This window comes from Xenopus laevis, chromosome 3S (genome assembly GCF_017654675.1).
Source record: "Xenopus laevis strain J_2021 chromosome 3S, Xenopus_laevis_v10.1, whole genome shotgun sequence".
NCBI lineage: Eukaryota > Metazoa > Chordata > Amphibia > Anura > Pipidae > Xenopus > Xenopus laevis.
The window spans coordinates 92,119,038-92,191,126 of NC_054376.1; the positions used below are offsets into that span (position 1 = coordinate 92,119,038).

Consider the following 72,089-nt stretch of genomic DNA (forward strand, 5'->3'; position numbering starts at 1 on the left):
ATTATAGTACTTCATTCATGGGGCAGATGCTGGTTGAATTGACATGTTCTCCTTCAATTTTCAGTAGTTTTTGTTTCCCATTATAAAATATTATTTGCCACTAAAAATAATTTTGTATTTCAGTTACATTTTCATTTTATCCTGGAACATGGCACCAGTGACCACAACCGTTTCCTTAATAAATAAATGCTTTTGCTACAGATGCCCCATATAATATATGCCTTGTTTATATGTGTAGGTGTCATACAAACAACTGAAATGGAAACCCCAAAGACTACCACCTTTCTATAAAGAAAAGCACTTCCATGCATGATCTTTTTTTATTTAAAAAAAAAAATCTTATTCATAACTTTTTCCAATGTAATATTATCACAAAAGGCAAGTTTTTTTTATTCACTGAGCGTTTTAATTTTGGGTTTGTTTCATACAATACTTAGTTGTTTAAAGTGTAATTTTCTGAAATTTGAATGCAGGTTGCCCTGGAGCAAACTTATAAGAACACTAGAAAAATGCTTGTCTTTTTTGTGGCTTAGTTACTGAGGTGTCTTAAGTTGTTTTATGGGTTAAAAGTTGAAGTCACTGGTGCATATATATCAGACAGGCAGCATTTGTTATGTAAGGCATTCTGCTTCAGTCAAACTCTAGCCTGACCAGTGACCAACACAAAAGAGCAGAAGATCCAATGAAACAGAGGTAAGATTTCATTTAAAGTATCAGTTCAATAGAAACAAAGGCTAGTGGTTATTATTATTATTATTATTATTAAACACAGTAACACTAGAATAGGTTGTGGGGTTTCCGAGAGAACATTTGCTGTAATAGGCAGTTAAACCTCAAAGGGATAGGATCAAAACAATCTGCTGGCAGCCAAGAGTTTCCACTTTAAGGTGAATTCATACAGGCATCAGATACTATATGCCTGTATAGCAGTTCTGCATCCTACAGTTGCAAGGTAAATGAATTCTTTGGGTTTCCTGCTTCTTTTCTACTGCTTTTGTTTTTGAATGGACTTTCTTTATCATAGATACATTTTGTATATTTGCTGTGTATTTATTACATCTCAGAATGTGCTTCTTTTTTTTGGCTGGAGTCCAAATGTTTGAAGTAAAGTAAGACTGTTATTCCTCATTATACAGTGTAGTAGAAGGCGTATCCTTAGTACGGTTTTAACTTGTCAATTAAATATAATTGCAAGTAAAGTAATTGTTGCACTGTTGAGCTTGAACTTAACGTTAACGGTATATCAATTTGCTTGTTGACAACAATTCAAATAATGAAACTGTAATCTCCTGTTTTCAGTTAAGTATACTAGATGTATGTTTCTGGCTACACACCACACACATTAAACACACATATACACTACATAAACATCCACCTATATACAAACATTGCAAGGATGAATACAAAAATAATGGCAATATTAAATGTATTTTAATGCACTGAAACTATTCAATTAATATAATATAATATAATATCTTCTAGCAGGAATATCAATCTATTTTATTAACAGTTTACTGCAAGGATATCTTCATTAAATAATAGAAAAAAAATAAAAACAATCAGTTTTTATCCATAAAGTCTCCTTTAGTAGCTGTCAGGTTTCAGCTGCGAGAACACATTCAAATAAATGGTTAAAAATATTGTTATACTAAAAACACTGCAATAGCTGGGGGGAATGGATTACTCAAAGAAAATTCTCTTCGTTTGTGGACCATGCTCAGGGAACAGCTGTATAAATGTTCTTTGATCCCTTATGTATGAGTACACAATATTAATAGGAAATTTTATCCAGATGACTTCCCGCCACACCTACTTTAGAGAATTAGAAGCTGTAATGCAGAAACACATTTGACAACTGTTACCTGATTTGAACAAAGATATCTCTATTTTCTGTACTCCCTTTGGACTTGTAACTACCCACACATAGGGGGTTATTTATCAAGGTCCGAATTTATCTTAATATTGGCTGCTACAAACTCCGATCTAACCCGTTCGGGTTTTTAATGTTTATTTAATATTACATTTTCCTGAAAAATTGCTTTGTGGGAAAAGCTCAGATTTTCACGATTTTTCCGTGAATTTTCCCGAAATCTCTGAATTTTTCGTAGTTTTCACCTGAAAACTCCAAAAACATTATGAAATTGCCCGAAACCTCCGACACAACCAAAAATCAATGAGACTGTTCCCACTGACTTTTATGCAACCTCAACAGGTTTGAGATGCTGTGTTTTTATATTCTGACTTTTTAGCCCTCGGGGTTTAATAAATTCCGATTTTATAGAAAAAAAATCACACATTTTTCGGATTTCGGGGAATTTCGGGTATTCGGAGCTTAGTAAATAACCCCCATAGAGTTCAGTGAAGAAAATTTAGAACATCCCATTCCACTTCTCTCAGTTTCCTTGATGACATCACTTATATTCTACATTCTAGTAAAAATGTGGTGGTGCTGCAAACACTTTAATTTATGCTTAAGTTTCTGTGAGCTATATATTTAATGACTTTATATTTCATTGAAAGAATATTATCTTTCTTTAAGGTTCCAAATGGATGCACAGTATTGCAGAACCCTGTTTCTCCTAGTGATCATTTTTTCCTTTACTCGCTCTGTGACGCAAGCCTATGATTACACGGACCTTGAGGCCTACCCCTTACTTTCCGTTGAGTGTCCCAAAGAATGTGTATGTCCCTCTAGTTTTCCACATGCTATATATTGTGACAACAAAGGCCTGAAACAAGTACCACTCATCCCAGCAAGAACTTGGTATTTATATTTACAAAATAACCTCATAGAATCCCTCAATGAAGAATCCTTTGCTAATGCTACTGAACTAAAGTGGATTAACTTGAATAGGAACAAGTTAACCAACAAAAACATCAGTAAAAACTTGCTGAAAAATTTAAAAAGCTTACTTTATTTATATTTAGATGACAATGACCTAGAAGAAGTACCAGCACCACTGCCAGAAAGCATAGAACAAATTCGATTGTCAAGGAATAAAATCTCAAAGGTTCCAGAAGGTGTCTTCATTAAATTAGGGAATTTGACTTTATTAGACTTGCATCACAATCAGCTCACAGATAGTTCCTTTCAAGCAGATGTTTTTAATGGCCTAAATAGTCTTATGCAACTCAACTTGGCTAAGAACTCTCTCAAGAAAATGCCACCAGGTCTTCCTCTTAACACCGTTCAACTGTATTTAGATAATAATAACATTGAAGAAATTCCAAAGAACTACTTCAGTGGAATACCAAGAATAACTTTTATTCAGTTAAACTACAACAAGTTATCAGATACAGGTGTTCCAGACAATGTATTTAACGTATCATCTATATTAGATTTGCAATTGTCTTACAATGAGCTGACATCTGTGCCCATTGTCAATGGCCATTTGGAGCGTCTTCACCTTGATCACAACAAGATAAAAAGTAAGTGTCTCTATTCATTGAAGACATATATTTTGAAATGTATCAACTGTACTTAATACATACCGAGAGGAATATTGTAGCGATATTGTTTATGCAGTTGAAGAACTATAAAACTATACAGTATATGGTGCTTTGATGCATGGTTCATGAAGGGCATATTATTCAGTTGGTCATCGATTTCCTCCTTCCCAACATTCAAATGGATTCTCTGGCAGCCAAAAAATACAGAATGCCCTATAGAATTTTTTTGTTTCCATAAGAAAAACAATGAGATGTTTTTCTCATTGAATTTATTCTGTACCATTATAAGATATATACTCAAAATCACCTTAATTTCAGTTTTATTTTACAATTCATAATCAGTTAACTTGCTGTCATTCCACAATTAACATGATTAAAGCAATATTTGTATTTATTTATTTATAAAGCCCCAGAAATGTACACAATCAGTGCTATATAAGTTGTAAACACAAACTGGGGGTATATTATTTACAAATTAGACTAGAAGTTTCTAGTAAATACTAGAAGTTTCAAAACATAGTTGTGATGAGGTCCCTGCCCCAAAGAGTTTACAGTCTGTTAATCTATATTTTAGTGTTCAGGGCTGAAAAGAGTGGTACATGAAGCATTCTTGTGACTACCAAATGTATATGGCGGCATTTTTTTAGCACAGAATACTGAGAATCTGTCTATTGCTCCATAAAAGATGCTTTATCTGTTTCAATGAATCCTCACCCACCATTGTACAGATGGGGTATCCTATCCCTGCAATGAGAAGTGATTTTTTTCTTCTTTGTAGCTCAATTTATCACAGTCCTTAGTTCTCAAGGGTCCCAGGAGGGGTAGTGGGGAATTTTTCAGCATGCATGCTGGGAGCAGATGCCACACAATTCTGTAGGAGGAGAAGGAGGAGCTTGGAGGGGGGCCTGGGTGCACATCTGATGCTGGCCTGATGGTGGCTAGTTTACTCCACTGCCACAAGGTGGTACGGCATCTTATAAATAGTAATTGCCAATAAAATGAATTAAAATGCTGGCGTCTTTTAATTTTTTCAGAGTGATAGCCTGCAAAAGTCCTTAACATTTTTTTGGAGTAACCTGGTCCCCCATACCTTTTGCTGCAACAAATACGTCCATTCAACTTTATAATTTCCCGTCGTATGCAAATTAGCCTGAAGGAAGACCTCTAACGAAGTTGTGCTAGGCAGAATTTAACGCTAGCCCATCTTCGCTAGTGAGAATTTGCCATCGTTCAGCACCCCGGACACAACTTTGCACTCTAGTAAATTAGCATTGTCTGTGTTGCGATGGCTGCGAAGCCCTCACTGGCGAGTTTTCGCTGCTTAGTAAATTTACCCCTTAAGGTGCAAGTACAATGTATCAGTTGACGCAGGTAACTGTGCCAACACTTCAAAGTGGCAGTAGCTCCTGAATTCACCTGCGTTATTAGCCACTCACTGTTAATGATTGATCCATAAAGACTAGTGCAGAACCAAAGTTCCCTGGTTCAACGAGTGGATTTAAATGCAATTACCTTTTATGAATGACTGCAGCAGAAGTTGAACCCCTGACACATTTTATATTCCCTTAAAGGCATTGAATTTCAAATTCCAGATAGACAGTTTGGGAAGGGACATATTTATCAAGGGTCGAATTTCGAATTTGAAAAATTTCGAAAATTCGAATTCAAAAAGACCAACCGAAATTAAGTTGAAGTTTTTTTTTTGGTTGAATAGGTCCGTTTTCGATCAAATAGGTCCGTATTCGCCCGAATGGTTGAATGGCGAATGGTCGAAGTCGAATTTTTAAAAAGACAGTACATGATAAATTTCTATATTTGAATTTTCAATATTTTTTCAAATTCTAATCGAATTTGGACTATTCCGTAGTCGAAGTACGCAAAAAAAGCTTGAAATTCGAATTTTCTGAATTCAAAAATTCACCTCGACCTTTGATAAATCTGCCCCTTAGAGTAGAACAGAAAAAGGAGAAGGTAAAGATTGGACTGGCTGTAAAGAAAGCAGTGTTCATCACAAAATTATTGTGCTAAGTGAAGCAGAAGACAAATTCTACACAGTGATGTCAACAGTGGTGAGTCAATGTATATAATTTCTTGTGGTGACATTTTTCTCATAATGCATTTAAGTCAATGCGTGTTTTTTATTACAGATTTTTAGCAGCAAATTTTCACCGCAGTTATGTGAAAAAAATGTGCACATGGCGAAATTCGGAATTTTGACACAAATCCATAGCTGGCGGATAAATTCGCTCATCACCAGCATTCACCTTTAAATGAGAATTAACCCCTATATCTCTAAAAATGGCGTAATGTTCAACATTAGTGATGGGCGAATCGTTCCCGTTTCGCTTCACAGAAAAATTTGCGAAATGGCGAAAAATCGGCGAAACGCAAATTTTTACGCTGGCATCAAAATATTTTTGACACCAGCGACAATTCCGATGCTGGCGACAATTCTGACGCCCATTAAAGTCAATGGGCGCCTAGAATTGTAGCCGGCGTCTAAATTGTTGTCGGTGTCAGAATTGTCTTTTTACGCCAGCGAATGTTCGGCAGGCGAATTTTCACAGCAATTTCACGAATTTATTCGTCATGAATTTGCGCCTGGCGAATAAATTCGCCCATCGCTATTCAACATCCCTGCAATCACCCAAGCCCTCAAGGTTGTGTAATGGAGCTTGTCATCTTGGTTTGTGTTAGGACATATTGTGTCTATGACACTGCACATCCCAGTGTATTCGGGCAGCTGTTGAGGAGCTAAACTTAGGGGAAATTACAAATCTTTAGGAATTGAAGTTTATTCATCATAAATATTGATGTTACATTCCTCTGTGGGTGCTTCATCATGAGATGTTGATCACTTACGTAACTATTTGGCTTGTGGGCTCCTAGCACCTCAACATGGTGTACCTTTGAGGAAATCTTCCTAAATGACCCTTTACATTTGTATCCATATTTTTAACTTGTGTCTGTGAATAGCAAAATATAAATGAAGAACTGCAAGTTCTTTTCAACATCAGCAATGTATTCTTCTGCATTGTACAACTCTTCTTTTTGGCTAAACTATTTTTTTGTAAGCTATCAGGATAGCATAAACGAGTTACATTTCAAAAAGAATTATGTTTTCAAACCATTACTGCAGGCATTTTTTTTAATAAGGATACATTTTAAAAAGTATTTACATCCTTGGGCAGGTCTATAACAAGTCCATCTGCATCCCTCAGGGAAACAGAAATATTAGATAATCAGGCCTAGTTTTTGACAGATACTAGAAATGTAACATATGGAGGGGTTGCGTATTCACTTTGTAAGCAATATATTATGTCTGAAGCAAAAGGGTAGTAAATTATTTCTTAAAACTCTGTTTCTTTAAAAAAAATCCTTTCTACAGCTGATAGTAGAGTTATTGTATTGAGCAGCTGCAAACCCTCCATTGCTTCATAACCATAAGGCACTGCAGTTATAAGATATTGATTAGTGGGCCTGCATTTTCAATGTGCTACTCCAATTCAGTTTCATAATAAACACCTACCAATGCACTGATTTGAATAGGCATGTTCTACTGTATATGTGAGGACTATGGATAGCATGACAAAAATCACCTTGCAGAAAATGTGTGCTGCACATGCAACCCTTTAAAAGCAGAAAAAAAATAAAACAATACTTTAATTACAGGTATAGGATCTGTTATTGAGAAGCCAGAAAGCTGAGAATCACAGGAGCTTTTCCCATAGACTTCATTTTGTTCAAATAATTCAAATGTTTAAAATGTATATAATGTTTCTATTGTACTTGATCCCAGCTAAGATATAATCAGTTCTTATTGAGAGCAAAATAATATTGCTAGGTTTATGTAATGTTTAAATGTTTTTAGTAGATTTGGCATGGTGATGCAAATTAGCATTAACTGGAAAACCCCAGCATGAGCATTCTGGATAACAGGCCCCATACCTGTACTTCAAATACATTAACAGACCAATATACTTATGTTACAAATAAAAATCTCTTGCAGGTTAATATTCTGAATTGCTCCAGCACAAGACATTGACCATTGCGGAGTTTTTTATGCAGTAAACTTGGGTCACTTCAGCAGGGAGTATACATTTCTAGGGTTGAAATTTTGCACAATTAGGAAGGTTAAGGCACAATAACATCTACCTTGGGATGTTAAGGACAGGGATTCTTATGATTGCTGTACCTAAAGGATCCTGTTCAATGTTGTTCCACTTGGATGACAAGCAACTTAAGGCCATGCAAATACCTATGCCCTACCTGTTATGTATCTGTATAAACTGTGTGGTATTATATAAAGTTAGTTGCCTTTGAAGGATGTCAGAATGTTGCAGCCTTGCAAATAGTGGGTGAAGATGTGGAAGCCTGAGGTCTCTGTGTATGAGAAATAAAGAAGGTGACCTGCAGTCTAACTGCATTACTGTGATATAACACCTGATCTAACAGGATCAGCTTGAACTCAGATGCACCTAATTCGCTACGAGGCACCAGTCTTTGCACCTCCAGTATTTGGCACAGTTGTGGTTCATTGTTTGTATGTATGGCTAGAAATATCATGTTTTTATTACATTGTGGTATTTGCAGGTCATTAGGAAAAATAAAGGAATTATAGGGATTTAGCTGGGCAATGGGCATCATTTCAGCAAGTATTTAGTGCTTGTAACAATCTGATCTGTAATTTTGCTGTGAGTCATAGAAATAAAATGTTACAACTTTTTTTTCTAGATCACTGACTGAACCCCATGAGGGATATCCCAGAAAAAATATTTAGTGCTTTTCTTGTAAAAATGTTTTTGTATACATAAGAAAAATTGGATTTGCTTTTGGAGGGGAGGAACATTTTTACTAGAATTTGCACAGGAAAAAAATAAAATCAAACTTTTACAAATGTTTTCGGTTGTATCAAATGTTCAAATTAGACTCAACAGCAAATGTAAATAGGTGTGCTTCCTACCATTTTCTTATAGAAAAACATGATCATAAAATATTAATCATGCCCTGTTTTCATTGTCTAACCCTTTCCCATTTATAAGGTGTACATTTTGTGAAAAATAACTTTAATACATTCAGTTTTGTGTTTTACAGATATAAATGAAACTATTTCTTGTCCTGAAGCTGTCAAAGAAGAATTTGACCCACACTTTCCTCAGGCACCCCGTCTCCGTTATCTGCGCCTGGATGGGAATGATATTCAGCCACCTATCCCACTAGATCTAATGATATGTTTTAGGCTCCTTCAAACTGTTGTCATTTAGAAATCTCTGGTGCTGCAGGTTTTGCTGGAATGAAACTTGCAAACGCCTACTAGATTATCATCATGACTTTTTGTTTTAACAGGGGAATTTAAGCTGTGGTTTGATTGGTTACAAATGTGGTTTTATAGTTACATATGTAGTAGAAGTGGAAGGCAGAGTGCAAAGTGCAAAACTTGGGCACAATCTGATTTTCTATTCCATTTTGCATCCTGTCTTCCACTTCAGTTATATTGAATGCATTGGGCAGAGCTGTATTTGTGAGGGGCGGTTGGTGGAAGGCATGTCATTGCCCCTTGCCCTTAACTTGCATGCTGTACAGACACACAAGTAAGAGAACGGCAGCAGATGCAGGCTGCATTAATGCTTTGTACTTATTGCCTGCCCTATAGCAGTAGGCAAAGACAAGACAGGCCTGTGCCACCAACACTGTACTCTGCACCTTGTACTGGATTTATATATCCCACATGAAGAGCAGAGGGCAGCCAAACCCCGTACAGAAGTGCTTTATGCAAGATCAACCTTGTTACTGCCCTTGCACTTCTGCCCAGGGTCTTTGTAAATGACCCGTATAATCTTAAATCCATGGTGTCTCATTTATTGCCTAATTCCCGGCATCTTATGTATGTGTGTCCATATTAAGACCAGTGCAATGCCTTTTTGTATCCACAGATTCGCACTGCATCATTTTTAAATCTAGAAGTAAAACAGTATGAGAATCATTCACTTCGTATAGATATTTGTATTTTAATACTGTACAAGAAAGATTGAACAACATGCAGGAACTACGTGTTATGAGCCGGAGAACAAGGTTATAACACACTACATTAATTCAATTAACCACTGACTAATGCTCATGTATCCATGTAATATTTGGTTTATATAGTATAGTATGTACAGATGTCAATTTTGGAACCGAAAACAATAAAATCTGATTTTAAAAAATTGAAAAACATAAAAAGGATTGTTGACGGTAGAAATGTTATTTATAATTATCCTGGTTGCGTATGAAGTGCATGCGTAAGAATTATTTTTTTTCATAGTTAGTGTATAAAATGTAACAAATGAGTGAGAGTCGTACTAAATCCTTCTCAATACTACAGTTAAAACCAAGACAAAATCATTTTCTTGATCAGTATGCACTCTTTTTCTGTATCCGCTACACTTGTTAAACCCCATTCTGACCCCTATTCTGCAGCCCTGCTGTGCTCCCTGCTACAGTACTTTGGATCATATCTGTAATAAACTGCTGGCTAGCAGTGGGTTAATGATTCTACTGTGTTAGTTCAGGTAAGTAGTCAGATACACCCTGGAACTTTTGGTATATTTATTAGAACATGGGAGGTGGATCTGGCCTGCTCCATGCTTGCTCTCAGCTTAACAGGAAGCACAAAAACAGGAACAGGAATATGATCATCAAGCAATGGAAAAACAGCAGAATGCCCTTAACCAGAATGTCTTCACAAGTAGGTTACTACAATATCTAAGATTGTAAGGTGTTGTTCAATGAGGCAGGTTTCAGGAGTAAATTACTGACATTAGGAGACAGGCCTGGTACAGCGGGAGACCAGTGGATACTATACTATGGCCAAAAGTATGTGATCCCTTGCCTGTCTCATCTCAATAAAATCCAAAAGTGTTAATATAAAGCTGATTCTGTCTTCTCAGCTTCTCCGTTACATTGGACATTCCACGGGATGGGCATGGAAGGGCAAAGGGAACCTGTTGTGCAACTACACCTCTCTTGGGCTGTTATGTAAAATAAAGGTAAAATGAAACGGAGGACGCAAGAAGGTTCTTGCAAAACTAAATAGCAACAGATTTTATAATATAAAGCGCCGCAAGATTATATAAGGCTATACTCAGGACTTTGTAAAGCATTGTAGTTTTGAAAAAAAACATGTTTTTACTTTACTGCTGCAGAAGTCACTGTTGATACGGTGCTGTTTAGAGGTACAGATAGTAAAATAAAGTTATATTTGAAATGCCTCCAGCAATCATAGCATAAACAAGGAGTCAACATACTCAAGCACAAAGGATTGAAGTGGAGAACCCTCGTGCATTAACTGGGCTTCAGATCCTGCTGTGTTGGCAAAAAAAGTCAAAAATCAATCATTCTGTCCTGGTGTTAGATTACAGCTTCTAGCCTTCCAGCATAATTTACCCCTTCATTATACAATTTATGTTACAGTATAATTTAAGATGTATCCAGCAACAAAAGATTAAAATGTCTGTAACACTGATTATAAATGTATATACACAGTATTGTGACATGGCGCATATACTGGCAACAGTAGACAGAAGTTTTACATTATTTTGGGAGAACAGAATGCTCGGTAAATATAGTACTGGTACCCCCCTTGCAATACTGGATTGTGAATCTCAGTTTTCCTTATTGAGACATAATAGTTCACAAAAGATTAAGTTTAACCTTCAATGTATTAACAGAATAATTAGTACAGATATGGAACACTTCCTTACAAGATAAAGATTCACAGTTGGAATAAAAGTAAGCAGAGCTCTCTCTGGGTTAATGCCAACTTCTCTCTTTCCAATCCATTGCTCTCACATACCAGAGCTCACTCCTCATCACCTTCTCATCTCTTTATTCCAAGGAGGAGTCTTTTGACACAGCCAATATTGATAGATGAGTAATGATCATGCCACTTTGAAAGATAGTAACCAGCAGCCATCTTGAAAGTGCTATTATGGTAACAAATAAACTATTATGGTAGCCATTTTAGGACATTCTGTGGCTAATTTACAATGCTCCCTCAGCCCCTCCGTTGTCTCTATAAAACACCATCCTCCCCTCCAAACTCTATAAACTCCCCAGTCCATGCTGCATATGGAGGAAGACGGGACTCTAATTGTGTAGGAGGGGCACCTTAGCCCTAAACACTGAGGCAGATAACTGGGAGGGAAAAGACTTCAATGTGTACATACATTTCACATTTGTTCAGAAACTAGCATAGTGGAATTCATATTTAGGAATTGCAAATTGCTAAATGATATCCTAAAATGGCCACCATAATGTAGGTACATAAACCTTCCCTAAATTAATTACAAGTGCAGACAGATTTTCCAACAAAAATCGTTTTAAGCATAAGTGCTTTACTGGTGTTCAACGAAAGAACAATGAGGTGTACCTTCCATGCAGCCCTTCTGTTTTGAGACCACTCACATATTACTCAAAACACACTGTTCTCTTTGTCAGATAACTAACACAGACTGATTTGCTTAGCATGCTTTCACACTTCATATACCATTGGTATAATTTATTCATATTTGATATTTTATATGGAGTATTAACAATGGCTATTGTTTGGTAACCGTTTATTATAACAATTGTGAGCATTTTTAATCCCAGTCTGCAGTAGGGATTAAAAGGGATTTAAAACTGTTTGTTAAACCAGATTGTACCCAAATGTTGGTCGATTACAAAGCACGGTACACCAATATTTTATCAATGGTTTCATCATTCTGAAACTTTTAGTCCAACAACATCAGAGTTGTATGCTTAAAGCAATATGGTATGACAAAACCTTTCCTCAAGACTAATAGATACATTTAAATCTGTAAATCTGAACAATGTTCTTTGTTCCTGCCGCTGGGGCTGAAAATGTAAAGGAAATCTATAACCCTGAACAATATAGCTAGTAGGTTTGTAAATATGCTAAATGATAGCTTTTAATTCCCAACTCGTTCAAGAACCTACTAGGAATAATTCTGTTTTGTAGATAACAAGTTAATTTTGGGCAGTGTCATTCTGTGGCCACTAAAGCAAATATAATACTGTCTTGCATAAAAAAGGGCATAGACTAAAGGGATGAAAACATAATTATGCCTCTTTATAGGTCCCTGGTAAGGCCTCATCTGGAGTATGCAGTGCAGTTTTGGACTCCAGTCCTTAAGAGGGATATACATGAGCTGGAGAGATTGCAGAGATGTGCAACCAAACTGGTTAGAGGGGTGGAAGATTTAAATTATGATGGTACACTGTCAAAATTGGGGTTGTTTTTTCTGCACTTGTGATGAGACATGATTTCACTTTACTAGTAAATTAGAGGATTTTATAGACAAATAGCAGGGAACATTTTACACATAAAGAGTATCACCTTTCAGACTAAAGGAAAAGAACTGTCATTTGAAGCAACATAGGTGGTTCTTCACAGTGAGGACAGTGAGGATGTGCAATGCCCTGCTGGGTGATGTTGTGATGACTGTTGGGAGGTGTTGGTTGAGGCATGCAATCCAACGTGACATGCAGATAACGTTGGTCCATTGCCGGGGACCTTGCAGGTGTTAATTTTACTGTTGTGTTTATGTTATGTTATGTAAACATTTATTGTGAGAATACTGTTATGTATTTGGTATTTGTTATTTATATTGATGTTTATGTTTCTCTTATAAAGCTGTGGCTGTGGCATCAGGTTCAATCCCTTATATACAGGTAGATGATCGGATGCCATTCACTGACTGACACATATTTTTGTGCTAATTGCTAGTATAATGTGCTTCTTGGAAAGAATGTTGCTCTGTAGATATAAAAAAAAACAAGTCAAATTCCTCTGGTTTTGCACCGTACACTACTGATTCTATAACTTTGGAAAGAGGCAGATTAAACTGATCACATATACAAGCAAAACAGAATGTGTCTACAGTAGATGGAAAGGAGAGCCCTGGAATTATAAACACATGGGCTGCATGACAAGGGATCTGAGTGACCAGCAGCCAAATTACATTGGTTTATGTTTAAAGATTGGAAAAATCAGATGTAGCTGTGATTGGATGAGAAAGAATGAGTTAATGAGGAAAGTTGGGCTGGGGTGGAGAAATAGAAGGATGTGATGTCAGGGGGAGAAGCAGTTCACTTCCTTATCTTCTGAGGAGGTAGAAATCTCCCACCCACCCTCCCCCCTTGTTTTGCATATTTTGTGGAATTTCAACTGTTTCTCTTCTTTATGTTCTCAAATTCTCTATCAATAATCAAATGTGGATGTTTTTCTTCATGCACTGTTGTTGAATGGGAAATGCACAGAAGCAAAGGTTTGAGTACTTTTTTGTCCTGAAGTTCATTGGGACACTTGGGAAGCAGCCGCAATAGTTTCCTTGATTCTGAAAAAATACAAAGATGGAGCTGAGGTCAAAAAAAGGGAGGCCTGTAAATTTCAATGAGCTTTAAGTCAAGTGTCCTGTAAAACAGCAGGATAATACACCACACATAGCTGACTTCTGACTTCCACCTGAAGCAATGTAAAATAATGGTGGCAAATCTGGCGTACGTATGGCGGAAAATTACAGCCACAACTTTTTACACCATTTTGGCGGTGAATTTAGTTTTACACAGCATATTAAATATCCCCCTAAGTGTAGGAATTTATTAGAACCGCAGAACACATACAGAAGAAGAGGAAAATGTCTAGATGCACCCAACATCTTAATGTAAACAATGTAACTGTGGAAAAGGTGCCTAATAATAGGAAAAGTCTCATAATTCTACAGTATTAGGACCAAGAGTTGTAAGTAGCCATCTGTTTACACCAAAATCATAGGCCTGGCCATGGAAGCAATGAGATGCACCATTCCATTGGGTCAAAAAATTACACAGCCCTGCTAAAACACACACACACACACACACACACACACACACACGGTTTGCTGAGCTTGGTTATGCTTTCCATCAGCAAATCTAGTTTCCCAGGCAATGCAGGGTACAGGTGTAAGATTATAATATATTAATAAGAATATATTAACTCACCTCTCTTACTAGGTTTTTGTTCTTTTGACGCCTGTCTACCTATCTGACCAATGACACAGTGACATTCTATATAAATGAGGAGTTGCTCAGCAGCACTGTGATGGACTGCAAGTAGTCTTTAAAAGGAAAAAAAATAAAATTGTACAATTGAAAATTGTACTCAATATGTTGTCTCTCAGAAGCTAAACAGTAAAAAATATGGAAAAATTAAAAACAAAAAAACTATTTGTTCATTAGTGTCACCTTTATGATTTTGTGTGTGTGTGTGTGTGTGTGTGTGTTTTTCCCATCATATGTAAAGAGAACCAAGCCCTAGCAATACGTTTTAACATGATCTGACAAAATGTACATTCATTAATCTTATTTTGCAATGAAAAATAAACATTTTAATGTTCTAAAATTGAAAGTTCTTACTGTGAACCAACAAACCAATCCATCAATCACATAGCAGACTATTTACACAGATGCTGGTTGCCAAAATAAATAGTTAAATATTTAAACAGATAATGTTTAATTTTGATCATATGAGAAACGTTCAAAGATACACTGTATGTATGTATGTATGTGTTGGAAAAATACAATACATAAAAAAAAAACCAAAAAAGCCTAGAACAGACCTAAGGGATTGATGTAAATGATGTATAATCGCTGTAAATAGCTGGTTGAAAATAACAGATAAATATAATAAAAACCTCTGGAGTTAAAGTCCTTAGTACATGGTTTCCCTTTAGTATGAACTATTTTTCGTTACTGCTCACTGTTTGTTTATTGTGTATATTGTTTTCACTGCTGCCAGTTAATAAATAAAACAATACATATATAAACTGAAGCTAAATATCTAATTACTGTTGGGTGTTCAATGGCATAATTACAATCATTACCTTCTTCTACCTACCTTCCACAGAAAGAATGCTCACAAAGGTTCCTAACTGCATCAAAACAGATTTTATAGATGTCTACAAAAGTGATGTTTGCAGAATACATATGATATACTGCCATTCAGATTAGCAGTTCCATACTTGAAACCAAAAGGCATCCAGTAGAGAGCTGGTTTTAGAAAGAAAAGTACCACCCTCCCCCAGAATGAGATTTGCCATGCTATTGGTCAAGGTTCCATAACACAAGCACTGCAGTTAATCTAACCTGAAACCATTTGAGGAGGTAGAAGCCAAGGTAAGATTCATTCTTTTAATCCCCTTAATATATTTTTAGATACTACTGGCTATGATTTTGTCTTTCAGACTTCTGTAAACACAGCAAACTATCTTCCTAAAAATGTAATAATATTATATTTATTTATAAAGTTAGCTAAAAAATTTCATTAAACATTTTGCTCAGATCCTGGAGATTGTCTTTTAAATTTAAAAAGGAGTTAAAACAGAAATACGACAATATTCCAATGTCTGCATAAGGATGTGCATATTTACTTACTAGAAAAATAATGTCAATGTAATTTGACATTTTATACAATTTTATTATCCCTTTAAAAAAATATTTTTGGAAATAAACAACAAATGATTGATCTTTTAAAGATTTCCGGTAAGTATTGGTTAGTAAAGAAATTGCTCAAACAAAACAATCATAAATAATGTTTTTTTTAAGGAAAATTGTTTCTATAAGATCTTAGTATTCTGTTGTAGGATGTTTCTCTCACACTATGCATTTTTAAAGTTTAATAGTGAAACCTTTTTGTGCTTAATGTGATTTAATATATGAAATTCAATTCAAGAACTACTTGTTTTGCCGATTGAATACCTTACTGGGACTGAAAGGTCTTGGTTGTGTGGATTTCACAAAATATCTGTAGGACAGCCAAAATAAATGAAGGCTTTGTGCTGTTCTCTATTCCCAGAGGAATTTCATATCCTCATGCCTAAAACCCTTCTCCATAAAGACTTTCTTTCAACCAACTGACATTTAGTTTGTGTGTCAGTACGTTTGGGAACATGAATTCATAATATTGCTGCACTGAAGTTGGTATGAGCTGCACATGAATAGGACAAGTGTATAATATCATCCAAACACCAGATTCTACTAGAGAACTGCTATTCTAACAGGTTTCACCTTTCACTTCCTTATTCCCTTAAAAGGTTCAGAAGTATTTCTAACATATAATGAGATAGAACAGCAAGTTTTTTAGAAAGGTAACTTTCCACTTTACATTTGAACAGAATTAAGGAAATAGGTCTTCTGATGTTCTTTATTTAATGGAGACATATACATGAATGTATTGAAATGGAACTGGCTCTTTAGCAAGAATAACAAATTGTACCATTTAAGGTTTTTAATCATACTGTTGACATTTACCCAAGTGCATTTAATGGTTTGTGTCTCAAGTGTGTTTTCGTACACAGCAATTATGGTTAAAGGCTTGTTAACATCGGTATGCAGGAAGTCTACAAGAGTATTATACCCACTCAGATATCATTGCTTCAGTCAATGAGAAGTATAATAGTATACACTCTGGCACTTTTCCAAAGTCAGTGAGCAATCTGACATGAATTCTGGATGCTGCTGATGTATGTAGTGCCATTCCAGGTTTCTTACAAAGTAATCAAGTGGAATCTAATAGCCATCCAGGAGTGAAGAGGAATCTTTTTTTTTTTTTTTAATAACATTAGTAAGAAGAATACGCTTATATCAGGTATATTGTTTTGCTTACTTCCCAGGATTTGAAGAATGAAGACTTTTGTAAATCTGTTTCTGGGACTTTTTATACTTCAAACAGCCTTAGCTGCTCCCACAATTGAGACCATAAACTATGACACGGATACATATGAGGATGTACTGGATAGTCTTTATGACTATGACGAAAATCCTATTGTTGATCAAGGAAAGGTAATTGCTTTTTTTAATTAATAACAACAGTTGGCTGGGCTTCCTACATTGCACAGACACCTCTCTGGTGAGTAGTATGAATGTATTGTTGGGACTTTGACTTTTTTTAATTTCTCACCTTTGGGTTGAAGTTGAGAAAAGAAGAAGAGAATTCTATTATGCTAATGACAAATACATTATATAACTCTCCATGCATAAAAATGGTAAATACTGTGTATTGTTTTAAATAAAGTGAAACTCTTTTTAGATATGATATACAAAAATACTGGAAGCTCTTAGCTAATGCTGTCCATGCCACTGTCCCATGCCACTGGCCAAATGTTCACTATTATGTTCAATTATTTGGAGGTCGTATTAATATATATAACCATCATGCCTATAGAGATCTTGGGCATGCCGGGAACCATAAAATGTCTTGAAGGGCCATACCTGACATACAGACCAACTCTTTGTTTTTTTTATATATAGAATATGTATGTTAATAAAAATGCAAAAGGTTCAACCATACATGATAATCAAAACACACGTTATTTAATTGAAAACATTCTGTTGCATCAAATGTGCATTCATGGAAAATTCTGCATTGTTATATATTTCGATTTTCTATGCAGATTTATAGAATAGTATATAAATGTAGTCTTCAATATGTATAACTGTATATTTGTTTCTGCCTGCATGGGCTTTCACAGCTATGGAATTCTAGAGTTTATATGAACAGATATACGATCCCCAGTCATTTGGTTTTCACATCTGGTTACGTTTCTGTTACTCTCCTATTCTGCACTTCACTACATTTGAAAATCAGCACTATTGTGTTCTTGGTATATTACTAAAGAGCTGCATAAGCAGAAAATGAAGTCATCTCACAATAACTGTTCAGAGCCAGGATTGCATGTCTTCCAGAAACAGTATCTAGTACAGAGAATAACACTGTCAACTATGGTAAAAGAAAGAAAGAATGCAAGCTATAGGCAAAGACAACTTGAAATATAGATAAACAGTGAGAGAAAGAAAGATGCATAGAGCTATAGAAAGATATGTCTGTGTCTCTCTAAAAAATTAGCTAGTGTGGATTTGTGGTGTGCCTCAATCTTTTTTTTGCTGAAAAGCATGTTTGTTTGAGCCAATTTAAAGCTGTGGTTTGTTTTTCTGCATTTATTAAGCAAGGAAGACGTTATACAGTGCTACTCACTTAAGTGCCTGTAATCAGAGCTGTGATTTTTTTACTCTTTAAAGAAATGCTACAACAGGGTAGCTATAGTGTAGGATATACTGTACAGCCTCTAGTGCTGCTGCCTAATGTTTACATATGTTCTTAAATAAGTGTTTATTATATTTAGTATTCTTCAAAATTAGTCAAAATCATGATGTTATTGTATGTAGAGTATTATTGTTTACTAGAAATTAATGAAATTATTTTGCACTTTATTGGTATTTTCCTGTTGTGAAAAAGAATAGCACTGTCTTCCTGACCACTAGGGACGCAGTATGTATTGCAATCTAATGAGGGACCAGGACAATTACTGCTAGGGAAAATATAGGTGGAATGTGTTATTTTGTCTCACTAGCAATAGATCCACTGCAAATAAATATTTGAATAAAAACTGTCTTATGGTTTTTTGAACTAGTAAACACCCCTCAGCACACTCTCAACTAAAATACTTGATTAGGTACAAGTCACATGATGGTCACATCCATCTGTCAATCCATTATACTGCTAAGAGACAGCACCAGCAAGCAACATTTTTTGTTAAAAGCCTTTATTAAAATGTGGTCTTTTTTTCCCACCACAGCTACAGACTCACCAATCATTTTACTGAAAATCAGGTGGTGTAACTTTAGAGGAAACAGATCCTGCATTTGTTTGTAGCCCAAGAACTATAGGGGGCCCTTTGGGACTGAATATATGTTAATGGAGAATGTCTTGTTGCCATAGTTAAGGGACAAAAAGCCAGATCTCTGTGCTCCATTTTGGAGTGCAGATGTCGCATTGTGCACTGCGCTATGAATCTGTAGTGGCATGCATGAGTCTTTTCCGAAACGCGTCAGGCGATGTGGATCTACCAACTGTTGCAATAAATGCTCTTTTAATTAATTTTACCTGGAGTGCCACCTAATCCTTTTTGAATTGTGGCATGCATTAGCCTCTACTAGGTTCAAAAGGGGCAGGTAGGAGGAGACCCATAGACATTGTCTCCTCCAGCCCCCCCCCCCACCCGACCGTAACCCACATTGGTGGCCTGTCCTTACCGCCTGCCCTACTGCAGAGGTACAAGTGATTGAATCAGCACTAAGAAGCATGCTCTTGTACTTGTGCCCTCTAAGGGGTCCTAATGAACGTTCAGAATGGCACTCTATATTTTAGATGGGGTCTTACAAATGCTTTGTAAAGGTAAACAATGCATTTATAATAGAGGTCAATAGTGTACATTGAAGGCCATTTCAGCTGCTTTTCCAAAGTAACTTTCACAAGTAACTTTCCTTAAACATACCAAGTACCATTTCCTGTATAAGCCACTGTCAGCTCTACTTTGTTCCTTTCCACTATGCTACAACTGTTTTTCATATAAAATAAAAGTTCCCATGTTGCCTATTTCTCCCAAACAAGGAACCCAGATACCTCCTTAGATAGAGAGGGGTTGGGCTGGGGAGAGCTCCATTTCAGTTATCTGATGTGGAAGCAAGGGGCACATAATCATGGTTTTTGAATGTTTTACTATTGCAAACCGACTGCATTTTTTCCAGTGAAACAGACTGCATAGGAGAATTGTAGCACACATTCAGGAAAAAAATGCTGCTGGCAAAACTGCCAATTTTCCACAAATCTGTACCAGGTGAAAAAGTTTCCACATCCTTAATAATTGCTGGTTGGGTCCTCAACAATCTGTGGCATAAAATTGTCATGTAGCATATTTATGTGTTGGCAGTGTTAATGCTTCCTTATTTGTTCCATTCAACTCAAGCACTAGAATGGTTAACCATCTATTAAACACAATTCAGTGCTGAAAAATTAATGAAACAACGAAAATTCTCAAAACACTTTTAAGTCAATGAGTGTTCTTTTACAGCGACTTTTTCCAAAGGACTCTTTTTTACTGAGAGAAATGCATTGGAGTCTATGGGTGTTTTTTTCACGACAGTCCAATGCCTCACTGCTAGTGATGGGCGAATTTGCGAAACTGTGCCGGCGAAAAATTCACGAAACTGTGCCGGCGTCGGTTTTTTTTACGTTGACGCCGGCGAACTTTCGTCAGCGAATTTTCACGGCCGCTTCTCAAATTTATTCACCGGCGGCGAATCATGCAAATTCGCCGCAAATTTGCGCCTGGCGAATAAATTCGCCCATCACTACTCACTGCCAGTACTGTAGATTCTACATTTTCAGGTTGTCCTTTCATTTGTTCTGCACCTTGCAGTGTCTTGCATCAGCAAGATTAAAGCTGCCCACTGGGGTTCAAGTGTCTTAAAAAAATTAATCTTTTTTTCAACTCAGATTAACAGTGGAGAAAATGATTTTTCTTGTTAGCTAGAACTCTCTTTCCTCTATATATAATTCTAGCTTATGTTATTTGCTCTAGCCTTTTAAATCCTTTGGAAGGGTTGTTGGCTGGCAGCTACCTTTAATATGGATATGATTTTATATAGCAATTATTAATGAGTGAACTGGTTTACACTAAAACAAATACTTTCCTGTCTTACAAGAAAGGACAGTCCCACTCAAAAGGTATTTGGTGTTATACTGTGCATGGTGTGAGTGACATATGAGTTATTAACTATTCAGCTACTGTGTACTTTTGACAGTTAATTAGTTGATAGAGAATAAATGCTTAAAGTGATACTCACACTAAATATTAATCTGCATTAAAAGTTACCTATAGGTCACGCTGATTGTTTTTTGCTAATAGTTCTGCTTTTGTAAGTAATTATTACTGGAAGTTCCTAAACCTGTCTGTTTTGCCAACCTGACTGTCCCATCTCAGTCTTGTCAGTTAGGGGCAGATTTATCAAGGGTCGATTTTCAAAGTAATGGGAGTTTTTTTTTAGCTCCCATAATGTTGAAATTCGAATAAAAAAAGACCAAATTAAATTTATTTAAAAAATCGAATTTTTTTTTGCGGGTGAATAGGCTGTATTAGATTGTTGGAATCGAAATAAGATCACATTTTATTGAATTCGAATCAAAGTATTTAAAAAAGTCCACCAATTGACTCCATATAGGTTCTGGAGGTCCCCCATAGACTAATTTGACAGGTTTTAGATGGTGAATGGTTGAAGTCGAAGTCTTAAAGAGAAAGTACATGATACATTTTGATATTGTAATTTTCGAATTCTTTTCAAATTTGAATCGAATTTGGACTATTCCCCAGTCGAAGTATGCAAAAATAGCTTGAAATTCAAATTTTTTACTTCGACTTTTTCACTTCGACTCTTGATAGAGTTTCTAATGCTAATGGACTCCTGCTGCACAAATATGGCAGCCCCCTCATAGAGGAACATGGGGGTAAGAAAGGTAATGTAAAAGCATCAGGCAAATACTTTTATGTCAAAATTATAAATAGCATTCATAATGTTATGATGGAAATAAAAAAATGTTATTTTCTTTAAGGGCTCTTCCACACAAGAGCTTGGGGCTGCACTCCCCTGCCTTCTATTTCAATCCTTCAACCGCAGGGGAGCACATGGCCCAGACGCACTCATTTCTTCTTTCAGGGTCCATCCTCATGATGAACGCAACAAACTGCATTCCACCTGCACTTGGTGCTTACTTGCATCATCATGAGGGCGGGACCATACAGTAGAATTGATTGCATTTAGGCCTGCGCTCTGCTGTGGTTGAATGGTTGAAACGGAACACAGGGGAGCGCAGCCAAGAACACTTGTGTGGAAGAGCCCTAAATTGGTGTGTTGGATTAATTAAAACCAGGGATGGTAATATAAATTCTAATTGTATTATTTAGATTCTGTGTTATCAGGTTTGAAAACTCGCCATTACCCTAACAAAAGGCAGCACAGGCAGTCTTGCATATGAAGGTTATACAGCCATAAGCACCTCATATCAGTGTTTATTGATACCACTTGGCAATTGTTCCTAGAAACATTCTCTTGTATGAGATGCAAGTAGGTTTTCTTTTTGAAAATTTGAGTTATGGAATCTAAGAGCTTGCAGGATAATTATAAATCTAGGGGAGGATAGCAGGGATCATTGAAGTGTTGAATGGTGATGGGGAACAAGGGGTTATAGTGTACAGAAGAACAGATTGGCTGGTCTGCAGTTAGTTTACCCCCCAACAGATTTGACATTCTAAGAGAATATTTTAGGGACAACATCTACAATGAATTTCAAGACTTCAAGACATTGAATTTTCAAGTGGTTAAGAGAGGTGTATGGAGTTGATGGGACACAGGGAAAACCTGCTATGTGGCATAAACTTCAGCTGCTCCACCTACAAAGTACAAAATAAAGGTACAGTGCACACCTACACATGGGCGAAGGGGTGTCATGAAGATTAAGGCTTACAGAGTAACAAAGGTTATGCAAGATCTTGAGTTAACTTTGGCAAACAGGCACTTATGGGAGATACGATTACTGTCTTTAAACATTTAGAGGAGGCATAGAGGCAGACAATAAAGTCGGCAGTGCTTTATTGATATGTCCAGAGAGGGCATCCATGAGTTTAGAAAATTGGGTCTTCATCTTAAGATGCAAAAAAAAAATACTTTTTTTTAGTGGAAGATGTAAAGTTGTGGAATTCCAAGAAGAGTGGAGTACCTTTCAAGTGAGAATATACAAGGTTACTGGTGTTAAAAAGGTTGGTGTTAAAAAGTAGCCCATAACTAAAAAAAGGATCCAATAAACAACTGCTGGGACTGGGAGAAGACCTTTATTGCCAAAATGTTAGCATATGGTAAGGGATAACATATGACACAAGCGTGTTTTAATAGCTTGTATTGTATATGGCCAGTATTTAGTAAAATGCATTCTTGACTAATGTAATACACATAAACCGATTCACACCTGTTTTATTATTGGCAGTAAAATTCCCCACCTTTTTCATGTTACAGTCATTGGTAATAGAGAGACATAGCAATTTGAATAACCTCATGTCGTTAGAGCTTTCAACTATGATATGTAATCAAGGTAGTTCATAAATTATACATTAATTCATATTGTGCAAATCATGGATTTACAGCCAACATACATTAAATAATTTACCCTTGAGCTCCACACACTCTGTTTCAAGGGTGGAGTAGAGTATTAGGTAATACAGTTGTTTGTGAAGGATCACCATTGTGGCCCCAGACTATAAGGACCCTTCTCTCATATACAGTATATTGGATGAAAGGTCTAAAATAACTTAAACTTTAGCATGCATTTGGGAGTCAGTCATAATGATTTCCCAGATGGTCAAGGGCCAGATATGGAAAGTCTGTGGTATGGTTGAGGTTCCTAAGTGTGCCAGTCCATGATTATCCTTGGCCACAGGTTCCAACCAAGTCCATCAGTCTCCAGCACATGTGTACCCTAGTAAACTAGATTATTGTGTTTATTAGCTTTTCCAGACATTTATGGGGTTATATAATAAAAGGCACTAAGTTTGCCCAGGAGCATTAACCCATAGCAACCAATCAGCAGGTAGCATTTACTGGTCATCTGTTTAAAATGAAGCACCTTATTGGTTGCTAAGGGTTACTGCTGCTGAGCAAACTTAGTGCCTTTTATTACATATGGGGGTTCATTCTCTGGGCTCCCCTCTGCTCATATTAATATTCCAGTCTAGCTGGTTACAATTTACAACCAGCTAATTTTTAAAAATCAGCAAAATCTTCACTTAAAGGGATCATTGATCATTTGTTAGCTTGCATGAAACAAGCAATTCCAAAACCTGATAATAAGGCTTCCCTTTTAAAGAACTCAATTCTGTAGGTTTAAGTATAGGTGAGTGACTCAGGAGAAAGTTCAAAAGAAACTGGAACATGTGAGGGTTAACATAGATCTAGGACCTGTTGCTATTCACCCCCTGGATACCAATACGGAAATTCACCAAACAGTTTTAATTATCTGATAACATTCGATATATTGAGAACATACATGTGAATTGCTTGTGCAGGTCAGGCAAGTGACTCCAAATTAAGTTTTACACATAGTTACATAGTTAAATTGAAAACCCAGTATCCATACACACACCCCTCCATACCTTCACATAAATTCTATATACCCATATCTATTCAAACTATAGAGTTTAGCATCACAATAGCCTTTGATATTATGTCTGTCCAAAAAATCATCCAAGCCACTCTTAGTCAGCCATCACAACATCACCCGGCAGTACATTCCACAGTCTCTATGTCCTCACTGTGAAGAACCACCTATGAAATTTCTTTTCTTCTAGTCTGAAGGGGTGGCCTCTGGTGCGGTGATCCTCTTTATGGGTAAAAAGGTTCCCTGTTATTTGTCTAGAATGTCATCTAATATACTTGTAACGTGTAATCATGTCCCCTCGCATGCACCCTTTTTCCAGAGAAAACAACCCCAACCTTGACAGTCTACCCTCATAATTTAAGTCTTCCATCCCTCTAACCAGTTTAGTTGCACTTAGTCTCTGCACTCTCTCCAGCTCATTTATATCCCTCTTAAGGACTGGAGTCCAAAACTGCACTGCATACTCCAGATGAGGCCTTACCAGGGACCTATAAAGAGGCATAATTATGTTTTCATCCCTTGAGTTAATGCCCTTTTTTATGCAAGACAGAACTTTATTTGCTTTAGTAGCCACAGAATATCACTGCCCAGACAACGTGCTATCTAGAAAGAACCCTAGATCCTTCTCCCAACACACTGCCATTTAGGGGCCGATTCATGAAGCTCGAGTGAAGGATTCGAATTAAAAAAACTTCGAATTTCGAAGTGTTTTTTGGGCTACTTCGACCATCGAATGGGCTACTTCGACCTTCGACTACGAATCGAACGATTCGAACTAAAAATAGTTTGACTATTCGACCATTCGATAGTCGAAGTACTGTCTCTTTAAAAAAAACTTCGACCCCCTACTTCGGCAGCTAAAAGCTACCGAAGTCAATGTTAGCCTATGGGGAAGGTCCCCATAGGCTTGCCTGAGTTTTTTTGATCGAAGCATATTCCTTCGATCGTTGGATTAAAATCCTTCGAATCGAAGGATTTTAGTTCCTAGTCGAATATCGAGGGTTAATTAACCCTCAATATTCGACCCTTCATACATCTGCCCCTTAGTGTATAACTTGCATTTATATTATTTTTTTAAAAAGTGCATAACCTTGCATTTATCAACATTGAAACTCATTTTCCGTTTGCTGCCCAGTTTCCCAACTTAGTCAAATCACTCTACAAAGTGGCAGCATCCTGCATGGAACCTATAGTTCTGCAAATATCCTTAAATAACTAATTGCACAAATTAACACAACAATGGAACATTCTATCTTTAGCTGGATAAGTAAATATCTCCTCACAACACACATTTCTGGCCCTTCCTCACATCTATTCCATATATGCTTCTGACTTGTTGCACCCAAGTGGCATGCATATGTACATATTTACAGGTAACAAACAATTACTAACTTTACCCCTTCCCCTTGCATGGTATCAGTAGACCACTATGTGATTTTCTCATTATGGGGGATCTACTGAGATTTGAACAGGGACCTTCTGGCTACATTTCATTTACCTCTTGGTCAGGATGACAGCTCAGTGGTGCCTGGTGAGTTTGGGCTTATCTTGTGTATCTTGTGTTTGGGCTTATGTTGTGTATCAAATCAAGCCATTCTTAAAAGAGTCCTCCATATATAAATCATTTTCTGTCTTCCTGGCCAGAGCATTGCATCTGAGTCCCTAGAGAAAAAAAGTTGCCATAAGGAAAAACACCCTTTGACTTTACTGCATTTGGAGTGATAAAATTTTTTTGTGCGTGTAAAAACTTGTCGAGCATAAAACATTTTGACACCCATAGACTTCAATGCGTTTTGCTAATTTTTTCGCTAATTTTCTGGTGAAGCGAAACAGGACAGATTCGCTCATCACTATGTATAATACGTGGGATTCATTATTTAAAGCCTACAGGGTTTTGTAGCTATCTCAAGATCAAGTTAGAGAAGGTAATCTACATTTTTTCAGTTTCTTCCAAAATAATTCCTTGATTTCAGTTTGGGAATGCCAAAACAAGGTTCTCATCAATCAGTTTACCTCCAGTTTATCTCTGTCTGATACATGGTGACATACAGTATATGCCCATTTTGTGTCCACACAAAATCAGTCAATTGCTCTTGTTTGCTGTCAAATGGGAGTGGTTGATATTTTTTCTCACTTGTGCATTTTTGACAAAATGAAATGCTCACCAGATTTTAGCTCTCATGCTTATTACTTTAGTTAAAAACCCACTTGTGGACAATTTTTTTTTTCTAAATCCCATTCAGCATCAATCATAGCAGTATAAAATATTTTTAATTTGCCTAAACACAGATGGCAAAGATTGATAAAATCCCCTAAGGGCCCCCAGCAAACTTAAATATAATTAATATATAAAATATAATATAATTTTTTATCAACCTTAATGCTAACCTCTCAAATCATAATAGTTTTTTTTAATAGTTGTTTCGTTAAGTCTTTTGTTGCTTACTAGGAAAATATACTAAAAGGTATATATGCATGGGCGTCCACAGATAGGGGCAAGTGGGGGGGGGGCACTTGCCCCTTCCTGGACTTGTACCTCGTAATAAAGGATATTCTCTTGCATGTATATATTTTGTTGTGTTATTTTTAATATGAACACATTTCTTAAAATTACCATCAAGAACCTGCAATAAGCTTATAAAAGGTTTACGTCTTATGGTCAGCACCCCTTCAAATAATGGACCGCCCCAATGCTTATTCTACTGCTCAGAGAAGCAGTACAGTTTAGCTCTGCCCCTTCCCCCTGTGAGAAGCTTCCTGCTCCTCAACTGTATGTGGAATGAGAGAATTACAGTAGAGAATCTCCTCCTGATGAAGCAGCTTCTTTCCCAGGACAGATGAGTGTGAATTTGTTGTGTTAAGTAGAGTGTCAATGCCAGTGTATGTGTGTGTATCTGTGTGTAAAATGAACTGTTGAGTGTAAGGGCAACTGTGTTTAATAAGATCTGTGTGTGAGTTATAAAGACTATAATAAAACTGTTTATAGCTGTGTAACTACATTTGTTATTGAATCTTATAGGTACAGGTTGTGAGTTTTGCCTACAACCATTCTCCCAGTGCATTTGCCATAAAGCACGTTAACCCCTACAGTTTCTTGAGCAGCTGTTCCATTGAATCCTTCACCTATCCATGTCCTCACTCTATTCACTGTCCTCTTTTACCCTGTCCCTTCTCATTCTGCAGAGTTACCCCCACACTCACCTCTCTGTCGCTAATAACCATCTGCCTCACTAAATATATTTGTATAGATAGAAATATCTATAATATTATAATATATATTTTTGCACCTCAGCCCCCTATCCTGCTCCTGTCTTGTACCCCCTCATTGTTTGTTTTGGGTGACTTATCTTTTAACCCTTCTGCTTTCCCCTAGATTGAAATAGAATGTATAAACATAGATTCTATGCTAGTGACATTTTGTTGTGTGCAACCTCTTCTTGCTGTTGTTACTCTACTTTATGTACAATAGAACCCCCATTTTAAATGTTTCAGGGGACCAGAAAAAATGGTGTAAAGTCAGGGAAATGTATTATGCATTATATATATTGGTGGCACCACAAAAAATGGTATAACATATATTTAACCCTTTGCCTGCCAAGTACGTACGGCGTACGTGCTGGCAGGCAGGGGCTTTAACTGCCAATGACGTAAAATGTACGTTCTTGCAGAAATCCACTGTTCTCTCTGCATCAGCGGCTTTAGCCGCCTCTGCAGAGAGTGGGCAGCACTGACAGTCTCCTGGGCAACGAGGCTAGGGGGCTGTCATGTCGGTCCTGCAACAGGATTGTCACAGTACCTACTTAGAAGCAGCAGATGGTGACAATCACACTGATCATGCATCTGCTGCACTGCCTGGCTGCCTAATTCATCTGGGCCCGCCCACACACTTCCTGCTTACCGAGGCTTGCAGACACGATGCTCCAGGACTCCTCCAGCCATCAGATCATCCCAAATGCTCCAGGAATGGTAAGTGGCCTCTATTTACCTACCTATACACACTTACATACATTATACACTCTTACAGAATCATTTTAGTAAAGATCCTTTTTGTTTGCATTTTTTTGTCATACTTATATACACTAATATACAGTTATATAGACTCATATATACACTGTGACACAACTTTTAGAAGTGTACACACATGTATACACAAAAAACTCACAGTTTTTTTTTTTTTACCATTTTGTGTTTTTTCCCCCCTAAAAACTGTTTATTTGGCACTGTGACTATTGGATAATCTATTTTGGCCACTATGTACACCGTTGGATCAGTTATTTTATTTCATTGATTTACACATTTTTTGTGGTTTTATTGCAATGTTATCACTGCATTATTGTTTCTTATGTATCTTTAGTATAGTTTTGCTGTTTGGTGCTTTGATATAGAAAGATGTATGTTACTTTTTTTGATCTGTCAGAATATGTGCTTTCCAAAAATATATGGTTTTCTGGGGGTCTTTTTACAGTTTGGGAGTCTTACGGTACATAACGCACAGTCAGGGCTCTGTTTTCAGCAGCTGAGTTGACCAATGTGAAGATTCATAAGCACGTTTTTCATTTGGGGTGCATACATACCACATACTTTGGTATCTCTATGCATATTGGGCATCAAACTGTTCAGTAGACCCTTGGCGTCAATATTTTGCATGTTTTACAATTGTATGTAAGAAATTGAGTGAAATAAATGTGAGCGATTGCAATATTTTTAGGCGATTTTCATAAATGTCATAAAAACTGCTGCCTTTAGCGTAGCTTTGCAGCATGTTAGTTTGGAGTAGTAAAACATAAATACCTATTTTGGATTAATCAGAATTTGTACTTTACAAAATTATGTGGGTTTTGGGGGGACTTTCTGCTGTGGCAGATAATACACAGTATGGGCTTTCTTCACAGAAGGCGAATCGGCAGCAGAGAAAATTCATATGCACTATTATTATTTGGTCTGCACATGCCAGCTGCTTTTGGTATATCTATGCATATTGGACATCAATCTGTTCCGTAGCCTCTTGGCATCAATGTTTTGGGTGTTTTACAATTGTATGTAAGAAATTGGGTGAGATAAATGTGGCCAATTGCAAGATTACTAGGCGATTTTCAAAAATGTAACCACTGCCTTTATCGCCATATTTAGGAAAGGTGGCTTGGTGCTTTGCAGTAGAAATACATTGGAAATTTGGTAGTGTACTGCTTGTAGATTTTGATCTATACAAGTGAGAAATATCCATAAAACTATATATATTTGGTATTGCCACGTTCAGGAGACATAGATCTTTCTAAATCGGCTGTGTTCTCATACATAAAATAAATTATATTTCTGATATATGATTGTACTTTGTGAAATATGATTTTTTTCATTTTATTAGACACTTAGAAGCCTATATTATTTTACAGAAGTAGAATTACACCAAAATTCTAGCATATTTTGAAAGCTCATGTTGTCCTGAAAAAAACAATATATTGTTTTCCTGGGTAAACTAAAAGACCCCCACAGGAAAGGCCCTTAAAGTGAAAGAGTACAAAATGTCTAAAAACTGCTTGGCAGTAGATGTTCGCATTTATGACAAAACAGCTGGCTGGGAAAGGGTTAAACTTAAATTGAGGGCAAACTGCTGGCTAGTAATTGTGCTAAGAAAGTAGAAAAGAGCAAGTTCTGTCCTGGCAAACAAGGAGTTTGTGTCACTAACAGAATGGCAATGCTATAAATGTGCAACAGTTACTACTTTATGTATTTATTGGAAGGCTGTTGTTAGGTTTGTGTGGAAACCAAAATATGGATACAAGTAATTTGTGTAATATGTTTTCTTCCTTGCCCCCCACCCTGGAAAATTTTCTGTGGACCCCAATGTATATTTGTTAGAACCATTTTAAAGACATGCATTTTCCTTCTGTGTTTAACCATGTGAAATGTACCAAAGTTTGCACTTCTAAAATTTAGTGTCTTAGTTATTTTATTGTCTTATAATTGCTATGTCACTGTTCCATAAATGCTCATCCACACTAGTGCTGAAGATAAATTAGGTATTATTAGCTATTACCAGATCCAAATTTCCTAAACTACCTAAAATAAAAAAGTTGTAATTTATAGTTGCGGAACTACCGGGGGAGCAGGGGGTGCGATCGGGCCAGGGCCCGCACCCCCTCAGGGCCCCCTGGCAGCCCGTGCGCCACTGAAAATGCGGGTGGTATGGAGGGGGGCGGGGCCCGGCTGGCCGTCATGCACCAGGGCCCACCCCCCTCTAGTTACGCTACTGGCCATTTAATATATCAACATACCTGTTTTTTCTGACTCAACTACCCTATTAGCCCAGTTATTATCTAGATAATTGAAGTCACCTATAATTATAGCTTGACATTGTTGTGAAGCCTCTTCTATTTGTAATAATAGCTGGGCTTCTTTCTTCTCACTTATACTGGGCATACATCAATAATTTACATTGCAAATTTCATTCATTTAAAAATCTTAATCTACATTTAAAGTCACGTTAATCGTTTTTTTGCTGATAATTCTGCTTTTGTAAGTAATTATTACTTGAAGTTCCTCAACCAGACTGTTTTCCCAACCTAACTGTCCCATCTCAGCCTGTTAGTTAAAGTTTCTAATGCTAACGGACTACTGCTGCACAAATATGGCAGTTTCCTTATTTAAGGTCCTATATTTACCATTAATTTTTGTTGTTAGCACCAATAATCAAGACAGCTGGATCATGCCCAAACCCAATAATTTGTCTACCCCATTAACCAGATGCCAAACCCTGGCATTGCCATGGTTCCTGATTGAGAAGATGTGCTTAAAGAGAAATGCCCTTACCATAAAATCTAAAATATAATGTAACTTGAATATGCTTTAGTGATGAGCCAATTCGCCAGCCATGGATTCGTGCCAAAATTCCAAATTTCGACCTTTTGCAATTTTTTTGTGAAACTGCGGCCAAAATTCACAGTGGAAAAAATTCATAGAAAAAATGCCCTTAAGGAAAAAACACCCATTGACTTTAATGCATTAAGACAAAAAAGTCACCATAAGAGAAAACACCCATTGACTTTAATGCATTTGGATAAAAAAAAGTCTCCATAAGAAAAAACGCCCATTGACTTTAATGCATTAGGACAAAAAAGTCACCATAGAGAAAACGCCCATTGACTTCAATGCATTTGGATAAAAAAAAGTCTCCATATAGGTACCCTGAGTGCTGCCCCCTAAAGCTGCCATCCTAGGTACATGTCCTTAGGTCCCTATATAAAAGTTTGCCAGAAGCTTCTGCCAACTGTGCTGCCCTGCTGTTTGCCACTATATGACTACACACAGCACAGAACCACAGCTGACAATCTGATTTATGTGTTTATCCTCCCCCCCCCACAGAGTGCAGTGCAACCAGTGTACATTTCTAAGGCAACATTCAAATACCTTTTAACACTTTAGCCAAGTTACAATTGAAAGTCAATTTAACTTGTTACAACTAGAATTTAATAAACAGAATCCTGGGTGATACATAAACAAGTAGTGGGTATTCTCTACTCCATAACAAGTCGCCAGAAAAATGGCATATGTGGGTGCCATGCTATTGTTCTTTCTAAAATGTTCAGACAAGTGTTATTTATAGTGCCCACGCTTATCTTCCAAATGTAATGTTTTCAGGGGCAGTATTTAAAAACACAGTTCATTAATGTATGTTGATTCCATTCTAGTGGCTTGGTATTAGATTACATATAGGTGTCAGGCCCTCTCAGGGGTATTTCTGTGCCTACTAACACCTATGACAGTAGGTATAATGCCACCCTGTTCACCTGCTCCACACTTAAGATATGGCATCAAAGCAGGTCAAGAGGGGGCACATCACTAATGCAAAGAGAGCAATTTTCTGCACTAAAAAAAGCTGTCATTTTGTCTTACAAAATAGAAATTCAGCTCTTAAAGTAATCAAAGGCGGCTTTTTCTGCTCATGGTAACTGGTTTCTCACTACCGGGAGCAGCTCTGGGACCTTTCTCCTTTATCTTTCCCTTTTAAATGCAACTATTTTTGGTACAATCTTTTAAGCAGTTTTTATATGATTATCACTACTGTTCTTCCTAATCTAATTCATGTAGACTTTATTTGAGAAAAATATATAGAGATGCTTATCATAAAGGCCATCATTTAAGAGTACATAGGCTACAGTCGGTGGTAAACCAAAATATAACAGTATTTATCCACATTTTGCAAAACTTGTTCTGAGTTGCCTTTTCCAATTTATTATAACTAAATTGTTAAATAAAAGAGAACATTTGAACCAAACATAAACTGTGCATTGCTTCCATTGCTTGTATCTCCCACTACCAGGGGAGGGGAGACCATTGAGTCAGCCATAATTAGTTAGTGTTGGGATGTATAGGGGTGGTGCATTGGAATTGAGCTTTCCATGTTATAGACGTCTAGCCACTGACACCAGATTTTCTCAAACTTTGCGGGGCATCCTTTCATGGCATGGAGGAGTTTATACATGGGAACCCCTTGGTTGCTTTCTTTTTCCCAAAATTGTTCTATGGAGCAGTTTGGGCCTTCCATTTCCAAGTAATCAGTTTGTGGGCATATGTAAACTGGATAGAGATGAGTTTTCTTTCTGCTGTTGTTGGGGGTCTTACCAGTAACTTGTTTCAGCAACATGCTGAGGGGTTGACTATGCTTGGAACATCAGTCAGACTGGATATATATTACACAATTGCACCCAAAAACATACAACTTTAGGACATGCCCAAACCATGTGTATAACATTTGCAGATGATTGTTGACACTGTGGACATTTATCTACATAAGTTGGGGACATTTCTGCTAGCACATATTGGGTGAGGTATGCTCTGTGGAGGAATTTGTATTGCACCTAGTGATGGGTGAATAAATTCACCTGGCATGACTTTTAGGTGAATTCTCGCGTTTGGCCGCCGGCGGATAAATTCTCGAATCTCCTGTGAAATTTTGCAAGTGAAAATTTGCCGCCGTCAATTTCCGATTTTCACAATTTTTTCGGACCTCTTTCCAGGAGTCAAAATCCATTTCAGGAACCATTTGATGAGTTTACCCAACAGGGAGTTCCCCGCTAGTATTATTTGGGCAAAAATGCGTAAGAGGGTTTTAGTATTAGTGGCGTCATGGGCTTGCACAGGCAGGGGTGGTTTAAATAGTTTCCCTTTTGAATTATGAGTGTATCGCATGTCTGAGTTAAATATACCAAAAGAACATTTTATTAGGCAGATTGTATTAGGGCTTGAATGTCTAGTAATTTACCGCAATTATATTGTGGATATATTTGATTGTAAAGCTGGCCCACATATGAAGGTCTGGAGGTGTTGAAGTCCTGCAATATGGTGAGCCTTTAGGTGCGCTTTTGATGATTGGCTGAGTTCTACCACGTGACCAGTGTGGATGGGCCTTAAAATCCTTAATTTATGGATGGGCCTTCACCAGCAGCAATAGATTTCTTATTCCACTGTCTACGGGTAATGGATTCCCTTGCAGCGTGTTTTCTCCTTTTGCTATGGGCTGTACGCCAAGCCCACACCACTTCTCTCATAGATGGGGTTGTTTTCGGTGTATATGCAGACTTCTTTAGTAAGATGTTTTGTCTTGACAAGTTATTACTTTTATCAGAAATCCAAAATGCTGTGTATGTTTCACCCCCAATCCCTTAATCTTGATCAGCACAGCATGGTCTTGTAAAATTGTGCAGCCCACAACATATATAAGGAAAACAAATATGTAAATTTAATTAACAGACGCTAAAATGAGATAGTAATAGCATTTTTATTTGGTTGGGACAAATTGTGTTGTTATACATATGTGTGACATATGATGTATTGATATAAATGTATGATATATTCACTGGCCAAAGGGTTTTGCAGAGGTTCACAACACTCCATAGCACTGCAGCCAGTAGAAACTGCAAGTCTGACAAAGTTTATGACATCTGTTACATTTTTGTCCAATAAAAATGACCAAAAAATAGTATGTTCAAATAAATTCACACTGCTGATTTCACCTTTCTCCAAGCTGCACTCTCAGCAATTCCACATTCAATCCTTTTGGATTTCTTCTCCTCATCGTGCACCACAGTTACACAGAGCAGTTCTGTCTTTACCATATGTTGCCATTTATCTGATGCATTTATCCTCAATGCTTATACATTATTTTCTCTCAAATGTAATTTTGCAAAGAGCAGCATAAGCTGTCAAAGCTTATTATAATGATCCACACACACACAGATGTTCTATGTAGGCTGAGGATGGGTCACACAGTGACACCTACTGGCCAATCTCTCAAAGTAAAACTCAAATGTTAATCACTGAACGTAGTTTTAGTTTTTAATTTTTCTGCCTAATGAATGGACTTTTGCTTTTAATTTAGATAGAGATTGGGACTGTATTACCAGTTGTGAACAGGCCGATCCTTTCACCAGAACAGGTTCCAGAAGAAACAGAAGAGGCAGAAGAATCAACTCCAAAATTAATTGATGGTTCTTCACCACAGGGACCCTTGACTCCTGGAGTCCAAGGTCCAGACACAAGTGGAGGTTAGTGCCGTTTACATTCAGCTGTATTGGACTATGGATTTCTCACTATATCAAAACAGTGTGTGTTTGTGTGTGTGTGTGTGTGTGTGTGTGTATGTATATATATATATATATATATATATATATATATATATATATATATATATATATACACACACACATATAACACATTATAATAGTTTAGTATAGAGCATTCACAAACAGAAACTGTATTTCCTCAGTTATTGTTTCTTAAAAGAATGCTAATTATCTGTGCATGTAGAAATTAATTACTGGCTGTGGAACATAATTAAATTATGCTAAATGGGATACTATTCCCTGTGCTTAGCACACAGGAATCATACTGTTTGGTTACACAAGGTACTTGATGTTAAAAGCATCAGTATCCTGCATCCTATGGTGACACCTGATTTCTTAGGCCTCAGATAGAGGCTAATGCTGCTGTAAAGGAAGGCTGTTCAGGAACTGCATGTCATTTGCCATAGGGCTTTTGACTGCATGAAGCACACAACCACCTCATTGCAATAAAATTGATGTTCATATGTTTATATTGTCTAAACAGTTTTTAGACAACCGTTATTATAAATTAGTGCTTCTATTCTCTCAATTAGATTTATACCTATTGAACACAAGGCTTATTGTATGCAAGTGCTTTCTACATACATACATGTATACATGTGTAGAGAGTCTGCTTTAATTCTTTGAGGTTGTATACTTATGCCTCATATGCCAGTACATTAGCACATCATTGACATCATGCCTCCTGCAGGAGGTGCAGCCCTGTCTCAACATGGTAACAACTGGGCTTAATGAACATTACACCAAGTTGCATGTCTACATGGCATGCATGTAAGAAGAAGGTAAAGGGGGGGGGCATGTGGCTCATATATTCTGGGGCACAAATACTTGTTTATGGGTGCAAAGTGAGGGGCAGAAGGGTAGAAAGTCCCTACACTTGTAAATTATTCCCTTTGCCTTTTGGGCTGCCTTGGGCAGTTTGGGTGAGGTCTGTTTTGATCAAGATGTCTAAAACTGTTTTCATGTATCTGTAGCTTTTGAATAGTAAATATAGAACTGCTGAATTTCATTGGATGTCAGGCTAAGTCTGAAATCTCCAGACTCTTCAGGAATTTGGGGTGTTTTGCGTCAACGAGATTCGCAAAATGGTGAAAAATTCGCGAAACGGCACCGGTATCTCGTTTTGACGTCGGTGTCCATTTTTTTTACGCTGGCATCCAAATAACGGATGCTGGCATCAAAAACGAGACACCGGCGCAGTTTTGCGCCGGTGGATTTTTCGCTGCGGTGTCACGAATTTATTTGCTGGCGGCGAATCGTGGGAATTCGCCACAAATTCTCATCTGGCGAATAAATTGGCCCATCACTACCGACAAGGATAAAGCAAGCTTATTCACTGCAGTTGGGCCATGTGCAAGGAACAGGCATATCAAAGCCGATGTTACTGGCTTACTCCAACTTTAGTTCATTTGGCTGAATTTGGTAATTCAAAATGTGAATACAGCCAGCCACGTTCACAATCTCAAGTGCAATGAGTTAAAATGAGTTCAACTGTGGGTGCTGGGTCAACTAAATCATACAGTTTATCAGAAGGACCTGCACTCCGTATAGCGTGAATTAAATGTGTTTATTTATAAACGTTTACATTTAGCATACCATTAAACTAGTTTTAAAAACTTGTTAGTAATAAGGTGTGTTTTACCAGAGCTGTAGTGCTTGCTGGAATAATACTGTGCAGGGAGAATTAAAAAGTTCTGCAATCGACTGTAAATTTAGTATTAATCAGCATTGCTTTAGGAACTAGGGCCAAAACCATCTGGTTTTGGTTATCGTTTGGCACAGTGGATATTCTTAATCCAATATTTTTTGACATAAAAAAGCTTTAAATACTTCAGTTGTTTGCCATGCCAAATTATGCCAAGTTAAAGGATTTTTGGGTTTAGTTTTAAAAACACTAGAATTTGACCGTCATTGGATCTTAATTGATTCCATTACAGATAGATAGATGATACATTATAGGTTACTGATGGTTTACAATCATTTACATGCACATACACACACAGAGGAGACCCGATTTGTACAATTCTGATATAAGGTACTCTTGTGCTAACTAGCATGACTATATAAAAATTTTGAAAAATTCCACAAACTTGTTGTTAGGAAAAACTCATTCTTTCATTACTTTATTTATGAAGACATGTCAGTATGTTTTCGAACTTCAGGCTTTCTGCTTTTATGAAACATATACTTTATGGGGTTATTTTGCTGCCAGAGGGCAGCCTTTTTACAGCATATTTTGGATGCTTAGCATGTTTCGGATGTAGGCATGGAAGAGACATCCCTCCAGGTTTTTACAGCTGTGTGAAATGGAAATTCTGAAAGCAAAATCAAATTCAAAAATTCCCTGAATCTAGTAATAAAAACATAAACCAAGTATCAGCAAAGAAAACAACAAACGGAAAGAATTAGCACAAGACAGTAATCAGTGAAAAGTAGCAAAAACTTTATGGAGTCAATGAACAGTTTGGCACCTTTTCACAAAAATTCAAATCAATGTTCATGACATAAATTAGAGGAAAATATTTTTCTGAGTGTATGAATATTTTTTCAGTTGCAGAACAGCTGGGTTTGGGACGGTTAGATACTGCCAAAATTAAAAGCTTAAAGGTTACTCAAAATATTATTGTAACACTAATTTGCATTTATACATAAGCATGGGAAGCTGGTATTATTGTTACAGGGACTCTCTATAGATAAAATTAGAAAATAATTGTTATCTTTATAACCATTAAAGGGATCCTGTCATCGGAAAGCATGTTTTTTTCAAAATGAATCAGTTAATAGTGCTACTCCAGCAGACTCCTGCACTGAAATCCATTTCTCAAAAGAGCAAACAGATTTTTTTACATTCAATTTTGAAATCTGACTTTGGGCTAGATATTTTGTCAATTTCCCAGCTGCCCCATGTCATGTGACTTGTGCCTGCTCTTTAGGAGAGAAATGCTTTCTGGCAGGCTGCTGTTTTTCCTTCTCAATGTAACTGAAGGAGTCTCAGTGGGACAGGGGTTTTTACTGTTGAGTGTTGTTCTTAGATCTACCAGGCAGCTGTTATCTTGTGTTAGGGAGCTGCTATCTGGTTACCTTCCCATTGTTCTTTTGTTTGGCTGCTGGGGAGGAAAACGGAGGGGGTGATATCACTCCAACTTGCAGTACAGCAGTAAAGAGTGATTGAAGTTTATGAGAGCACAAGTCACATGACTTGGGGCAGCTGGGAAATTGACAATATGTCTAGCCCCATGTCAGATTTCAAAATTGAATATATTTTTTTTTTTTTTGAGAAATGGATTTCAGTGCAGAATTCTGCTGGAGCAGCACTATTAACTGATTCATTTTGAAAATGTTTTTCTTCCCATGACAGTATCCCTTTAAGGCTAAAATCAAACAGGAGTTTTGACCACTGCTGCTATGAGGCAGCACACAATGAGGGCCAGTATGCCTTTCTCTGCCTGACATTACTTCTCTTAATAATATATATGAAACACTATGGGGGTTATTTATCAAGGTCCGAATTTATCTCAATATCGGCTGCTACAAACTCCGATCTAAGCCGCTCAAGTTTTTAATGCTTATTTATTATTACATTTTCCCAAAAATTACCTTTGCGGGAAAAACTCAGATGTGAAATTGCCAAAACCCCCGACTCAACCAAAAATCAATGGGACTGTTCCCATTGACTTTTATGCAACCTCGACAGGTTTGAAATGCCGTGTTTTTATATTGGGGCTCGGGGTTTAATAAATTCCGAAAAATTTGTGATTTTTTTAAAAGCCTATTATAACACAAAAAAATCACGAATTTTTCGGATTTTGGGTATTTTCGGGTATTTGGAGTTTAGTAAATAACCCCCTATGCTTGAAGCACACATAGTGGTCTCAGGCAAACCACAACTGCAAAAAGCTCCAATAGATCTCAATGCAAAGCCCCTCTGTTCGTCACTGCTTCCTTTAGTGACCTATGGGAATTGCTGTGCCTAATTTACTATTGTCTCCTCAAACACTTCAGCATATATCATAGATTACTCTGGGAAACAGTGACAATTGGAGAGGGGTGCCTTGACTGCCACTATTTCCACTTGATGGTGTTTTAACTGCTGCTGTTAAGAGATGTAAAACAGCAGCACAATTTGAATAATTGGCTTCTTTCAAAGAAGTATAAATTTATCATTAGGGTTGCCACTTGGCTGGTATTTTACTGTCCTGGCAGGTAAAAATGGTACTTGAAGCCAATGTTATTAATAGGGAAAAAAATATAGTAAAGCCAGTATTTTTTTCCAGAAAAGGTGGCATCTCTGTTTGTCACCATTCTGAAAATTGTTCCTCCTGCCACCTATAGTAATAGTAGTCATTGCTAGCATGGGTCTATGTTACATTCACATTTGTCATTACATTTTTAAGTACCACTGCTAAAATAAATCACAGTTATAAAATATTTTACAATGTTAGTATTGAGCAGTGGTTCCAAAATTGTGAGACTGGTCTCAGGGCATTGGGGAGGGCAGCCTTGTGGTCAGTAATCATGAGATTTGTGGACAATTCCTATTTGTTGACCCAAATACTTCTGGAGGGACAGTTAGGATGGGCTTGTTGAGAATATTTATTTACTGTCCATAATATAGTTGAAAGTATGGCTGAATCTGTAAATTATTATTTTTATATGCTTGTATTTTAAGCCCTAAGGGGTCAAAGAACAAATGTTGGAAGTCAAAAAATCTGTTGCTTTAGTAAAGCTACAAAACACACATACATTCCACATTTCCTAATTAAAATGTCAACAGACAGACATTCACATAACTAAAACCTGTAAAAACAGTGAAACAGAGAAACATGTTAAAACAAAATTAAGTTTGCAAAACACTATAGGCGCCATTTACTAATGGAGCACTGTTAGAAAAATACAATATTTGGAAACTGCCATGTTTTTGCACCCACAATGCCATGTTTTACCCAGAATATCAGCATCTTTGTAGGCATCTGTAAAATAAAGTATGCAGAACCTGTGTCTATTTAACTAGTGCGGTTGCAAATTGACATCCTTTTTTGACATTATGGGCATTAATACAAGACGCTAATGTGCGTGCCTAGGCAAAGTGAAATACCTTTGTAAATGGTGTTAAGTGCACTTTGCAGTTGCATTTGCAAGTGAGCTCTTACATTGTATATACTGTCCCTTAAAATAGTGGACAGAACTGACTCTAGTAAATACATTTGCTATTTAGCAGGTACCTGACTTGTAAATTGTATATTGACAATGCATACAGGGATACAGGAAATCATTATAATTATTTAGGATACTTATATAAGTGAGAATAGATATATAACAGCCAAGATTTCTTTAAACAATGAACCCCAATGATAAACTTCTAATCATAATAACTGAAAATTCTGCAAACCTCTAATTAGAAAGTATATTGTTCTTTAAAGAGCTAACACATATCAAAATGTAAAATGTTAAGCTTGAACATTATCCGACTCAAATTAGCTACAGTATATTCATTAAACCTAAACCTAGAACATTAAATGTGGTTGCTTCTGCTACATCTGTTTATCGCTTTATGCAAGTTTTTTGACAACTTTGCAATGTTTACATTTTTATGTATAAATGATTACGGTTGGAATTTGACATTTTTTTCAAATTAATATTTGTTTCCGCATTTTCACAAATGTGTTTTTTTCCCCTATTGCAGCCATTTCACCAACGTGTATTCTGTGTGCTTGCCTCATTACAACCGTTTACTGCGATGACCACAATCTTGATACCATCCCTCCTCTTCCCAAAGAAACCACTCATGTCTACTTGCGTTTCAACAGAATTAGCAAAATAAGCAAACATGACTTTAATCATCTAAGTATGTCTTTAATGTCATATGAAATATTTATGTTGACATAGAGGTTACTTGATAAGGTAATTAAGGCATATCAGATTCTCCGCCTATTGCACCATAGTTTTCAGGAATAGCAACGGAGGAAGGGAAGCATTTGATTTAAATATTACATGGATTTTTTGCACATGTTTAATGTTTTACGCTGAGATTTGAATTTATATCTATGATGTCTGGGTTCAAGACAAATCTCACTTTTATGTGGCCCAATGCAACTATATGTATCTCACTAAGCCTCGGGCATCAATAATAAGATTGTAAATCACGCAGCCTGAAAATTGGATTGAAAGGTTCTCCTGGTCTATGTTCAGCATTTAGTTAGTTTAGTAGTGCTACAGTAGATAACATCTATACACAATGTATTTTTAGTGAATATTTTCCATTTTCTTACTGTAATTTCAAGTTTCCATAAGACATCCCATTCCCCTTAGACTTGCAAAATGAAAATAATTTGCTGGAACATTGCAAATAGTATTTATTCTGTGATATGCCATGTAAAATGCCATAGCAAGACTGAAATTAATGTTAAACTGCAGGAGTTTATGGACATTCAGATATGTAGCATATGTGTCCAACATCAAATGCATTCAACATATTTTATATTTCCATTAAACTTCTAATGATAGTACTTTTTTAAAAAAAATCAGCTAAATTAAAGAAGATTGACTTGACGTCGAACATCATATCTGAGATCGATGAAGATGCCTTTAGGAATCTGCCTCAACTGTCTGAGCTCATACTCCGAGATAATAACATAAGGCAACTTCCAGAGCTTCCCAATACCATGAACTTCATTGATGTCAGCAACAACAGACTTGGTTCTAAAGGAATAAAGCAAGAGGCATTCAAGGTATGTTTTTGCCATGCAAAAGTATAATTTAGCACACAGTACCTTTTATTAGTTCTATTAGTTCTGTGTAGGTAATGTACGGGTAATTTGACTTTGGAACAAACTTTTAGAATGAGCTGGGCAACAACGGTTAAACATGGTTTTCACTTTTTGTTTTCAGTTTGTAACTTAAAGGAGAACTAAACCCTAAAAATGAATATGGCTAAAAATGCCATATTTTATATACTGCGCTTATTGTACTAGCCTAAAGTCTCAACTTCTCAATAGCAGCAATGATCGAGGACTTCAAACTTCTCACAGGGGGTCACCATCTTGGAAAGTGTCTGCAACACTCACATGCTCAGTGGGCTCTGAGCAGCTGTTGAGAAGATGAGCTTAGGGGTTGCCACAAATTATCAAACAGAAAATGAGGTTTGCCTGTAATATAAGATGATGCTACAGGGCTGATTATTAAATTTTGATGTTAGTTGCACTGGTTTCTGTACTGCCATTTAGTAATTATCTGTATTATTACTAATCAGCCTTATATTGTGACATTTCTATTTTATGTCTACTGTTTATTTTGAGTCGATTCTTAAGCTCAATAAGTGACAACAGCACAGAGCATGTGCAGTGAATCAGCAGAAAAGAAGATGGGGAGCCACTGGGGCATCTTTGGAGACACATATCTTCACTGTTAAAGGACTGTGGTTGCCTTTTGCTGGTACAGAAGCCCAAAACATACTGTACAACATATCTAGCTACTTCTTTATTTAAGCTTTAGTTCTCCTTTAAACAGCTGTTTAGTTGTCACTGTCACTCTACCAATAGTTGAATCTTATTGTAGGAAACTACAAATTTAGCCATCCCCGTGGCATTTAAACAATGTCCCCTTGGAGACTAGAGGTAGATGGAGAGCTAATGTCAATGCACCAGTTAGTAAGCACAAATTACAAAGGCTAGCAATAGACATATGACAGAGGTTTGGTCTCAGACATATTTTACTTATGTGTTTAGATGTGACATAGTTATTATAGGAATATAAACAGAAATAAATATGTATACATAATATAAGCAATTTAACTACAAACCATTTGTAATAGGATGTTGAATAGTATGTCAACTAACTAAGAGCTGAACTTCTATTACAGGACATGACAGATCTTCACATTTTGTATTTAACCAATAACCATCTGAATCACATCCCTATTCCTCTTCCTGACAATCTGCAGTCTCTTCACCTGCAAGTAAGTACTGGCATCAGTTTTATTACATAAAGAGATGTATTAGAACATACAGTGGACTGTGCCAACCTATGGTCACTGCTCACTGGAAGAAAATACATTTCATGATATCACTCTGGGTGCAAAAGTGCACTGCTGGGCACAGTTTTCTGGATACATGGACACCAAGCATGCAGCTTACTTGCAAAAAAAAAAAACAGGAGCAGCATACACAATGAAATGTACGCATGGGGGTTCATGTTTTTCAATGGCCACAAATAATGACCACTTCAGCAAGTTTTGTTGACCCGGAATAATGGGTTTAAACACCCATGCATTTATGTTTGTTGTTCCAAATATATATACAAAAAACAATATAAAAAACAAAACAGGCATAGGTTTGTTGCATTTCTATCATTATCCCCCATTAGCAATGACTAATTTTTTATAGCAGTCATGGTAATAGATAATTATAATACACATAAACATCCTGTAAATTATATCCATATAATTGGCCTTTCATGATGTCATCACCAGTTATAATCGGTGCTTTGTGATGCAATTTCTGTCACATGACTTAAGCTTGTGTATTATAATAAATAAAGTGCCAACTGTTGTAAAATGTAATTATATTATGTCACCATGGAGTTCCATGACCATATAGAGGCATAAGCCTGCGGTCTCAGGCCTCCGAGCTCATGCATATAATTTATACGGTCATGGAACTCCTTGGTGACTTATAATATCCTTATATTTTACAACGGAGGAACTTTATTCTCTTTTATATCCTCTGTACATATTAACAAGGCAGAAAGTTTAATATTTTGATAAAAGTGTCTTTCCAAGTTACAGACCATATATTATCTTTACACACAGTGCCATAATAATCAATAACAATACATACCAATAAGGTGTAACAAATCAGTGCAAATTCTAAAGAGCAGGTACATTAGTGTGCTGGTGTAGGAATATACACAGAGATCAGGAAGAAGGCCTCTGAGGGCATAGTCATGGAAGGCACAATGTATAGAAGTAATGGTGAAGAGAAAAATAATGGATGGGGAAAGTGTAGTGTGTTCATTTATGTGTGTGTACTATGGTATATAACAACCCTCCACCAAACCCCCATAATGTATCATCACATGTTGAATGGTTGTGAGTTGATGTAGCATATGATCAGGACCACATATGCTTCTTGCAAACAAAGGAACACCTTTAACTCCCTGGCACATTATTATCTGGGGATATCAGTAGTATCTTACTTGAACAGCATAAATAGCATAACATGAAGTAATTTCTTGAGAGTTGGCATGACGATTACATAGCAGTTGCTCTGCCTTTTATACAACATTACACTCCCCTCTAGTGAGCTTTCACTGAATTGCTCTTACATCACTCCGACCCTAGAAAGGGAAATAATCACAAGGGCTCACTGAGGACCACCTTCGGTCTCCAAACCGAAAAATAGAGAAAATACAGCTAACTGTCAGGGTCTCTACAATATTAAGATGTGAAATACAGTAAATTCACATCTGAACACATTGTTATTGCATGAGCTACATCTGTGTTGTGGTGATGGTATAGGGAATGCTGGGACCTACCAGTTGCTGTTGAATTACATATCCAGTGGCTCATCTGCTTGGATCTAGAATGCCAATAATTATATTTTTGCCTCCTCCACAAATGTATTTTAAGAGTCTCTTTTTTTAAATGATACTACCAGAGATCATAGCAGTGGCAACTGTGTCCTGTCAGACCTTTCTATGAACCACTATCTCCCAATTACTCCTGTATCTAAGTGTATTTCATGTAAATAGCAGTCTGACAGACCTTTTCTGCAGAAAATACTTCTATATTTATGTCATTTGCAGGATAACAATATCCAGGAAATGCATGAGGATACATTCTGCAAAATGAAGGACTGGACATATGCTCGCAGGACTCTGGAAGACATTAGGCTTGATGGCAACCCCATCAACCTGAGCAGAACACCCCAAGCTTTCATGTGTCTGCCTCGTATACCAATAGGCAGACTTGTCTAGACTGGAGGAACACCAAATATACAGCTATACAAACTCACTACTAAGTCACTGACATGACAGTCTAAAGCATATAGGATAATGCAATGTCAAATGAAACATGAAAAATAAGCTGTTTATAAATTGATACTATTCAGATTAACTAGAAATCAAGATGGAATGAGGAAAGAAAATGAAAATCTAATGTCAAATATTAAATACTATAAAAAAATTAAAAAAAGGAAAATAGTATGCATAATACTGTACATTATGTACTTAAAGCATTAATGTGATGTCTTCAGATTGCTGAAAAGACCTCATTTGTTAACATTGTGTACTACCTACATTTTACTAATCTGATTGTGTAACTCATTAAACATGGATAACTGGATTTACTAAGGCAACATACGAAAAAAAGGACTTAGTAAATATAATGTATAGAATTAATTATTTTTCTACATGCAAATAGAATTCATTTTCCTATAAACCTAAATTTTGGTATTATTTTAAACTGAGTCCATTTTCTAATTGTCACAGAAAATCACCAAACCTTTCTTTATGTGTATCTTGTGTGACATAAACTGTAATTTTCCAAAAAAAAATAAAAACCCCCACAAATCTCATCAATTTGATTAAAGTTCTTCACCGGATTGGTTGTAATTTTTTCTTTTTTGTTTTATGCCTTGCTTTATGGATTTGCTGCCATCATGTGGTGCAATGTTTTATATACACAGCTAAGAGTTGAACAGCGGCTTTCCTTCATTTAAAAGAGCAATGAAACAACATAGACTAAAATGTTAGAAGAAGCAAGGTCTCATTTGCAAAAAGTAGATTCAACCACAGCTACATAAAGGGCGAAAACTGTGTTTGTCCTGTTACGTTCCATAAACATCATCCATGCTGTCGTGTATCATTGTGCTAATCTATAGAGCACCCTTCTATAGAGCAATTTCTTACTTTTAAAATAGTGTTGCAGAAGCCGGCTGATTAACAGACAGGGCTGGATTTACATAGGCCAGCTGCCTTGATCGTCCCTGTCCTCTCCCCTTTATTCGCGTAATTTTTCATCATCGGGAGCAATGGGGATTTGCGCATGGGACATTTAAATATCTATTGAATCTCCTGTGCATCCCCAGTGTTTCTGAACCTTTGTGGGTGTGGTTGGGCAGCATGCCCCTCCTAAAATCCTGCAGCCCAAGGCCCGGGCCTTGGTGGCCTTTCCACAAATCCGGGCCTGTTAACAGACCTATGATGAAGAATGCAAGGCATTAAGAGAAATGGAGTCTCTTGGCTGGAGGAAAAACTGATTTTTTTGCTATACTGTTATAAATGTGAAAATCTGAGGGCAGAAAGGAACAGAGAAACATTGCTTTCAATTGGAATTACATTAACAACTAATTTTTAAATGCACTTTTATTTTTTAAGGTTCAAAGGTAACAATAATCTTGTCAAAATGAATCACATAAACAGGATACAAGGTAGTGCTTTGAGGCCAAACAAATGTCTGTTTCATTCTGAATGGACTAATAAGATTAAAGAGAAGCCCATTTATAAACAAAAGGGCTAACTTGCACAAGTACAGTTGCCAAAGGCAACCAACCAGTAATATGTAATGAGTCTGCAAGAAGTTGGCAAAAGCAATGACCTGTCCTGATCAGCTGCTATTGGAAACTGCACCTGTGATATTTAATACCTAAATGAGCCCTAAACATATCAGTTAAAATGCCAGTTCATCCACTAGTCTGCATAATAAATATCACATGAGATAACAGGTATGGGTGCCAAGAATCAGGTATCCTCAATTACCAGACCGTATCTTATATCCTTTAACCCCACCTACTTACAATAATACTAAAAGGTCTCAACTTATTAGCAAAATGCTTCATTAACATTAAATGCTCAACTCCAAGAGTGTGCCCCTTTGCACTAATTTCCTTATCACTTGCATTCCAAGGCTAGCTGTTCTTTGCATGGAGCTCCATATAAAAATCTGTCTATCCATGCAAAAAACACCATCAAGAGGTGCAACTTAGTCCTGTACTTTCCAAAATAGGGCTACAATGTGGGCTGCACCTCCTGCCACATCTGGAAGACTGGGTGGGAAGGGAGCTTAAAGGAGAATTCAACCCCTTCTTAAAAAAAATCTACCCCCTACCCTACATAGACCCTCCTCCCCCCCAGCCAAGCTGCTACCCAAGGTAAATGCCCCTAACTTTTAACTTACCACTCGGTGCAGATCCAGGGCATCGGAGTTCATGGCAGCCATCTTCTTCTCTTCGGTCTTCTTCGGGAAGTAAGTGCTGCATCGGCGCATGTGCAGTTGGAGCATTCTTCCGTTTTTGACAACTGCGCAAGGAATTTGCTGAAGCACCAGAAGAAGACCTGAAAATTACCAAAGAAGAAGAAGATGGCTGCCAGTTCTGGGCAAACTTTGCATATTAGTGAATTAGTGTAGTGTTAGCGAATTTGCGCCGGGCGAAGTGGTGTGATGTGTGTGAAGCAGTCGATGGAGACAATTCGCCCTTTTGTGAACCTGCCCCATAGTTCCTGCTGAGGTGGATCATTGGGCAAGTCTACACATTTAGGTTAACATTAGGTTAACATTTCACCAGAGGAACCCATTACAATATATAGTACATAGTTAAATCAGGTTGAAAAAAAAAACAATCAAGTTCAACCCCTCCAAATGAAACCCAGCATCCATACACACACCCCTCCCTACTTTCACATAAATTCTATATACCCATATTTATACTAACTATAGAGTTTAGTATCACAATAGCCTCTGATATTATGTCTGTCCAAGAAATCATCCAAGCCACTCTTTACAAAAGCATTTTACCATAAAATATAGTTTACTTTATAAGGCTCCTAGTATGACTTAGAAGTACAATTTCTTCAATTTGGCCCAAAGATTTTTGCCAGGAAGTGCACATTCCTTGTTCATGTATTTTATCACCTTGGAACAAAATGTTCTTATCTGTAGAGAAAAGCCAGTGTGTAGGACTTTCAGCATTAATAGATCTGCCCATGTTTTTTTTATTGCAAGGCTGTAATGTATACACCATGCTCTAATTTTTAGGAATCAGAAATATATAGAGATTACTCAGTTTTTATTCCCATTGTTAATTATCCAGATGAGGAGTCCAGTTACAACATATTAGCTGCTATTTGTATATTTATATTAAGCTTATATAAGCATGGTAATAAGTTTTTTTTTAATATATAAGATTGCCATAATCTGGGCTCTGTTTTGGGCATCTCCATGTTTAGGTTTGGGAGTTAAAAAGAGCCTTAGTTGTATATATCTGTTGAATTGCAATTTAACTTTAAGGTATTTTAAATAATACAAAGGCACCTTCATAAAGCAGGTCACTTACATTATGTCTATTAATATCCAGAAAATTGGAATTCATTTATTTCTAAGAATGCAGACTGATAAAGTTTCACCAGAGGGTTCAGTTAGCTGAAGAATGTAAGGTCAAGTCTTCCCTCTACCTTTTACTTATCATACAATATATTTATATTCTTCTTCTTCTTCCTGACATCAGCTGGACAGGTACAGGCAGAGAGAGGTTCTCCTAGTGAGAAGTAATAGCCTAGGGGGCAAATTCACTAAGCGCCCAAGCGCCTAATGCTAGCGTCAATTCGCTAGCATTGGTCATTTTCGTTACTTCGCAAATTCACTAACGAACGCTGGCGTAAATTCGCTAGTGTTACTTCGCACCCTAACGCCTGGCGAATTTTCGCAAAGGACGTAACTACGCAAATTCACTTACGCGCGCATTGTACTGAACGCTACCTTTTACGCTAGACTTCCTTCGCCACCTCAGACCAGGCGAAGCGCAATAGGGTAGATAGGGATTGCTTCAAAAAAAGTTCAAATTTTTTCTAAGTCCCAAAAAACGCTGGCGTTTTTTCTATATTTTTAAAAATATCTAGACAGTACTATAGCCCCCTCCTCATGACTGTTCCAGTGTACATTATGGAGCCAGAACTGAACATTAATCAAGACAACCTTAGGATGTATGAATTGAAGACAACCTTAGGATGTATGAATCAAAAGCAGGCATTAGTAATTAGAATACGGGCTAACTCTACCACTGACTTTTCCGGGATAAAATGGAACAAAATGCATCCATAAGCAATTCTCCACCACCCAACTACTGCACTACAAATATCAGCATGTTCCAATATTTTACCATAGTTTACAGCATGTTGGAAGTTAGAGGATAAGGGTGGATTGATTTTAGCTTGTGCCCTGGGGATGGCCTGCCCTCAACCCACCTCTGCCTGGCCCTGCTCCACAGCACTTGGCCCCGAAAAACAGGGGCCCATGTGACCACACAGATTGCTTTATATTAATCTGTCACTGGTTCAGCAACATACTTAAAATCCATTTGCCCTATAATGCCAATCAAGCTTTTCCCCAGCTCTCCTTGGCCAACAGCCTAGTGAATGATAGGGTATATATCTTGCCTGCAGTGTATAAACCTGGTATATTTTATTTCCTTGTTAATGCAATCATTTGTGGAGTCATTATTAATATTCCTGGCAGCATTGACCATCTAAACAGCACTCTGCATACTTCTCAAATACAGTGTAGACCTGTTCTGCTATTGAAGGCAATCTTGCACCGGTTCCTTTTGGCACTACAGGAGTCTTGTGTCTCTGTGTTACTGCTATATGGGAGAGCAGGTACACTATAAATTCCCTTTACCCATGGTCAGTACAGACTGTGCTGCAATATACCACATTTGGAATTTCTCTGATCCACAATGACATACAGAGGAATAGTTGATAGTTTTAGGGTTATTTCCAGGGCTGGTGCCTTTAAAATAACTTGCATGAATACAGTGTGCCAGTATTAAGCTACTACACATAATAATACCGGCTGTTTGACCTGGGACTAGGTATGTGCAAAAGTTTAAAAAATGTTGCACAAAAAAAAAACGGCCATTAGCTTCAATGTGTTTGCCAACTTTTTTGACATTTCACTAATTTTTGGGGAAGCAAATGGCTCAAATTCTCTCATCACTGGGACTCGATGGTGGATTTCCACTTACAGTATGTGACAGTTTCTTCAGAGGGACTCCCTATGGCTTTCCATGTCCTGAAAAGAGCATGCTTTGTTCTTTGGAGCCATGCCATAAACTCCCTTTCCTACTGAACCCTAAACAGAGTGTGCTTTTCTGCTACTGACTTTTTATATACATTAATATCAGCCACCAGCAACACCTTTCCCTAACTCTTGCTTCGTCCCCAGCACTTGCTTTGCTTCCATCCTCCCTCCCTGCATAAAAACAGGCAGCACATTGAAGTGATGGTCCAACACAAAGAAAGTAATAAAAGATAGAATCAGTATCCCAAGCCTCTCTGCAACAGTGTCATATTGACAAGCATACACTGCATTGTAATCTCACTGTATATTCCTGATAAAGCAATGGTTGGGGTGATTTACACCTGTGACCTGCAGCATAGTAATTCAATTCTGAAAGTCAGCCTTCTGATTCCATTATTTTCCTCTGAGGAAGATACAAAAGTTGTCAAGAGAATTGCATAAGACAGCAGATACATCATACTAATGGATACCAGTGGATATTTGTCTCAATTGTGCATTGGGGTCAATTATGACTCCCAAGACTGGGGTAGGCACCCCTATGTAAAACCAAGGATCCTCTTCCAATGACTCAGAAACAGGTAGACGGCACTTCTGGAATAGGTTTTATTGGGGTTGCTGCTGTAACACCTAACGCGTTTCGGGAACGAATCCCTTAATCATAGGATCCTCTTGCTCTTGTCCTCTGTCATTTACCATATGATACTTATCAGGAGGCTATGATTGGGCAGCCCCCCTTGGATTAGCACCTCAGCACGTCAAAGGGTGTGTGCCCTCCAAATTCTAATGTGACTGTCATTTACCAGTCAGTTCCATCAATGATCTGTCATTATCACCTATGAAATACCAACCAGTGCTACCACTATTTTGCCCTCTTTTCAAATACAACTACAGCCTTGTCTTTTTTATATCTGTGACATTTCTGCCACCCGCTTCTAGCTTCTCCTAACACTGCATGTTCTTCTTAAGAACCTTAAGCCCACTGACACCATTACCTGTCTTTTATACGATGCCCATTCCATCTACTACCAGCACTGCTTGTCCAGTCTGAGTTGGCCAATCAGTGCCTTCATTCAGATTTCAGTCTTTGGGGCAAATTCACTAACTGGTGAAAATTCGCCAGCGCTGGCTTCGCGCACATCGCAACACTTCGCCAGGCATAAATTCACCTGGACAACACTCGAAGATCCGAAGTTGCGCACAGGGTACCGAACGCTGGCGAAGTTGCGCTAGTGAAAATACACTAGCGTTAGCTGATTTGCATACGGCGTGCAGTTAAAGTACAATGGCCGTATATGCTGCAACAATTACATTACACTACACAAGGCCAGGGAACCTTAATAAAATTATATAGAGTTGTTATATTGCCCTACACATGTGCCCACAGTTTGGTTTAGGTGCCATATGTTATCAATGTGGTACAGGCAACAAGAGAATTAAGGCACAAAGCTGGCAGTTGGGGTAAGCCAGCAAATGCAGGTAAGGTAAGTAACAAAAGTTCACGTATGAAAAAAATGTGAATGTAGTTTCTTGCAAATTGCGTAAATATAGACTTTGCATAGTTTAACATGAAAAAAATCAATAGAAATCCTTCAGTTGCTAGGTTTTTCTAGTAGTTAATGTTTTATTAACATTTACCAAAAATGTAGACATTTCAGAAGTGCTTATTGCATTTTATGAGTTTTATGAACTGAATTACCACTAGGTGGTGTTGTTAGCATAGACAAATAAACGAAAAGGTAACTGATGATAAATGGAGGAGAAATTCCCAATCCATTTTCACTTCCGACTGGAAAAATACAAAGACTCTTACATGTAATTTGGATACAGGATATATTAATGTGTTTTTTTTGTCATGTTTAATGGGAGTGTGTTGATTTAGAGTTTATCATTCTTTCCATGGATATTTCCGGCAAGATTTACCTTACTTTCAATTACTGGAGGGTTTAAAGGCATACAGTCACGTGCCTCTTTATGAGACCAGATCAAACTGCATACAGTGAACGCTTTAACAGATCAAAGATTACTTGACTCCAGTGAGGTCACTACTGAATATAACTGGTGTCACTACGTTACAATTGCACATCTGTACAATATTACAACTCACACCTAACAATTTCATTTTTTTATCAAAGTTTAAATAAATGACACAAAGTGATAAAGAGCATAGTACAAATTTGTTTACAATACTCCAATGCAGGGGATATGTCCTGTATAGTGTGCATCATCCCTAACATTACAGTGCAGTGTAATTAGTAAACTAGTAATCCTATCTGGAAGTACAGATTTACAAATAACCTCCCCTACAATTCTTCAGCACCTGTTAGTTTACACAAACAAGTGTGGCAATTCTATACTGTATACTACTTTTAAATTTTTTGTTGTACCTGTTGAGCCTAAACTGCAGACTGAGCACTGGAAACCGAAAGGATTTTCCTGATAGATCTTTTTAAACTGGATCAATGGATGACTGAATGAAATAGGAAGTCTGTTGGGATCTCTCAAAAGAATTCAATATATTTTGAGACACTTAATTATTTAATAAATTAATTAGCCCCCCTTAATCTAACATAAAAAATCATTATTTATAACATTAATCATTGGAGCAATTGTGACAAATTTGGGGTCTTTGAGTTGATTTGTACAGTGTACAGAGTAACTACATGGCTCTGGGACCCTTTAACAAAAATTATATTCGGAGGGGTGCTCATTTACAGTGGGTAAGCACATTTTCAAATAGGATGAGGTTGGGGAATAGGAATATCTATACTGCAGACACAGTCTGGACCCCCTGTCCCTCGGCACCCCTGTAACCTCAGGGTCTGCTCTCTATATATTTATACCACTGGTATTTAATAGCTATGCTCACACTGGTCTATGTTCACACTATGTGGGACATTCACTAAGATTCGTAGTTGCGCCAGGCGTAAATTCACCGCACTTCGCCAGGCGTAGTTTCGCCAGCGCTTCGCAAATTCACTAAAATCCGAAGTTGCACTCAGGGGTAGCGTAAGGTTGCAAAGTTGCGCTAGCGTTGATTTGCTAAGCGAAGCGAAGTTACGATAGCGATGGTTAATTTGCATACGGCGCCAAATTCAAATTTCAATGGAGGAATATGTAGCAGCACTACACAAGCCTGGGAAACCTTCAAAACATCAAATAAAATTTTTATTTTGCCCTACACATGTGCCCACTGAATAGTTAAGTTGCCATGAGTTAGGAAATGTAGGGGGGAAGGAGGGGAGCCCCAAACATTTTTCGATCTTTTTCATCCTATCACCCATAATATGGAAAAATGCCAGCGTTTTTTGGGACTTATCCCTATCTACTCTATTGCGCTTCGCCTGGTCTGAGGGGCGAAGGAAGTCTAGCGTAAAAGGTAGCGTTCAGAACAATGCGCGCGTTAGTGAATTTGCGTAGTTACGTCCGTTGCGCAAATTCGCCAGGCGTAAGGGTGCGAAGTTACACTAGCGAAGTTACGCCAGCGTCCGTTAGTAAATTTGCGAAGTAACGAAAATGGCCAACGCTAGCGAATTGACGCTAGCGTTAGGCACTTCGGCAGCATAGTGAATTTGCCCCTATGACATAGAATATATCTATTAACATTTATAAATGTGATTCATTAAAAAAATTATTATTTGCTATTCTGTAAGGCATATGGTTAATGTATCAAAAAGGCCCTAAGTTTGCCCAGGAGCAATAACCCATAGCAACCAATCAGCAGGAAGCATTAACTGGTCACCTGTTTGAAAGCAAATACCTTATTGGTTGCTATGTGTTACTGCTCCTGGGCAAACGTAGTGCCTTTTATTACATATGGGGGATAAAGTGTTATAAAGTGTTAACTATCTTCCTGAAGAGACAGAGGAGTTGTGTGATATCCCTCTGAATCATGTTACACACACAAGCTATATTTAACTTGGCTTGGAATAAGAATTGTATTGTAATAGGGGATATATATAAAAACTGGATTTTATTGAGAAGCCAAGGCTAATTTGCATCCTTCCTTTATAATCCCAGCATTTAATTTAATAATCTTTTTTTTTAATCTTTCTTTGGTATTTGGCGCCTTAGTGTTTTATATCCAACATAATTACCCAATCAACACAAACACTTTCAGTTCAATTGAATCAACAATATAAAAGCCTGAGTATTATACTTGGTCTGAATCTATTACGTTCTGTTAATAGTTCATGGATCAGTGATTAGTATGTTAAATAAAATACAATGAATATACCAAAGCTAATATTATAATAGCATTTCTAGGACTACAATTAAATAGTAAGCAAAGATATTCATAGTTGACTGAATTGTTACAAATGGTAAAAAAATGTTGGCAATAGACCTAAACTTATTTTATTATAATCTTGTTATAATTTGGGGCCCATTTACTTAGTTCGAGTGAAGGAAGTTCGAATTTCGAATGGTCGTATATGGCTACTTCAACCATCGAATGGGCTACTTCGACCTTCGACTACGACCTTCGACTTCGAATTGAACAATTCGAACTAAAAATTGTTCTACTGTTCGACCATTCGATAGTCAAAGTACTGTCTCTTTAAAAATTTCTTCGACCCCCTAGTTTGCCACCTAAAACCTACCGAGGCCAATGTTAGCCTATGGGGAAGGTCCCCATAGGCTTTCTAACAATATCCTGGGAAGGAATATCCTTCGATCGATGGATTAAAATCCTTCGAATCGTTCGATTGAACGATTATTCCTTCGATCGTTCGATCATAGGAATAGTGCAAAATCCTTCGACTTCGATATTCGAATCGAAGGATTTTACTTCGACGGTCGAATATCGAGTGTTAATTAACCCTTGATATTCGACCCTAGGTAAATGTGCCCCTAAGTGTCAGGGTGCCACACCCAGCCAAGCACATATATATCGTATTTATCTCCCTGTCATTATATTGATTAAATGATGGGCTTAGCTACAGTTGAGTTCTAAGGGGAGTAATGTAATAAGTTACTAATCATAGCATACAATCAGCAGATAGAATTTACAGTTCATCTACTTGAAAACAAGCCTACAGTAGAACCTCGATTTTATGTTTCCAAGGGGACCATGTCAATACATTGTTAATTCTGAGAAAAAGGTAAACCAGGAAAAGAAAAAATGCAGCTTGTGTGATTGGGACTGGGACAAAATGTTGTCAGCTCTAAGAAATACATTCCGTCTGGAGATATAAAATTGGGGTTCTACTTTATTTTATGGGCAGATAGACCTGGGCAAACATGGCTCCTTTTGTCACAATACCCTGTAGTTTTTTAATGCAGTGTTCAAGCTCAGGCCATTTGATACCATCTCCAGGAACCAGTGGTAATAAGCACCTATTACATGTTTATCAGCATTATCTTGAAATGTCTATCTGAAAAACTGACCCAAATGTACAATGACCTTAAGAAAACTGACTTATTTCATATGAACAATTTTCTAGTATTTGGTGGAGGAGGCCTAAGAGCTTGCTTTAAATGGTTATTTGTTTTTTTTGGTGTAAAAAAGGGTTTATCTTGTAGATGAGTAGGCCTTTATAGGTGATCGTTTTCTCTACAGATTCACTGATTTGACTATTGCTGGCCTTTCCTCTCCTTCACTTAAAGGGATTTCTTATTATACAATCAAGGTGGCTAGAGGATAAACAAGAAGCAAAGATAAAATGGTTTTATTACTGCATACAGGCAATTTTCCATCCACCTACAATACAGCAGCAATCTTCCATCTTATTTCCAGTAGGCTCTCTAGATGATATCCTAATTATGAGACCAGCTGTGAGCAGGACCTCATCTTGTGCCTTTGATGGGAACCAGTCAATTCCATAATCACACCAATTTCCCAACAAATTATCTACTTAGGGACTAGTTGCATTTTTCAGTCCTTGTCCAGATGTGCATTTCACTGGAACAGTTCCAATATACAAAGAAATGGCACTGTAGTGAAATTGGTTTCATTTGCACTTTTCACATTTTCAGTGATATACTTAGTATTTTGTGCAGTTGCTTTAGTTATTTCTTTGGGATTAGGTTTTAACACAGTGAGGATGTAGGTCCTGAACTCCTTTGCCATGTTTGTCGTCATCAATCATATTCTTCTACCTTTTTAATGTAGAGATGCTTTTATATGGTTGTGTTGTCAGCCTCCTTCTAAATATTGCAACACGGCCATTATGCTCTATTTTGCAGGCTGAACTGTGTATTTTTAAAACATCTTGATTGTCTGGCTGTTTCTCATGGGTTATTTACTAAAGTTTGTAAAAATTGTCTATAAAATATTGCCCATTATCACTGGTAATATTCTTGTGACAAAATTAACACTGCTGGCATGCTCACTAACGTGTGATGAGACAAATTTGTTGGTAAGTGTCGTTGAGCAGCAGTTAGTTTCAACGTTATTTCACGCGAGTTGCAAGGTTTTTGGCTCTCATTTAGGTTGACTGCATAATCTGCTGTAGATCTTGCATATTTATTTGGCCACACTAGTGAATATATGTATATGTAAGTTTTTATAAAATAGTATTTATTACCAATTACGTATGGCCAATTAAATAATATCAGGAATCTCAGGAATATATTATTTTCCCATTATATTAATTATTCATAATTAATTCACTATTAATACATTTAGACGTATCATTCTTCCTCAGTGCAATAAATAATTTTCACTGCTTATATGTAAAAAACTGACTTTACTCCTCTTTTACTATACAATTTCTGTCTTTATTTCACCTATCCCCATTCTTAGGGTGGCAATACAAATTCTTGACCAATAAAGATACACAAATACAGCTCAGTAAAGAAAGAATTATTGTTTTACCTCGAAATTCCTCTGTGTAATCTCACTTTAATTATAAGAATATTTATTCTAAATAGATTAGAGATCAAGAGGAATAAATGAAGTACAATATGTGCGTGACCTATGGTGGGGTTGTTCCATAGCAGTCACAGTTCAGTTGACTGGTCAGAGCATCTAATAAAGCATCATCTGACAGCAGCCACTTTTTCTCTTTGTTTCAGAACTGTAATTATCCAAGGATAGTTAACCACAGTATGTACAGTACCATCCAATAATGGAGAAAGAAAAAACTTGTGACAGAATGTTTTCTTAATAGTCATTTATTTATGGTGCCATTGTTAGGGTTGGAACTGAATTATATGTGTAATTACTGAAAAGAAGAAATAAAATTGAAGAATAATACCCTGTTTTAACTCATATGGATGCACATCAGTCAAGAAATCGGTTTAATTTAATTGTGTTTTCTATCTCAACAGTATGCAGCACCCTGTTAGGAAATATGTTGCTTCATCTGTGTGAGGCAATCCTCCACATACAGTATGTGTATACAAAGCTCCTAATTCCTTGACAAAACTCATAGTACAAGTTGATCCAGGGACTAGTCTGACTGCCATCTTGGAGTCAGGACAGAAGAGGTTTCAAATTGGCTTTTTTTTGCCTTCCTCTGGATCAACTAGCAGTTAAAAAAAGTTAAAAGGTTGAACTTGATGGGGGTGTATCTTTTTTTCAACCTAATGTACTATGTTACTATGTGTGCCATTGGGTTTTCACACACCTGATTTCTATGTGTGAACAAAATGCTGTTTATAGATGATGGAGCTGAAGCAATGCCTTGACGGTTTAAACATAAATATGGGTATGAGTTGCCCACATGAAGCCAAGGACAAGGATATCTTACATATAGTGTAAGTGCACAAAGAGAGCTGAAAGACTATTTGTTTCACCATGGAGCAATATAAGGAGCAGATTTTCAACGCTTTTTACTGCCATTCAAGTTTTTTTTCACAAAAATTCAAGGAACATGATTTAAAGTTGACAAAACTCTTACATACAAATAACTAAAAAAAAAAATCAGCATCTAAAATTTGCCAATTTCATGTAGAATTAAGGGGAGTCTGGCAAAATGCTAATTCAAGTTTTTCACATTTGTTTTAATTATTTATTAATTTGATAAATCAGTAGCTTGGGTATCATTGATAGGTAATTCTGTATATTATTTCATAAGGATCGCCTTAGTATGCCTAGTCCCCTCATTGTGACCTCTCAAGTTATCCTTTATGTGATCTGTCATCAAGTGGCTGCAAGGAATGGGGGGTGAGGAAATGATATAAAATGGGGGGGAGGGAAAAGAGGGAGATAGAAAGAAAAGGGTACAACAATTAATCTGGTTTCTTTGTACTTCTAAGTTTTTATTTTTTAAAGAAAAAAATGGGTGAAAATGCTGAGTAGTATGCAATTTTGCTGTTTAAGTTTTTGTCATGTTTTCAGGCAAATTCGTTTGCATTTTTTAATAAATAAATGTACATCCAAAAATCTGAAAAATGCAACCTTGCATTTTGATAAATATGTCTCCCCGAGCAATCTCGCTGTGGGGTTTATATATGAACAGTGGGCACATGTGCATTTGGCCAGTTTTTTTTTCAGACCAGCTGCAGAACGATGAAAGCAAAAATGACATTGGTTGTCATAGGTTACTGCTTAGGTACAAATGTGCCCAGTGTTGATAAATGAGCCCCTAAAACTAGAATCATGCACCTGCATTATTGTAACACTGGTAGCATATTCAACTTACCCAAAACAAATTTGAAAATGGATCACCTTGACAGCAAATTTGTCCCACTTGAAATAATTTGAATGAACTTTTTTGAATAGAGGAGGGATCAAAGAAGAGGATTTGGTATGTGGAATATCCCCAATAGTATACATTTTTTTTCAGGTAATCATTCATGTTTATTCCCCAGATAGATGACACAGTTAAAGGCCTGTATTTTTTAGGCTGTGACTATATTCCTTGTATAAATTAAATTTCTTGTCCCAGAAAAGTCAAAAATAAATAATAAATCCATTAATGTGTAGTGTGAGCTGTGGTTTCTTCATGATATGTACTGAAGTCATCAAGGTCCGAATTTATCCCAATATCGGCTATAAACTCCGATCTAACCCGCTCGGGTTTTTAATGCTGATTTATTATTACATTTTCCCGAAAATTTGCTTTGCGGGAAAAGCTCAGATTTTCACGATTTTTCCGTGAATTTTCCTCGAAATCTCCGAAAACATTGTGAAATTGCCCGAAACCCCCGACACAACCAAAAATCAATGGGACTGTTCCCATTGACTTTTATGCAACCTCGACAGGTTTGAGATGCCGTGTTTTTATATTCGGGCTTTTTAGCACTCGGGGTTTAATAAATTCGACAAATTTGTGATTTTTTAAAAGTCAAATTTTATTAAAAAAATCACAAATTTTTCGGATTTCGGGGAATTTCGGGTATTCAGAGCTTAGTAAATAACCCCCTAAATGCCACATCAGATTGACCACAAAATTGGGTCTAATTTTGTCTGGCTAAATAAGGGACAATACATACAATAGAACAAATTAATGTTCATGCTGTTTTGCTGTTTATGGAAATAAATTATATGTTCCCATTAAAATCAAGGTCACTGCAAGAAACACTTAAACAAAGATAATGTGCTATGAAACGGAATATCCCCAGGCTGCTAATGCACTGAAAAAACAGGAGTGGGTCTGATTTAGGAATTCCTTTAAACTGTTGAGGCTATAAATTCTAGAAATATAGGAAGATAGTCTTCCTTAGTCAAATATCTAAATATTTCTGTTAGATCCGATAAAGAAATACATATTTCATAATTTTGTCCATTGAAGAAATCTTTCTCATAAGAACAGCATGAGATGCATGGAACTGGAACCTTGAAATGATAGTGAAACCGAAAAAAAGGGCTGCTGTAATTATTTCCTAATGCAGGGAATGATTCCGGCAGACAGATTCCATTCTAAGCACACATTTCCATTCTGCTGGATGTTGCAAATCTTCTCCAAACCAATGTTTTCCTCTGGAGTCCAGCGCATAAGAGAAAAGCTTGCATGCTGTGGTGTGACAAGTGTATGTTTAACACAGGTTAACGGGAATTAGCAATTTGGATTTAAGCCTTTGTTTTGCCAGCTATTAAAACATTTTTCATTGCTGCTCTTATTGCTTAAAAGAGATGGTGTAATAAGCAGCTGTGGTATCTATTATCCTTGGAACTGAGGATTCTCATATGAAGCATCATGCCCCAGTGCTACTATAATATTTAAACATTAAAATCATAACAATAGGATTGTGCTGCCAATATGGATTTATGCAGCTTAGTACACATCACCTACAAAGTTCTGTCTTATTATTACAGAAACAATGTAATAACAATGAAGAATTATTTCCTTATAGGGGTTACTTTGCTTTAATAAACTGCTTTATGGATTACATATTTCTGGTTAATTGATCCCATATATAATGTTCTTAGCAGTACAATGAGGTGAGTGGGCAAGATGATTTAACTCTTGGATAAATGTTATCCTTTGTGTAAACATTTGTAACTAGAAACTGAAGGAAATTGTATTCATAACATGACATTGTATTCATGGGAACAATGCAGTATACTGCCTGAATGGTCAGCAATCAGATACTTTACAGCAGTACTTTATTGTGACTGACTATGCATCTGTTCTGGGATCTTTCTTACCTAGCTTACCTATATTTCCCAAGCCTGCCTTGTGGCTTATTCAGACTTTAAGACTTGCACATGCATGCAATAAAAAATAGTGTCAGTGGTGTAACTAGAGTGCACCAAGCCCTCCTGCAAAAAAAGCTTCAGAGGGGCCCAGCTCACTCCGATCCACTTCCTGCCTGGACTCCGCCCATTCCCCACCCAGACTCCACCCACTCATACCCAGACTCCGCCCATCCATGCCCAGACTCTGCCCACTATCCTCCCTGTGCTGACACGCTCTGCTTCCCTGCCGCAGAGCAGCTTGGGAAGGGGGGGGGTTACTGTTGGCTATTTAGGAAGCATATCCCCGGCCCCCCATTTTTCCCAGGCCCCCCTTGACTGCGGGGTCTGCTTCCTCTATAGTTACACTACTGACTCGTGACAATATTGTAACTATTCCAAAAGGAGCCCAGGAAAAATATTTAGCAATTTAATCCATTGGTGGTGCTTAACATACTGGCACCCTCAGAGTGTTTTGTCCTTTCTGTGTCCTTTAACAATGATTCATCATATAATCTAATTTACGAATTCCTTTTATTTAAGACTGCTTATACTTTCACATCTTGAATATATTTCAAGCGGCACAAGTCAAGAAGCAGGAAATTTTACATAAACAATTCACAACAGTAATCATAGCATGCTATAACTTGATATGCATTTCAAAGAGCAATTTGCAAGGGGATCAGAAAAATAAAACATTTTAGAAAGGCTCAGCTCACAAAAACTTTATGCAGTCAGTACAGCCCTTCTTGACGGATTTTGTTGAAGCTTCTGTAATTTTTTTTTTGCACAACCTGCCATACTTAATGGTGTAAATTATATAGGAACAGGTGCAGGCTGCTATTTTCATTTTATTTACTCATCATTATTGCCTATTGCATCAGTTTGTTTGTTGGCCCATGGTTATTCACCCTTATTCACCTTACAGTGTTGCAGACTTTATAAATGAAAGCAACAGTATAGAGGCCCCAGGGACTTAAGAAGAATCCCTGAAACTATAGGAATGTGATGAGTCCAACAGGGAGTTTGCAGGGGCAAAATACAGATCAGACAGGAACACGAGTGGACAAAGAGCTTGAGAGGCTACAATGGGATGGATAAGGGAATATCCTTGAGAGGAATGGACAGGGCAGGATTATATTTAAATGGCAGTAAGCAGAACTACACTGGAACGCAGCTAAGTTGGACAAAAACTACAGGTGATTATACAGGTCTGGGTAGAAGACTAGCACTAAACACAAGCAAAGGACTATGACACAGGTCAAGGAGTGACACCAAAGCCAGGACTATCCTGTTCTTAGATCAGGCTTCAGTGGTCAGGCTACACTGTTTATGCCTTAAATTGGGTTAAGGGGAATAACAACCCTACTACTAAGTAATAACACAGGAAGTCAAATAAATCATTATGGATCATTATGGAATCTGCCACTTAACATAACATAATTAAAAATAATTTTTTTTATGTAAAAAAAAGCATGTTTGCACAAGTTCAGCAACCCAGTGCATGCAATAAGATGCTTGCTTTTCAACAGGTCACCAAAAATGCTATGTGGTGATTGGTTGCTATAGACCCCTTTAGAGCTAATCTATTTCTTTCGTTTTCATATTTAATATACATTTTCATGTAGGGGCCTGTCATTCTCAATTGCTCCGAATTACGGAATGGCCGTCTCCCATAGACTCGATTATAATCAAATAAACCAAATTTTTAAAAATTATTTCCTTTTTTTCTGTAGTAATGAAATAGTACCTTGTATTTGATTCAAACCTGTCACGTTCGGTACCCTATATCCAGAACCCAAGCTAAGCTCCCTGGTCTCAGCTCTCACTTCTACCTTTAAACACAGCCTTTCACCTCGGGATGCCACCAGGTCTGAATAGAGAGAGGATCAAAGCTAACGGTTCTTGACCAGCAAAGGGGCACGATCGTCTCACCAGGATCCTGGAAGGAAGAACACCACCAGGAACAGGCAGGCCCGGGCCAGCACAAGCAGAGAACCATCAGACAGACCGGAATCAGGATTGGAGAATGTAGAATAGTCAGTGGACGGGCAAAGGATCAGGATTGGAAAGGTCAGAGTAGTTAATCAGGCAGGCAAGGGTCAATACACTAAAGATCAGTAGGATTCACAAGGAATATAACACCCAGGAACAAGCTAATTGAACCTAACAACGGGCAGTGTGCAGATATCTGAATTCCCCTTATATACATTTTTAATTTTGCGCCATGCGTGATGACGTCTTCGCGCTGGCGCATAAGCTTGGAAGTGCGCCGCCACGCGCGCCATAGGATCCGCATACACAGAGGAGGAAGGAGCACGCCAAAGGAGCGGCGGTGGACCCTGCTGCCCACTAGACCACCAGGGAGATGAGTCCTGACATAACTAAGACATAATTAATTCTTATTGGAAGCAAAACCAGTTTTATTATTGGGTTTATTTAATATTTACATTATTTTCTAGTAGACTTTCTAGTAGACTTAATCTATGAAGATCCAAAATACGGATAGATCCATTATCTGGAAAACCCCAGTTCCCTAGCATTCTGGATAACATGTCCCATATCTGTACCATTTTTTAACAAACCTGTATTATTCTATGCTTTATACAGGCAAAATGCTTCCAAGGATCAGTTAATCAGTTTTTTGGGTCCAGCAACACCAGCAACCGTAGAGCAAATGTGAAGTAGCAATTGATAACTGACAATACCATTAACTACAACTGTTACTAATAAAACAATGCAAAAACATAATAATAATTGCCTCTCTCCTTTAGTATATCATGATATCACTGGGGATTTGAGCCATAATGATGTGTTGCCAGTGCCCCAGCAATTATACACCATCAAATAAACAACCCCTAGTGCATTCATAAAGAAAATGCAGTTTTCTGCTTTCTTAGCTATATGTTGGTGCATTTAAATGACCATGCATTGAGCAACAGTTTCCTTTTTAAACAGCATCTTGAACAAATACTTTTAGTGTTATCCATAGTCATTCAATTAATCATTAATTATTATTATAATTTAATAGTTACTTTTGTTTCCAGTAAAAAATCACTGCAACAACCATGCAATTATCTATCTACCTTCCTACCTACATTTCCTTATATTATACTGTATACAAATAATTCTAGTTCTTCACATACAGTAATTACCTCCTACACAGAATCTCATTAAAATTTAGCAATGCTGGCAAACTTTTCAGCCCACATACTATCATTTTATATTAGAAAATGCTTCACGAATGTGCCTTTATTTAAGAAGAGCATTTGTTCTTTTATTAAACCTTTCTTTATACTTTAGAGTGTTCGGAACTCCTTTATCCATACCTAAATAAAGACTCCCAGAAAAAGCTAAAGTTGACCCAGAGTTACTATGAAGAATAGCTGTTATTCCTTTTTAAACTATAGATGATAATGAATTATTTAGTATTATCGCATTATTTGGGAAACAGAGCACTTCTACATCCTCTGGAAAAACAAGTAATTACAAAACACAAAAGGAAGCCGCAACTGAAAAGTATTTATGAGAATATCATATTGAAAAATGCTGAGATTTGAAAACAGCAGCTTAGTGCATTTAATACCAAGTAATAAAAGGAAACCACAATGCCTGACTGGTGCTATATTTATAAGTAATGCAGTTGGTAAAACTGAAAATATATTCTAGCACTGTCCATAACTTGGAAGACCTCTGATGAGAATAAGTATGCCATATCCAAATCATTGGAACACAGAAAATGATTCCTTAAGGCTCCTTAGGCAGAATAACATTTATACAACAGACAGGTGATTAATGGAGCAGGTCTTCACCAAAGAGCCACTCTATAAGGTGTGCATGTATAAGCTTAGAAGCTATCACTCCTCAAATGCTGCATATTTGCTTTACATAGACTACCACCATTGGTGTTCATAATCTTAGACTTCAGCAGTCTATGCACGTATACATTGAAAGTATGCTTAAATGGAGGGACACAAAGAGTAAAAAAAGTAAAAAAAAAAAGGTACAGGGTGCCATGTCTTCAATGCTGAAGTGTCCATAGTCACTTGGGTAATTATTAAAGGAATATTATCAAATTTCTTTCTTCAACCTTTTTAGAGTTGTTTTTTTTCTGTTTATATTTTAACCTAAACATTGATACCTATTAATAAATTCTGCATTGTGTTAATAGGCGGAGGCAACAGAAAACTAATAATAAATCCTTTATTACTATGACAATGCTACAAAAATGAATGGGCTTAACAAAGCACCACATTTTTATACTGAAATGTCACAAAAAATAGGAGAGTTATAGTCTCACCTTACACACTCGTGTCAGTCAGCCCTTAAGGAACAACATAGGACTGTGCAATGGAGTGATTACAAAAAGACTCCATAAAGGACTGCTATTAATCACTAGGTTTTTGGATACCCCTATGTATTGAATTGAACCTTTATTAAAATGTGTTTTAAAATAAAAGATAAAAGAGCCCAAAATGTAGTTAAAATAGCCTAATAAAGTCGTTCCATGGCTGAGAACCACTGAGGAAAGTGAAGGTAGCAAGGAAAAAGAATATTCTGTCCATGCCTGAGTATTGAAGAGACGCTCAGGGCCCCACTATCCCTCGTATCAGTTACAATTTATCACAAGCTTCAAAGGCTCACTCTGTCTCTTGTAACTGTTTCTAACTCATTTATATACAGTACATAGTAACAATCCCACTCAAGATGAACCTTTCTGGCCCTGCCTATCATTTAAGTTCAGAGACACTCAGCGCCACTTTATCCCTCATCTTAATCAAGTTACTGGAACATATGCCGGCTCCCGTGATATCATTCAAGTCAGATATTTCACCAATAAATAGTGCTTTTTAGGAGTTACTTTAACGCATATAAAACCCTAAGACCCCAAATCTGACTGTCGTATGTTTTGCTGTTCCACTAGAGGTTTTTTACATCCATTTCCTGCGGAATAAGGACTTTTGCTACTTGGGGATCTACACTCTGCAAACACCCTTAAGTCATTTGAAAGGTTACCTGAAAAACATCCTCCAACCAGCTATCAATATACAGTACCTATTTACAAGTGGCACATTGGCTTAAATGCCATAACCAGGTTTAAAAGGTACTATGCCATTCAACATTAATGGAATACCTTTTGTAAACAGCGTGGAATCCTCTCAGACTGCTACCAATTACAATAATTCACAATGTTAAACTGAAGTTTCCCTAAATGGAAACATTGGAGCGATAGAAAACATTTTCCACTAAGCAATGGCTTCTCAGTGTATCTAATCATTTTGAAACTTATAATATACTAAAACTTACACTATAGTAAACGTTTATACAGATGGCATCTGACACCACAAAAACTATTCAAAACAGTAGTTCCTTTAAGTCACTTTAAAGATGGAGCACAAGGCTTTCCTGCATAAACAAAATACATTTGCATTAAATTAGCTATTTCAACTTGTGCATTTTACATTTTTTAATCACCAGATAGCTTCAGAATAACATCTCCGGGCCAATTATTCCTTATGAGCTTTAATTCCACCCTAGACAAAATGCTCCTTTCAAATATATGGCACAAAATGATCCTATCAATAAACACTTACCTCCACCGCTTCTGTAGCTTTTGACGTTGCTTTTGCCCAGTGTTCAGTACTCACCACTACTGTTCCACATTTCACTTTCAACCACTTTTATCCCACTTCTTGCAGATTTCTGGGTCTAAACATTCTGCTACTGAACACAATGACCCTTAAAAGAACCTATACGTATGTCCATATTAGTAATAAGGGTGCACTGAATCCAAGATTGGTTCAGGATTTAACTGAATCCCAGTTCTTTTTGTAGGATTTGGACTCCAGAGCCAACACAGACTTTAAGGGGTATTTATTAAAACTCGATTTTTTTCTGTTCAAGTCTTTTTTTAGTGAAAATACTTGAATTTTTAGAGAAAAAAAACAGAAGCTGCTAAAAATCTGAATTAGAAAAAACTGTTAAACCTGTTGAATTCTTGTATAAGTCAATGGCCGCTGTCCCTCTAAACATTCGAAGATGTTTTTAACCCTCGTGAATTTTGGGAGTATTGGGGTGTTTTGACACTGGTTTCCACTCGTAAACTCAGAAAATTAGAGTTTTGTTAGCAACAATTCGAATTGATATTCAATATTGTCCAGATTTTCTCAATCTGATTTTTTTGTGGATGGTAGTTAGGTCGAGTTTGTTTTAATGAGAAAAAGTCATGTTTTAGTAAATAACTGGCAGGAACACCCTATGGCGCTGCTCCCAAGATGGCGACGCCCATGGCACATCTCATCACAGGCGTGCTGACACCAACTCGGCGTGAAAATTTGTAATAAAAAGACTCGGAGGTCACGGATTCAATGTCCAAATATAGGATTTCCTGATTTGTGTTCCTGGTTTCCCTAAATTCCTAAATGGTTGTTTTCTGGATTCCTGACTTCTGCTTTTACCCTGATTCTGATTCTTGTTGCCTGCTTTTTGAACCTTTGCCTGGATTTAACTACGCTTTCACCTGACCCCTGTTTGATACTGCTGATCTTGGACTTTTACCCGAGCTTCCTCCTTGGTCCGGACTTCTCCTGCTGGGAGCCATTAGGCCCACTGACAATAAGCACTTTACTGTTCAGCTAAAGCAAATCCTTAAAGTCATGTTTCTAAAGTCTGGGTATAATAAAAGCAATATACTTTTGTTCATAGTCTGTTTACATCTATGAATCACAGATGATCCTTTTTATATTTCGTTTGAATCAAAACTTGCAAATTAGGGTTTGAATTAGATATTCAGTTTATCCTAGTAAGGTCCTAGAAGGTGAGGAAACAACATTAATTTGAATCTGTTGTTCCCTGCAGTTGTCCATATTGTGCAAATAATTTGTATTAAATAAACATAGTTTTGATTAGCCCTGATTTGTACTCCTAAACGTCTATGATAACCTTGAATACATATGCACTTTTTCTTGGCATTGACTATTAACAAATGTTCTGTACTGTCAAGCCCACTTATCAGTCATCCTTAAATAGTACCTGTGGGTTGCTCTTGTTACTTTAATGTCCTTGAAGCAATGATGAAGCAATCATAAAATGTCACATTTCAAGCCTACAAGTGAACTTCATCCTCATGTGCCCAACTTAAATAAAATGCTTCATTTTTCAAACTAATAATGTTACCGAGTTCAAAAATACATTGCTCAGAACGACATACTGTAACACTGATCACTATGCAAGGACTTTTTGAATCAAAGAAAGCCATACTCTAATTTTTCAATTTTCCTTTTGTTGCACAATACAACTAAAACAAAATACATTTGTTAAAAATATATATTAAAACATTGTTGCCTGGTATCTGTGCAGTGTAGGAGACACTGATTGATTGGGCCAGTTTCTAAAAGGTGGAACTTCTTCTCTAATTGGAAATCCCTGGCCTGGTTTAGATTTTTCAAGGAAAAACCTTCAAGGAGAAAAAAAAATAAGTCCTACGTTTTCTTATAGGTCATATGTATGTATGATAACTGTAACAAAAATATAGATTCATTTTTCTACACTTGACAATTATAGGCCAGGAATAGAAGCACTCATGTTCTCTCTCTTTGTCACTGTCTCCCTCCCTCTCACGGTATCCTTCATAATCTTTCCCACTCTATCTCTCCCACATTTCTGCATTTGATAGCATACTCTTTCTATTTCCTTATTTCCTAAATTACCTTCAGCTTTTCAGGGTAATGATGACTGAGAATTATACAGTGTTTTTCTCACCAGTGAGTTTCATAAGGGGAAATATGCAGCAAAGCTTTTTTCTACTGTGGTTAGTTAGAATGTGCAGATAATGTGTGACCCTAATACAGATTCCTATTTTACAACTTTGAGTCTCAAAGGCATTAAAAGATAAATTACCTATCCATATCCTAAATGACCTACATCTACAATAGTTATTTTAAAACTCTGTTGTACGTAATAATATATTACTCATCTGAGGCACTACAGCGTTACGGCAGAGAAGGAATTTTTATCATTTAAAGAGCCATAAACACCTAGAAGTCAAAATGCCTGAAAGGTCAAAGAAGGCATGACTCCCTGGAGGTGCCAGTATTTTAGGCAATCCCCAATTAATCCAATCCAAGTTTTTTTTCCTGGGGCCAGTGCTGCTTTTAGTGTTTCCGTAAACTGAGAGGAAATAATTTTAGTGTGCCTCTGACTCATTTCCCCGCCCACCTTTAAGTTGATAGAGTTATTCAACCCTTTACTTACTTTATTCAATGTTGGAGTAATGCATTGTTGACTTCTAACAATTTCATGTTGCATTTCAGAAACTCTGTGCCCTGTCCACCATGGTAAGAATGGGGACTTCAAGCACCAGAATATTCACTCATAAAACAATATAAAAACTGAGTTTTTAAAAACTCCCATAAATTTGACCAGTTGAAATTTATTAAAAAAAATAAAATTTTTAAAACTCAGATGCATTAAATTGACACAAAAAGTCGAATCGAATTTGAATCAAATTCGATTTGAATTTAAAAAACTTGATTCAAGTTTTTTTTCTCCGAAACAAAAATGAATTTCAGGAAGGCTACAAACAACTCTAAATTGATCCCTAATGATCCCCTAAATTGACTTATACAGCAATTAGGCAGGTTTTAGGTGGTGAAAAGTCAAATTCGAGTTCTTAAAGGGCCAGAGTAGGATAAATCTCGAAAATCAAATTCAAATTCCCATAGCAACCAATCAGTGATTAGCTTTTTTTCAGCCAGCTGCAGGTTGAACACTGCAAGCAATCATCTAATTGGTTTCCATGGGTTACTTCCCAGGGGCAAATTTACACAGTGTTTATAAATAACCCCCACTGAACTTTGTTGCTCTATCAATTTATATGGTTAATGCATTATTTCTGCCAATTGGTTAATAACATGCAACTCAAGTGGGAAACTACAGTAAAAATATACATTATAGTGCTATTTTAGTAAAAGACCCTGGCAATAATTTTTTCCCTTCTTACAAGCGCCTTTCGATGATCTTGCTGAGGGCATCTGAGATCTTAACGTCAACAAAGGTAAATGCTCCAGTGAATGCCCTGTAAAATGGTGATTTTCAGACCTCCCGAAGGGCAAACTACCTGAGAAAACAATACCGATCTTTAGAGAAAGTCTCTTTTTCTACCTTTTATGCATTTTATAGAGATCTAATCTAATCCATATGCAACCTCACTATACAGGGCAAATAGCAAAAATAACTGAAAGGAGCCTTTAGAAAAAAGAAATGTAATGCTAAAAGTCAAAACACTGTTTGAGAAATAAGAATTCTAATGATGTTACGTTGCATGGCTTTATGAAGGATAGTTCTTGTCAAACAAATTCAATTGCTTTTTATGATGAGGAAGATGCTGGACAGTAGGGGGGAGCAGTAGATGTGAACTATTAGGATTTTGCCAAAGCGTTTGATACCGTGCCCCACAAATGACTCCTTTCTAAACTAAGGTCTGTTGGTCTTAATGAGGACATTTGCACATGGACAGTAAACTGGCTACAGGATCAGGTACAGAGGGTGGTTGTCAATGGTTCATTCTCTACTCACAATAAAGTTCTTAGTGGGGTCCCTCAGGGCTATGTATTGGGTCCACTTTTATTTAACGTGTTCATTAATAACTTATGGGAGGACAGTTTATGTAATGCAACAGTTTTTTTGCAGATTACATAAAACTAATAATTTTCAATTAATTTTATCCAGGATGTGGCATCCCTGCAGCAGGATCTTGACAAACTGGCAGTCTGGGCAGCTAAGTGGCAGATGAGATTCAATAACAATAAATGTAAAGTCATGCACCTGGGATATAAAAATATCCAAGCCACTTATACCTTTAATGGGACTGCACTAGGAAAATCCATTATGCAAAACGACCTTGGTGTCCTTGTAGATAAACTTGGCTGTGGCAAGCAATGCTAGTCAGCAGCTGCAAGGGCAAACAAGATATTGAGCTGTATTTAAAGAGGGCATAGATTCACATGAGGAAGGGGTCCTTTGTTTGCTCTACAGAGTGCTGGTAAGGCCACATCTAGAATATGCTGTCCAGTTTTGGTCTCTTATTGAATTAGAGAGGGTCCAGAGAAGGGCAACTAAGCTGGTAAAAAATATGGTCTCAGTAGAGGAAAGACTAAAGAGTAAAAGGAAAACACTTATTTAAGAAAAGTCAGTCCTTAAGAAGTTCTATCTTACCGGTCTCTTTACAGTCTCTCCAACTGTTAGAGCTTAAAGGGAGATATGATAACTATGTAAAAAAATATATAAGTGGATACTATAATAATCTCCTTCCAGCAGACACAAGGGCGCCCATTCCAATTAGAAGAAAGGATGTTCCTTCTACATTTTGGTTAGGCAAAAATTTGCACACGCACACCTGGCCTCTCCAAACGATTTAAGTACGGTGCCTGGGGTATAGGAGGACGGCCCCTCCACAGTTAATGCATACAAAGTAACTCCAGCACGCGTAAGAAGCTCAAGGGATTGCTCCCGTGTTTAATGTCAATCCAACAATACAACGTTTCGGGGGCGTGCCCCTTCGTCAGGTCCTGACGAAGGGGCACGCCCCCGAAACGTTGTATTGTTGGATTGACATTAAACACGGGAGCAATCCCTTGAGCTTGTTACGTGTGCTGGAGTTACTTTGTATGCCTTCTACATTTTGGGAAATGTTTTTTTTTTACAGTGAGAGCCATGAAGATGTGGAATTCTCTCCCTGAATAAGTGATACTGGCAAATACATTAGACAGCTCTAACAAAGGGTTAGATGGCTTTTAAGCAAGTGAGGGAATACAGGGTTATGGAAGATAGCTCATAGTACAAGTTGATCCATGGACTGGTCCAATTGCCATCTTGGAGAGGTTTCAAATGGGGTTTTTGCCTTCCTCTGGATCAACTAGCAGTCAGTTTTATATAGACTTAAAAGGTTTAACTTAATGGATGTGTCTCTTTTTTCAACCTAACTTGCTATGTTATTATGCTACATTTTTATAAGTTCATCTTCTTCTAATACATTTTTTTGCTAAGAATATTTAAAGAGCAAAATAATATAACTTCTGTGACAAGCTGTTCTGGGTGGATTACCATTATTCAGTTGAAGTCATTAATTCAGAGAGTATTTTATCTCAAGATAATTTAATGGCCTAGTGGCAATATTTACAGGAGATGTGTATTATTAGAACAGCCTGCTGTGATTCCTGCTGTCTATACTAATCCATTTATAAGATCGCAATTATATTACAACACATCTGAACAGGAACAGAAATAGTTCAGGTTTGCCGTTGTAAAGAACAAACCTTTATCTCTGTT

The 72,089-nt window shown here is 37.1% G+C and overlaps 2 protein-coding genes across 4 annotated transcripts; both read left to right on the top strand.

Annotated features, from left to right (window-relative positions):
- The first annotated feature begins 446 nt into the window (after nucleotides 1-446).
- kera.S (keratocan S homeolog) lies at nucleotides 447-9,659 on the top strand. Its single transcript, XM_018256025.2, has 3 exons — nucleotides 447-693; nucleotides 2,540-3,429; nucleotides 8,545-9,659. Exons 1-3 carry the CDS (start codon nucleotides 683-685, stop codon nucleotides 8,712-8,714), a joined length of 1,071 nt encoding a protein of 356 aa, XP_018111514.1. The 5' UTR covers nucleotides 447-682; the 3' UTR covers nucleotides 8,715-9,659.
- A 5,965-nt stretch (nucleotides 9,660-15,624) lies between these two features.
- Nucleotides 15,625-45,728, top strand: epyc.S (epiphycan S homeolog). 3 transcript variants are annotated; one of them, NM_001093868.1, is given in 7 exon segments: nucleotides 15,625-15,645; nucleotides 17,142-17,310; nucleotides 34,887-35,052; nucleotides 40,814-40,975; nucleotides 41,656-41,858; nucleotides 42,989-43,084; nucleotides 44,932-45,300. In NM_001093868.1, coding segments are annotated over 6 exon segments (957 nt in total). In that variant the 5' UTR covers nucleotides 15,625-15,645; nucleotides 17,142-17,151; the 3' UTR covers nucleotides 45,103-45,300.
- Nucleotides 45,729-72,089: the final 26,361 nt, after the last annotated feature.

Coding starts and splice junctions, on each gene's coding strand:
- epyc.S (XM_041587652.1), top strand. CDS start 17,152: ATGAAGACTTTTGTAAATCTGTTTCTGGGACTTTTTATACTTCAAACA. Junction 35,053..40,813: donor AGGTCCAGACACAAGTGGAG/GTTAGTGCCGTT, acceptor CCCCTATTGCAG/CCATTTCACCAACGTGTATT. Junction 41,859..42,988: donor TAAAGCAAGAGGCATTCAAG/GTATGTTTTTGC, acceptor CTTCTATTACAG/GACATGACAGATCTTCACAT.
- kera.S (XM_018256025.2), top strand. Junction 3,430..8,544: donor TGATCACAACAAGATAAAAA/GTAAGTGTCTCT, acceptor TGTGTTTTACAG/ATATAAATGAAACTATTTCT.